This window comes from Amblyomma americanum, chromosome 1, assembly GCF_052857255.1.
Source record: "Amblyomma americanum isolate KBUSLIRL-KWMA chromosome 1, ASM5285725v1, whole genome shotgun sequence".
Taxonomy (NCBI): Eukaryota; Metazoa; Arthropoda; class Arachnida; order Ixodida; family Ixodidae; genus Amblyomma; species Amblyomma americanum.
The window spans coordinates 474,056,087-474,128,175 of NC_135497.1; the positions used below are offsets into that span (position 1 = coordinate 474,056,087).

The 72,089-nt window shown below is 45.9% G+C and overlaps 1 protein-coding gene and 3 pseudogenes across 1 annotated transcript; 2 read left to right on the plus strand and 2 right to left on the minus strand.

Annotated features, from left to right (window-relative positions):
* Positions 1-3,968: 3,968 nt before the first annotated feature.
* Positions 3,969-7,685, minus strand: LOC144104737 (telomerase-binding protein EST1A-like). Its single transcript, XM_077637907.1, has one exon. It carries the CDS (start codon positions 7,676-7,678, stop codon positions 4,505-4,507), a length of 3,174 nt encoding a protein of 1,057 aa, XP_077494033.1. The 5' UTR covers positions 7,679-7,685; the 3' UTR covers positions 3,969-4,504.
* A 1,560-nt stretch (positions 7,686-9,245) lies between these two features.
* LOC144116517 (uncharacterized) lies at positions 9,246-10,685 on the plus strand (annotated as a pseudogene).
* Positions 10,686-10,706: 21 nt separating this feature from the next.
* Positions 10,707-13,604, minus strand: LOC144116518 (protein phosphatase 1 regulatory subunit 12A-like; annotated as a pseudogene).
* Positions 13,605-36,644: 23,040 nt separating this feature from the next.
* LOC144116519 (uncharacterized) lies at positions 36,645-38,960 on the plus strand (annotated as a pseudogene).
* Positions 38,961-72,089: the final 33,129 nt, after the last annotated feature.

Consider the following 72,089-nt stretch of genomic DNA (forward strand, 5'->3'; position numbering starts at 1 on the left):
TCCGTCTCGGAGCCAGATGCATGGTCACCACCTCTACCTGGAGCTGCAGTGGATGCACGTAACTTTGGCGTAGGAGGAAACTGGCTCCCTGGAACAGTCACGTCTACTGGAGGGTCACGAATGATCCCCGTGCATAAACCAGCCGGACCGGTCAGGCGTCACGTTGGCCAGGTGTGTGTTCGACACACAACTCCCCCAAGTGCGCTGGATCACGACCCAGGGGAAGACAACGCTGTGCAAGCAGAGACACCATCACCGGTCTCGCACGACAAATGAGTGGAGCGCGCGATCCCTCGACCAGATACCGAACCTCCAAGTGGCTTCATCACCGGCGAATTCGTCATCAGCGCAAGAATAAAAAGGCCATCCGCAGCGGCAGCAGCAGAAAGAACCTGCATCGGTGCAGCCACCATGCACACAGCTGTCACTGCGACCTTCCTCGCGCCAAAAGAAGCCAATACAGCGAATTTATCTTTAAAGGAAGATAAATGTTGTAAACGCTTTGCCTTATCACTGTGGCGAACGCCAAGCGCATGTCTCAGCCTTTCCTTCTTTCCTTCCTCCCCTCACCCTCGACCGGTCACGCTATGCAAGCAGGCTGATAGGTACGAATAAAGGCTTTTCTATCCCGAGCGTCTGTCAGTGTTCCAGGGAAGCACGGCGCGCGCAATGTGCGTACTTTCTATGTAACACAAAACATTTCGGTAGTCCTACGCGCACAGTCATTGTCATCCGGCCGGATTCCTAGTCATTGGCGCACATCCAAGGTCATACCAATTTTTAAAGCTAGCGTTCGCACATCTCCTGTAAACTACCGACCCATTTCATTAACTAGCACCGTCTGTAAACTAGTGAAGCACATCATACATTCGTAAATCATAACATTCCTAGAAGAGCATAACATAATCATCAAATGCCAGCACAGCTTTCGCAAGGAATATTTATGGGATGGGCAGCTAGCGGGATTTATTAATGACTTGCTATCCTGTATTGACGTCGGCAACCAGGTGGATGCCATATTCTTTGATTTTTCTAAAGCTTTTGGTCACGTTCCTCACCTCAGGCTACTAACAAAACTAAAACATCTTAACATTGACACACAAGTCGTTTTATGGATAAACGATTTGTTGTCATTCCGAACACAGTTCACAAAAAAAACCCACTAGAATTCCTCTCTTATTCCAGTCACGTCCGGCGTCCCACAAGAGAGCGTGCTTGGTCTATTGCTTTTCTAAATATATATTAGTGATTTGCGTAACTGCATCTCATCTCTGTAAGACTTCGCTTATGACTGTGTTATTGAACGTAAAATTACTACTGAAACTGACCAACAAGCGTCGCAATCAGACCTAAACGCGATTAATACGCGGTGTTCTGACTGGCAACTGACCTTAAATCATACTAAAACTAAGTGCATGTCATTTACACGTTCCTGTTCCTGCATTTTAACCTCATATTTTATAGATAACAATATTGTCGAGCTTACTACCACATACAAATACCTTGGACTAAATTTTCAAATGGATCTAACATTGCATCATCACACAAACGTTACACTTGAAACTGCTAATCGCTCACTCGGAATCATGAAACACTGACTAAGGCAAGCACCCTCACACTTAAAAAAGGTCGTATACACCACCTTAATCAGACCTAAAATTGAATATGCATGTGCAATCTGGGACCCGATCCAGGATTACATCATACGTAACATTGAATCCCTGCAAAGCCGTACTGTTCGCTCCGTTTTTTCGGGCTATTCCCCGTACACCAGTGTTACATCCCTAAAAAATCGTGCCGAATTAGATCCGCAACCACTATGACGAAAACACGCTCGCCTACCTCCTTGCCTCATCTACTCTCGCCGTGACCATCTTTACAAAGTCATTCAGCCATTCAGTCATCACTGTACGCGCAATCATTCATACCTAGAACCGTAAGTGACTAGAATAACCTACCATCAGATATTGCTACCGAGGTTCACCCAGAAAAATTTCTCGAAATGCTGCGTACCCACATCATAATCTGACGTCCCTGTGCATCACTTTACTTTTATAGTGTTAGTAATCCTTCTTTTGTGCTCCCTCGAATACCATTACCTTCTTCCAGATGTTTCTTTTCCATTTGTTTTTTCTTTCTGGGTTGTTTTTGTATGCTTAATCCCAGCTGTTTGAATTTGTACGCTTTTCTGTTTCGCTATAGAGTTGTTGCTATTGTTTTTTACTGTACTTCAAAATGGTGCCTATTTTTTGTTTTTTTCTCTCTGATTTCTGTTTCTAGAAAAGTGTTGTCAAAGTGCATCGTGTATCCACCCTATGTAATACCCTCCCCGGAGGGCCTTTGGGGTATTTGAATAAATAAATAAATAATTAAGAGAGCAGCAGAGAGCCAAAAACAAATGGCTATGAGACAGGTCCACAGAGAGGGGGCAGTGAGCCGAAGCCGAAATCTGAAGGAAAAGCTCTAGCTATGCATAATGAAAACGATGTACCTGTATTGCCATCTGTCCGCTCTAGATAGAACTACCAGTGCACCAAGTTCCAAATGACAAGCCCCAGAGGGCCCAATTGAGGAGCTGCAAACGCGCCCCAGGACCAAATGCTGTAGTGAAATGTATTTCTAAAGTGAAAGGAATACTGTAGTCCCCATTTAAGCAAAAATAACGCCATGTCAGCGGCAGATTGCACTTGCAGGAGGCAAAAAATGAAAAATTAAACGAGAAGTGTACCCAGCGCCATGTGCTTGTAGTGGAGTGAAGGCGACACGCGCCAAAATTCAAACAGTGCCACGGCCTATTATACCCATTTTTCATGGCTGGAGAGCGCGCGTGTGAGGTAAAGAGGGACAACATACGTTTCAATGTTGTAGAGGGAGATGTATTCCTCATTAATGCACAAAAAAAAGAATATTCCTGTTCAAAAAAGCAAGAAAAAGCAGCAAATAGGAAATGTGCAGCGAAAAGGCGCCTGGCTCCACTTATCGTGAAGCGGACGAAAAGGAAACGTCCTGGCGCCAAATTAAAATGCCGAATGGCAATATTTTGCTATTTTGGATACTTGGGGCGCGCCAGAGTGCCGTAAAAGGGAGAAATTATGTTAGAGTGTTATGGGCATGACACAATCTTATATTGTGCACCCAGTGTGGCCTTGTGGTAGCCACGGCTTCCCGTGGCTGCGGTGGTTTTTACATTGACAACAGCAAATTCAGTGTTTTAAAGGTCACTGACAACAAAGTTACTGAAACGCAAATTGGACAGCTGAATAAGGAGGAGTTAACCACCAAAGGCAGAAAGCCAAATGATGCATCTACGGCTAAGTTGCATTAATTTCCGATATGCTACATATTTGCTGTCACAGGCAAACGTGATGCACTGGGTGCATATAGTAAGAAACATGCGAGTTTAAATGTGGTTCTGTGCAAGAAGAATTCTGAACTTGGTAGTGAACAGAGAAACAGAGAGAGGCAAAACAGTGCGCCTTCATTCAAAGAAGCACTTTTGCACCGAAGTGAACTGCTTTGACAAACTACCGCTCTTCGATCTTATTACCATGCCCTAGTTCCCGTCACAACCATTCTCTCACCATGTTTAAGAAAAAGAACAGCAAAAACGTACTACGGTATGCTCCATTAGCTGCACAACAAATCCAGATATTCTTACAGCTCACCAGGGGAAAAATAGAGCTCAATCTAGAGGCATCCTCACCAATGGCTTTTCCACATAAACGTCATGCCTTGTGTATACTCAATGGACAATGATTGTGCTGCTGCAGCAACAATTCTGTCGCCAGGCGCTTTCATCGGAGAAAAAAGAAATTTCAAGCACTAATGACGTACCATTCGCCTTATCGTACTTGCCGCAACAATGCACATCCACGAGAGTGAGGCGAACTTACAATATCCATCCTCCCGGTACTTCAGCAACGGAAAAACTGCTTCCCAAAAGAACTGGAAAAAAATGAACATTAAAGTTTTCCCTCAATTTTTTTTATTCACGAGTAAAAAAAGAAACTGCCAACAGGGTTGGCTTTCGTTCCAGGTCAAGAGTAGAGGAAAACAAAAATACACTGAAACTGAGGAAGGAGACAGAAAAAAAGTAAATGAATTTGTGATGCTGCTTTTCTGCAGCCAGCAGAGGCATGCGCATGCCGTTTGTGCTTCATGAAACACCTCACCCCTCCCACTTCGCTGGGCTAGTAGTGCACCACCTTCCAGCTCAAGGGCATGGCCGTTGCTGCTTCTTGTTCTCTTTTCAAGACACCCTAGTAAAAGCAAAAGCGATTGTCTCCCCCTCCAGAAGTGTCGGGGCGGTGTGCATTGGGGTTTCATTGGCCAGCCTGAGACATGTGTTAGCATGGCTGGGGTGTACCTGCTGCTAGGTGTCTGCAAAAACAGCGCTTATCCAGGGCAAGGGAGATCGCTTTGTACAGCTGCTGCTATAGCTGGAACAGTTTCTGCTCTCGCTTCAGTACTTCTCACTCGCTCGCGAAGCTTCTGACCCTGGTGCTCATGAGATGTTGGCCCAACGAAGAAAGGCTGGCAGGTCCCGCACAGGGACATTGTGTGTGAGGGCCTTTATGCACAGATTCCGGTCCTCTGTGATGAGAACTGTATCGCGATACAGCTTCAAAGGTGCATCAGGTTCCCTGGGAAATGCTTGTTCGGCCCGGTCTCTGCATAGAAGCTGGCAGCAGGTCAAAATTTGGTCGTCGTTGGTCCCCTTGTAGTCGCCGAGGTCCTCACAGCGGAAGTTGATGGTGTCCAGGAGAGATCCTCGGAGGGTGATGGTCCTTAGCTTTGGCTCACGCTGTCCGAACCGCTCCTCCAGATAAGTGAGGGCAGCCCTGGCATTCGAGCTCACCTCCCCGCAGTGGTCTGCGTATCCTGTGCCCGGGCGAGAGCCACCTCGTGAAAGGCCGTGCAACTCATTTAAAACGACGATGGGCACGTAGACGTAGAAATGTCCGTCGGCGACCAGCTTCTTCACGAGCGGCAGGTGGTCGATGAAGGAGTTGGTGTCCGGGATAAGGTACCGCGGCCGGATCTCCAGAATAAACGCCTGCTTGCTCCGATGCTCCTGGAGCACAGCTTGGATGCAGGCGTGATGGCGCTCGTGCTGCTCCTTGGCCCGACGCAGCTGCTCCTTCTTGGTCCACAGCTTCTGGATCTCTTTCTCCTCCTCGCTGGACGTGAACTGGGCCTTCTGATCGTCCAGGGAGTCTCCCATCTCCAGCTCCTCGTCTGACGAATCGTAGGTGACCTCTTTCTTCGAGTCCGACTTGATATCTGAGACGGTGATCAGTGAGACGAAGCGCTTGCGCTCAACGTTGAACTCCAGGTATGGTGTGGAGATGCCACACAGGTACTCTCCAAATAGCTGGATGCGGCTTATGCGTAGGTAGCTTCGGGCCCGTTCCCGATTGCAAGGCACCTGGACGTAGAATGCCTCCTGAGGGGCGCCGAGCAGGGGCACGAAGCCGGCTAGAGTGGCATCTTCAGGTAGGGTCACCAGCTCACGATCTTCCGCAGGGTCCTTGTAAAATGTCACGTCGTTCAAGTTCAACTTTAGCAGAACTGTCAACAGGTCTGCGAGCGTTGTCCAGACATTTCCTTTTACACTGGTGTTGTACTCGCAGGGTGAGGGCGGGGGCATCCAGAGTCGCTTCTGACAGGACATCCAGTCGGTCCACACCTTGAGGGCGGGCAGCAGCTCGGCCAGGTCATCCGATAGGGAGACCCCCGGGGAAGAGGACTCCGGCGTGGAAGACGGGGAGGAAGAGGAGCAACCTTGTTGCAGCAGCTGCGTGACCCTCTCCAGCATGATGGCCACGTGGGCGAGCGCCACCTGTAGGCTCCGTTCTTGGAGCAGCGACTGACAGTCAGGGGCCAGGCTGCACACTTTAAGTGAAGTATTGGCCACAGTGAACATATTGATGGCGAGCAACTGCAGATGCCGGGTGTGGGTGATGGCCGCAGGCGTCCTCTGGAGCAGGCACCGGAACTCCATCAGCATCCGCCGAGCAGTCGCGGGGAACGTCTCCATGCCAACCCTGGAGAAAAGCTTCCCGTGGACATGCAGGAAACTCAGGGTGTACCTTTTCTTGAGATCGATGGTGGAGAGCTTCACAAGCTGCTCCAGTTCCCGTGAAGCTTGGTCCGCATGGCGGCAGCTGCTCCGGTGTGAACTGAATCCGTCGGATCGAATCCATATTTCCAGCCGTTCCTCATCCCATGGGTTCTCCAGGACTCGCTGCTGATTGGTGCCATCTTCTTCCAGTCGCTTGCGCTCCAGGTGCTCATACGTTTTCCTGGCATCATCGAAGAGGGCAAGCAGGCTCTCCCTTGCCGTCAGGAAAGGATTACTCGCCGCAAGGCTCCGCATGTAGTAATAAACGGCGTCAAGCTTCCGCCGCGCATAAACCGCAAGAATGGCAAGCTGGTTATATGGACGGCCATTCTTAGGAGCTATCTGTTGAGCCTTCAGGTACCAATTGCGTGCCTTGCCGTAGTTGGTGGTACCCATGGCCTGCTCCCGATATCGTGCCAGGTCCCCAAGGCAGATGTAGATCTTCTGCACAGAGATGAGCACCAGCCTGACTGAGTCTGGGAGGGATCGGCCGCCAGCGGCATCTGGTACACCTAACGAGGGAGAGGACCCCGTCCCCAGCAAGCCACACAGTTCGGCGTCAAAGAACTGGTTCAGGCTGAGACCATGCGTCTCCTCGAACTTGTACAGGAGGTTCTCGTAGAAGTTGATGCCCTCATCAACCAGGTTGAGAAGCTGTATCTTGGCCTCTTCCCGAAAGTCGGGGCACTGGTCCATGACACGACGGAACGTCTCGATTCCTTGGTAGAAGGCGGACTTCCACAGGGAGTTTTCTATGTTCCGCTCGGCGCAGAGCCTTGGGTCGGCCAGGATCACATTTTCGTACCGGAGCTGAAGCTTCCACCTGCAGTGTCCCATTGCTTTTGTGTCAATATTCTGGATCTCTTTGGAAAGATATGTGGAGAGTTCTCGATACAAACGAGCTGCCTCATGCAGGTTCTTCTCCACAAGTGGCTTTACCCGGCTTCGGCTGTACATGTATGATGAAGGTGAAATAAGCTGGTTTCCATGATACACTGGGGACACCTTGTGATCAGGCAGAAGGCCCGAAAATGGCACTGTAGGAACAGCAGCTGGATTATGTGGAGTCTCTACTGCAGGTGACACCACGGGCGGCGATGCCTCAAATTGGCATGTGAAACTGGGCTGCGGTGTTATCGGCACTGCTGTTTCGCTGTGAACATTGTCCACTGGAAGATGGGGTTGTGGCTTCGCAGCAATGAGAGGCTTATCTTGGCCCGCGCTACATGGGGGAGCCGAGGCAGCACTCCTCTCTTCACGATGCTCAGAGGAAATACCAAGAGAGCTAACAAGGCTTATGTTGCACGGGATGCGGTTGAGTTCACCTTTGGCCGCGGACGATGCTGCCACTACGTTCTCGGAGGATGTAGGCCTATTTCGCTTCTGGTAATGGGGAGGTAGCTGGGACTTGGGTGTCTTTGGTGGCGAGGCTTTCCGGGCGGAAGTGGCTTCGTTCTTGAGATTCTTCCAACGCACCTCCATTAGCATCCAGTGCCAGCTGGCTGATACACCGCTGGCCCCACTGCTCGGGTTGTCAGCCTTCTGACTGAACATGCGCTGCTGTCTTCTTCTTCACCTCAGTAAATATGGCACATACCCACGCAGGGGGATTGACCAAGGCTCAGTGAAGAATGCTAATGAGGCATTTGCGCCATGAAAAAGATGTGAGAAGACTGAATCGAGATAAAATTTGGAAGATTCAAATGAATTAAAGAAATTTGCCGTTGCGGTTCTTCTTCTTCCACTACAGCCGCACTCCAATTGTTGACAAAAGGAGTAGGCAGCAGACTTTTGTGAGTGTATGCCGCCGATCTACTGTCCCTTTTCTCCTCAGAGAGAGACCCACGACGAAGCCTGTTGATGAAACGGCGCGTTAAGCGACAGGGCTCTAGGAAAGAGCTCTGGTAGCTCTCATTCCTTTCTCGTTTTGGTACACTGCTGTTTTTGCTGGTGCTATCTTGGCTGCATGTCCCTGGGCGTACAGAAGATTCTACTATGGGCTCCCCACTGCAGTCTTCGTCTCGGGCTGCAATGCCGTCCGAGTGATGCCCGCCTGTTGAAAGTCCATTCAAAGTCGGGCTTGCTGATTTTTCTTCTTCCATTCGCTTACTTCTCCTCTTTTTCATTGTCTTTTTCATATCTTCTCGACTCATGTCCTGTTAAATTTCATCTGCATCATCAGAGCCACTTTGTCGTGTTGCGCTTTCTGAAAAGTTGCTCCTTAGAAAAGGTGACGATGTTCGTCTCGGTCGGCCTGCAGTCCTGGCAGGCATTCCTTGTGTCCTCTCGAGATTTGTTTAACGTTTCCTGGAGATCGTGTTCTCTTGGCCCCGAGTCTCCGCAAAGGCGCCGCTCCTCTTGCCACTTCACCTACCCCGTCTCCCAACCCTGGAAAAAGAACTCTAAGACTACATTTCGTTGTCCTTCAGTGCATTCAATGTGCTGCAGTCCCCACTGGGGCCAAAAGGTTAGTGATCGACGACTTTCTGCTTCATAGCTGGCCTATTCATCTCAGAAGACCAGCGTCTCCCTGATGTGCTCCGTGCAATTTTCCTGGGCTTTCATTTCTAGCTCCTTAAGATGTCTCACCTTTCATCCTGGTTAAGGGGGAGGCTGTGTTTTCTTTGCACTGTTTTCAGCATTGTTATCTGCCACTTCAATGGCCTCAGTGTTCTCGGTTTCGGTGGGGAAGGACATGGCCGAAGACGGAGGACCCCTGAAGTCCACCACAACTGTTTCACGTCGCCCATCAAACAGAGGAGGTGGACTCTCTGATCATGGTTTGACATGCCTCGGCATGTAAACAGGCGGTCAGGACAATTTGCACACGACTGCCTGCCCATTTCGCATTGGCACTGCCCTTCAGGGAGAGGCCCTTGAGGGAAGGCACAGGATACTGCTGTCCCTTGGTGGCGGTAACCACTGGGGAAGCATCGGCTTTGTAGATTCCGTTGTTTTTCTGGGGAAGCCCCATGCCTGGCCGGTACATGGCCATCGCTGGCTTCGACCTCGTGCCTTAACGTTTGCCATAGCCATCCCTCTCAAGGGAGCATATGCACGACTATGTTCCATCGCCTGTCGCTTGGAAGCACAGCTTCGGTCCAAGTGCGAAACATTTTGCATGTTTCGAGGTGCTCTAGAGTTTTTATCCGCAACAAAAAAGCGACTCGGATCAAAAGGAGAATGCAAAGTTCCCAAGACAAGATTTTGGGACATCGTGGGAAATTCGAAATAGGATGCTTGGATGAAGCTTGGCGACATGTCGAAGCAGGAGGCCATGGAGAAATACGTTGATGAACTGGTCAAGACTATTGAGGCTATGTCGCACCCTGACCATGTGGCCAAGTTTGTGGATCTGCTAGGTAATAATAATAATAATAATAATTGGTTTTTGGGGAAAGGAAATCGCGCAGTATCTGTCTCATATATCGTTGCACACCGGAACCGCGCCGTAAGGAAAGGAATAAAGGAAGGAGTGAAAAAAGAAAGCGAGAGGTAGGTGCCGTATTGGAGGGCTCCGGAATAATTTCGACCACCTGGGGATCTTTAACGTGCACTGACATCGCACAGCCCACGGGCGCCTTAGCGTTTTGCTTCCATAAAAACGCAGCCGCCGCGGTCGGGCTCGAACCCGGGAACTCCGGATCAGTAGCCGAGCGCCCTAACCACTGAGCCACCGCGGCGGGTGGATCTGCTAGGTCCGTTGTTTAATTCCGCACCGCCTCAGATGGCTGCCACATTGCCACAAGCCAAAGTAAGCGGCGATTTTGAGTCCCAAAACAATATAGAGACAATCGAAGTTGCCGAACAAGAACAGGCAGTGTATGCTAAAGCAGACAAAAAGCAGAATGAAGAGAAACTAGAAGGGATGGCAGCAGGAAAAGGAATGAATGGCCACAGATCGAACTTTGAGAGTGAGGAGTATGAGTTTTCGGACACCTATGATGACATGGGGGATGAGGATGAGAGTGGATCTCCCGAGCCTCGGGAGGAAGAGGCTTTGGGCATGGTGGCCAGTGCCTTGAACGAGGCCTTGCTGAGTGGCTCCGACCGCGTCCTGGTGCAGAATGGTCGGAGCCAACTCTGGGCCTTCTACCCCGATGGGCCCAACCGCCACAATGGGGAGCTGGCCTATGTGCGAGGTGGAGGGGATGCAACCCGGGCCCCACCGGGGAGCACCAGGCACCCTGACCAGGTCGGAACCCGGGGGATGAGGTCGCTTGCCACGATCTCACCGCCGAAGGGAGACAGACGGAGGAGCCGAATTGGGTCCCGCTTGACCACCACGGCCATCTGGGTGACTGCCTGGTGGTGCATTGGGAGGCATGGGTCGTGGTGGTGGTGGCAGCGGCAGGCCTCAGCTTGTCTTGGAAGTGAGTGAGCAGCTGGCAGTATCCGTGCTGCGGCTGCAGCACACCATGGATGAAGTGGTGGCATACCTCGAGGTGCTCGAGACCCTGCTACAACATGCCAAGGCCCCCAGAACCAGCGCTGATGGCTGTTTGGGGGTGTTGCGCTTCACGTGCTGATGCTCCTGCTTACCTGGCCCGTGGTTTTGCAGCTTTTCTTTTACACCTGTTTCGATTGCGGTGCGCTCGGCTGAGGTGTCTTTGACCACCATGCTGTTCTTGCCGGCCAGGCTCATGCGTGACTGATGCCCTGCGCTTGAACGACGGAGGCAGCTTTGCTTTCCTCTCCAGAATCTCCTGGATTTCGGGTCGCTCCTTCTGCATGCTGTCCTGCTTCTTGTGGCGCTCCTCAAGGAGGGAGCACCTCGGGGTCAGCCAGGTTGGAGTAGGTCTGTCCCGCGTAGCTGGACAGCGCCATGTTGGCTAAGTTGTCACAGAGAATGCGGCAGCACGCCTTCTGGCCCCAGTGGGTGGCCTCGTGCAGGGGCGTCAACCTGTCCACGTCCTGGGCGTTCAGGTCCACCCCAGCCTTGATCAGCACAATCATGACCTTGAGGTAGTACTTAGCTGCCGCCACGTTTAGCGAGGTGGCAGCAGTCTTGGGGTGCACCTTGTCTGGCACCCGGTTGTTCAGCATTTGCTTCGCATCCTACAGCACCAGCCTCTCTTCATCGTTTCGCGCTGCCTCGCAATCCACATTGAGCCGATCCACTTCGGCGTGCAGCAGGTCTTCGATCTCCTCCGACTCGTCAATGCCAATGGGGAGGTCGCCATCGTTGTTCACCCGCGATACGTCGGCCCCGTGCTCGATCAGGTACGCAGCCACACTGAAAAAGCCGCAGGAAGCCGTAGCGTGGAGCGGTTTCTAGCCCTAGTTGTCACCGAGGTTGAGGTCGCAGCCGCGCTCAACGAGGAACCCCACCATCGCGATGTGGTCGTCGATGCACGCCTGGTGCAGTGCTTTGAGGCCGTCGCCGTTCGTCGTTTTGATGTCGGCACCGGCAGCGAGCTGACGCCGCTCGACTTCGGCAGTGTCGCCCGCCGCACAGGCGGCCAGGAATACACAGCCATCGCTCAACTCGATACGAGAAGCCTGTCCTGTGGATGCTCGGCACTCTTGCAGTTCGTCTCGGAGTCCTCCCAGCGTTTTTGCTGCTCTTTTCGCTTGAAAAGCGAATTTCTGGGCAGGGCTTTTGGCTAGGTCATTTTTTCGTCAACTCCATTGTTTTATTTATTTTCTTCACGACTGAGGTGGTTATCAGCGGCAGGTTACCTCCTGCTGCATTGCGCTTTCCGATACAGACGAGGAAAAACATGCCACCCAGAAGGCCAAAAAAGTAAAGTATAAACATAAACTAGACTTACTGTTTGCTGTAAACTAATTTACTGCAGTTGATATTCCAAAATGGAGGCCGTGTTTTGAAGCACTCACACAGTTTTTTTCGCATCTTCTATCCTTCTCATTCACTTTCATTACCTTTTCTCAGAAAGATTTTGTTTTTTTATCCGGTGTGGCTGACACAGGGGTAATTACAGAAGTCTAGTTATCCACAGTAAACCAATTGAAGTAGAAAAAACAGCTTAAAAATAACCGCGATAAAGGCTCTTTGCTAAGGACCGTGGGTCACGTGTTTTCTTGCAATTAATGCAGTTTCTTCATATTAGACCCTAATAAAAGAAAAGAAGCCTACTAGATGCAGTTCTCAAAAGAAACAAAATGTACGGACGAATTTGTCCAAGCTGGATAGGCTAAGCAGTAACAAGCTGCTTAAAGCAATGCCAGAGGAAAGGAATGGCTTCTATCCGACGCCTTCTGGCAGCGAGGCTCACGGCAGCACTTCCCACATTATCCGAAGCTGGTCCTCGAACACGTAGCCGTAGTTCCTGATAGTGCGAAGATTAAACGACGGATGAACAAAAATACATCCTGGGTTACTTGATGTTGTAGGCTTTTGTACCTATTCATATTCATGGTGTGGCTTAATTTCAGCAATCTTGCCACACATTCTCGTGGGTGTACGACACCCAGCCTTATTTGGGGCTGTAATGGCCACTCAACAGCGTCGTTGTTGTCACCCTTCTGCAAGCGCATCCTCAAATGCAAGTGCACTGATTCACTGTCGTTAATGAGTTCCACTCTAGGTGACATGCAGTAGCCCCACAGGTACACCTGGTCGCTGTGGCACGCAGCCTAGCCTTGCTTCAGCGCTTTTTCTTGAGCGACTTCACTGCTTTGATATCGAAGATCGTATGCTCTCTTTATAGTTCATCGGATCAAACCAATGTCTGAATGCGGTCCAGTGTCCCGCTATTATTCAGTGTTTCAACTTTTATTTCATGAATTGATCCTGGAATTCATGAGCAATTATCAAAGCTCTGTCTTGTTGCGGTCGTCAACTCATTCTTAATTTTTTTTTCTCCCGTGGGTTTAGGCTGCTCGAAAGGTTATCATTCCGCGTTATCGTGGAGTATTTCAACTACTTGTTATCCATGTTGAGTTCGCGCACACCTGTTGTCACACATTTTTGAATTTGGCTCGTCACTTGGGTCAGATTTCCTCTGAGGGCTTCGTTAAAATTGTTTATCACGTGAGAAATTTCGTTCAATTTATTACCATGGCATCAATATCAGTGATTAATTTGCCCGACATGCGCTCTCATTTCTACCACCTGCTCCTCAATGACTCGTTGGAAAGATGTTGAAAGTGCTGCGTCTTCCTTGTTGTTGAGCTGATGGCCAGACTCGGGTGCAAGAGGCGTCGATGGTGTTGCGCAGTCCGATTTCAGGTGCTCGCCCACGTCGCTGCAAAGAACCGAGGCCGACAGTTGGGACGCCGTGCAGAGTGGTGTCGACACTCTCGCTTGAAATGCTCGGAGAGCAGAGAAGCAGCCACCACAGTCCCACAGCCGTGTTTTCCGTTCCAGCAAATAATCTCTCGACTCAGGAGATGATCTGGAGGAGTCTCTCCACTCGACGTCGTCTTCGTCGTGCCACTCGACCCCGTCGAGCGGACACACTTGCAAGCCTTCGCGGAGGCATTGCTCGTAGCAAGAGTCGCACAGCACGTGCATGCAGGACAGCAACGCGGTCCTTTCGCGCACCAGTTTGCAGGCACTGCACACTCTTTTTGTCAGAATGGTCTTCACGAAACACAGGGGTCTCCAGTCAAGGTCCGGGCTCAAGCCAACCAGCGTCTATTAGACAGCTGCAGCAGGCATTGCACTTCACGCTCGGCCACTAGGCTGTGGCACTGAGACAAATGGCGGACCGCAGCATGACCTTGTGGTAGAGCATCCACCTCGTACTCGGGAGGTGCTGGGCTCGATCCCAGGGCCGCCGGGTACTCACCGGTTTTTTAATGGGTACAAGGTTTCCCCCGGCCTGGTGCCTGGCTCTTTTACGGTGAAATGCTTGGGAAAAGTGTCCTGTACCAAACAGTTGCCTTGACAAATCCGAGACGAGTTCCGCCATCAGGCAACCATAAATACGCCTCTTGAGGTGGAAGCCCAACTTGTGTCCCTTTTTGTTAGGCTTAGCAAGGTGACTGGCGGCGTGGCGCGAGACTGTGTGACACTGCTATCAGTACCCCGTAATGCAGCCAGCCTAGGTTTACTTGCTACACCCCGAACGTGTTCCCCTATCGCGGCGGCAGCAAGCCCTTGCCGGGTTTTTCAAAAGGACGGGATGACCCCCGCCGACATTCCGGAGGATCTTCCGGAGAGCGCAGCTGCACAATCCAGCCGAATCTGACTCTAGTGGCCAGACGACTGCACGAGCTGCGACTGCCCTACACTGACATCTTCAAACTTCCTCTGCTGTGCAGAGATAGTCCTAGCAACGTTTGCGTCCTGCTCAAGCGTCTTTCCATTATTAACGAAATACCACTGGCCGTGAAGGCTGAAATGGTGGAAGACGCACCTGGAAATGTCGTCGTACGAATTAACCGCCGCTTTCTCAGTCTAGTGTACAGCGATGGCGAAGTGACTACGAGAACCAGGCTATTCCCCTCTACTGTGTGGCTCGGCACCGATGCGTGCACCGATTTCAGTTCCTGCTGCCACCGAGTTACCGACAGGACTTCGAGCTGTTGCTGCTCAGTGCTTTGACATCCACAGAATATGTGACATGCCTGCCTTTGCGGCCCTTCAAAATGAGCAAGGAAGGCACTTCTGCCATACTCTCAGCCATCTGCCGCCGTCTGCTCTCTACATTAGGCGAGCTCTCTCTCGAGTGCCTTGAACTTTTCAGGAATGCCTCAGCGCCAGTGAATTCCTGGACAGACGACCGCGCCATCACCAGCAGCCTCAAGACATTGAAGATAACTGATGTCTCCTTCCTCGAACTCGAGACAAGCTGCGGCAAGCATATAGACTTCGTCGGAAGAACTCTCTGCGCCCTGACCAGCAGTTCCAGCATCTACAGTCTCTTTGTTGACGCCTCTTTTGCTGCACAGGAGTATGGTGCAAGCTTCAAGCCCATGCTCGTCAACCCTTCTGGCCCAGCCAAGCTCAGTGTTTTGGCCCACAACCGTGTGTACGAATACAAAGCAAATTTTGTCTTCGAGACTCTCGTTACAGCCACCACTGTGAAGAAAATGTGCGTGGGAAAATTCGCTTTGAGGCCCAACGGTATCACGTCACTCTCAAAGATCCTCGTGAGCAGCGCCACTATTGAGGACATCAGCTGTGCCTTGTGCCATTGGCATTTGAGAATACAAGGCGATGATGAGCACCTCGTCAAAGGCCTCTCGAAGACGACATCTCTGCGTTGCCTGGCTATTCAGTACCGGTTCCTCCCCTGCGGGATCCATGCCGTCCTGGCGGCAGTTCGTGACAGCGATTCTGTCTCCGAGTTACACCTTCAGAAGCTCGATTTCCGGGAGCTGCAGACCTTCTATAACGCGCTAGTGGCTGCGAGCACTGGACCGAAGGTGACAGTTGGTTGCTGGATAGCCTGTGATCATCACATGACTGCTCTGGCGATTCGCACATGGAGTGAGCTGCGGACCGGCGGTCAGGAGCTGTTCTTCGGCAGTGGGCTTAGGCGGCACCATCACCAGCCGTCCGTTGTAGACTTCTGCAGAGCTCTTGACGAGCGCGGCAGAGACAACCTTACCTAGCTAGAGGTCTGGAATGAATGGGACCGCGTCGAACTGCGGGAGGCAGAGGCCTTGGCCGCCTGCTTATCCATGGCGCAGGGCATATGCAAACTTACCTGGAGGTTCCCGGCGTCTCCCTCAGCTGGTCAAGTAATCATCGGCGGCCTCATACACTGCTCAAGCATTTAGGTGCTCACAATAAGGGGTATGTTTACGCTAACATGTATACGTATCAGTTCATCGCAATCATGCATTGAAGAAAGCCTGTGAAAACGCAGAGCACTGGTTTAGCGTGCGTCCACTATTAATGCCTTTTCTCAACCGCTCGGCATCTGTCCTTGCGAGTCGCCTGATATCCGTACACCGGGATCTCTACGCTTCCTCCCTATGAGCCTTTGCCCTTTGAGTTCTCCGTAACTATAAGGTCATTTACACGCACCGTGGATTACCTTTCCTTAAAATTTCTGCTCAAAATTTCATAAAATGCCGACCTGTCGCATTTTTCTCGGCCCATTAATGTCGCTTTCAGTTTTCAGTGCAATTGTACAATTGCGGACACAACTGAATTGTACCAACATTAGGACGCCTGCTTAATGCTTACTCCCGGATAAGTTGCACCCGCTTCCCTCAATGGTATGAGGAGTGGTCAGCACCAGTTGGTTCGCAGGATGCTTACGCAACTGATGATGCCGGGCATTGGGATAGGGAAAATGTTTTTGTGGGAGGGCCACAATATGTGCCTTTTGGCGTGTGAAATGTGCGGCAATGGACTTGGATCTTGTCCAGTAACGTTTTGCCGAGCACGTCCCTATTGCTCTACTGTTCAGGTAGAGTTTGCAAAGCCATTGTTTGACAGTATTTGAGGAAAACAGTTTCTCCTCTTCTTCTTTGCATATATCTGTCCGTTTTTTTTCATGGATAGAATAAGAGAAGTCGCGAAAAAAATGCAGTTTTTAAGCTTGATTCGAAGGTAGACCTCTCTAGGGAGCGCGATTCCTAAAGACTGCTAGGCTGACGACTCTAATCAGTGTTGTCTTACCGGGAATGCTTCTAAGTTGTATTTCAGTTTACCTAACGGTTAGTGATTCAGCAGACCTTCTACTGATTTTTTGTAGGTGTGCAAACGACTACAGATGTCTACCTGTCATATCTGACGGAGTGAAAGTTATGAGCACACGGGTCACATGGGAACATCTACGAATGCTAGCTAAACGAGGAAGTTGATCACTTTACTTTCCTTCAATCATTTTCATAAATATTTCGAGCAGATGTACACCTGAATACGATAACCTAAAGGGTCTATTCAATACTTGCCCAACAATAAAAAAACTCTTTGATAGATTACAGCAAAAAGCTACATGAACACATCTGGTTTTCTCTGGGATTTTGGTATTGAAAAAGCTTGGGACACGACTTTGCTTTGGCACCGCGAGAGATCTGTGGATTTTCAGAACAGGCGAATATACTACACATTTTACGCAGCTACTTCTCCGACCGGATTTTGAGAGTCGGGTTGGGAAACGCGCTGCCAAGATTGTTAATCGGGTAGCGCGACCATGCTTTTGGCTAAAGCGTTTTTGTTTCCAACAGATTTGTAAGAAAAGCTCGTTTAACGGATTTTTGTGTCTTTGTGAAGCAAGAGTTGTTGATATTTATACAACCGGGAATTAAAGCTTTTTGCCGACTATTTAGGGCGCCCGGAAAACCGGCTTTATCATTTTATTGAGATGCTCTATAACGTTTGATGTCTGTTTTGAAGCGATCCTACAAGATGCTAAAGTAAGAGGCAGCGAGAGGACTGTTAGAGATTAAAGCCCAAGCCTGTGTTATGAAGATCGTACTTAGCTAAACATTTCATTACTTTCTGAAAGCCTAGAGAATGAGGTTCGGCAAGGATTCCTCAAAGCCTCTCGATGGCGAAGGGCAAGGAAGGATGATTGGGGGCAGAGAGGCAATTGGAAGACTTGGCGCCAGAGAGGGGCGCACCCCCGAACGACGACGGCGCTCTCTGTCTGCTTAAAGCTTATGTTTATATCTATCGCTCTTCCTCAGAGCACCAATGGCATCAGCTGACCGAATCGGGTGGAAAGCAGCAATGGCAGTGTTAGGAAAACACTCTGCGGGGGCAAATCTAACTCCAAGTCAATAATTATGTTGACCTCTGCATCGGTCGAACGAGCGTGCGAAGCAGCATGACCCCTGGATGGCGCGAGCCCATCGCCATCAACAGTCGGTTCCTCGACAGATTTAGACATACGCGCTGTGCTGGCCACCCGCCCAGCAAAATCGCCACTCCGATCTACCATCTCTCGCACAGGACAGGAGCCCGGACCCCCTCCCCAAGTTGGGGCTCTTTTCAGACATCTTCAGTTCCAAGCACGTGGTGTCTTTTTTAAGGCAACCCGTACTTGTTGAGGCGGCATTGTTACCATCAACCTCCACCCAAGGGCTATCCGGAATTCTATGAAAGGAATCATCCGAAGAAGAAAGAGTGGTCTGGCAAATGCTTACTGAATGTACAGACATACTAGTCATATCCATAATAGACAGACCGAGTGACGGGGAAGACGATGGCCCCAGGCCCCCCGGTGTCTGCGACAAAAAAATGGTTTGGAAACAGACATCTGCGCTTTACAGAAAGCACCCCGGACAGAAGTGCGGGAAGGGTAAGTGCGTTGCCTTGGCTACCCGGTGGCGTACCGCGGAATGCCATATGGGTAACATGCCTAACCACCGGTGCCGTGGCATGAGAAGGTTCATGGGCGATATATGAAGTTGAAATGGCATCATCAAGAATGGAGTCACATTAATTGTTCTCCACACGCCTACGTTGGGGCGATGAATTTTCGCCAAGAAACAACTTTGAACAGTGGGCTGAATGGATATGGCGACTGCTTTGCAGTATGTGTTATTGTCCACTGAAGGGCTACAGCAGATGGGGCCGGACCAAGTATGCCAACCTACTGAGATGTTTGCCCGCAATTGAAGGAAAATAAAGACGCCTCGGCGTAGGCAGTAGTAGCCTCTGCTGGAGATTCGCAGGAGACCGCAGACGTGTCTGTTTCCGTGCCCGATAAAACCTGCGTACCCATACCAACAAGGCATTGAGCGGTCTCAGAGATCACACGGGGCGCCTCGTGGCCAGCCCTGCCGAAAATGTCCATACAACGGAGAAAACGGATCCATACGTACGGAATTATGCAACTACGGACTCCACAATGTACGGATATCCGCATTCATCCGTACTTGACGGATTCTTATGGACATCGGCCTGTTATGGACTCCGTACAGTTGAACTGAACGGACTCCACAGCAGTCCGTAAGCGGTGGACTCCACATATTTGTGCGGACTCCGCACTACCATGTGGAGGGCGATTCAGCCCGGATTACAATTGCACACTGTGGGAATGAACAGCATGCATGCAGCTTTTAGCAATATGAAGCAGCTATACAGTTCTATATTCGTGTTGATTATTGTTTGCAGAAGTAAAAATTCACAGTGAGCCTGAACTATGTACAGTATATAGACAAAATTTTGTGGGATGCAGATTCGAAAAAAAAATTATTTCTGCATTGCCTCAATATGCAGTCAGCTGGTATTTTTGCAAATGGAGCACGCATGTGCCCTCATGAGCCAATGATTTTGATTGCCTTGCTTCGCCTAAAGAAATATTTTTCTGCAAACCCACATCATGCAAACTTTTCTCCATATATGACTCTACATGTATGTGTTGACATGCATGAGCAGCACTCACTACCAGTGTAAGTACTGCTAAAATGAACGGCTAAGCAAAGTACTTTAAATATCTTTAATTTATATATGTAGCCGCTCAATTTTTCAGCACTTTCAGCATGTCGCCAAGGAATCTATTGATGCTGCGCAAGCGCTCCTCCCTCATTTTGCTGCTGGGATGCTTTTCCATGTGCGTCTCGTAGGCCGCTGAAAACAGTAAAAATAACTGAGTACACAAAGTTTTGAAAATTGATGCAATCTATGCGCTTTTTATGGTACAGAAAGATGAAAAAAAATGGACCCTTATAATTACTTTCTACTATATTGATTCAGAAATAACATGCTACAAACTGTTTCTTGCACCATATGGTTTGAAAGGGTTACAAGTGTCGTCACCATAGCAGAGAAAGTTATTTCTCTATGGTTAGTTACAGGTTTGTACCTACAATTATAGAATCGTCAAATAAACTTCGTATTATATGCAACTCCAAGGACCAAGTGTTAATGCAATATAGTCTCCAAATATGTGAATGAGAAAAGAGTAACATGCAGAGAAATACTTTATAATGAATAACCTTACTTCGGAGAGCTTTGAGTTTTTCGGGCGTAAGAGCCCGCCTCTCTGGTAGCTCAGGAACTCCCTCTTTGTGCAGGAAACGGTGGTAGGGCCTACCGGTGCTGCTCGTATTGTAGAGCTCTTTCATATCCCATAGAGGCTTTGCCATCTCCCGCACAAAGAGACAGTCCTTGGGCTGTGTCTGCAGGTAAGCCCACTTCCCTCTAGGGAGGGTCACCCCACTGGCCAAGTGCACCTAAAAAAATTTTGAAGGTACGTCAGACACACTAAGAAAAAGTGCATCAAGTAAAATATTGGTTACTGATAATCAACAAAAACAGTTTTAAGCTTCATACAGTGCTAATGGTAACCATATTGCATGCACCAGCTGGGCTACGTTAAGGAATAAGAGGAAGTTATGAATGGTAGACCACAACAGTTCCGAAGCCTGAGGAAATGCAGGCCATCAGTGCAGCCCTAAGAATTTTCATTTTTTAATCTTGTTTACAGTTCCTCATCAGAACAGGTACAAAAAGTGCCTGTCACTATGACTGCTTTCGAGCTTCTTTTACGGGTGATACGCTCATAAAAGTTCTATACAAGCACATCTCTCTTGTGAGCCATCTCCAGTTAACCCCACTGAAACGAAATCAAGCGAAATATTTCTAATTCCCTGTTAGCTAGCCATAGAAGACAATGCAACAATGTTCTTGCCACAAACAACCATTTTTCAGGCTTGTTTTCACTTCAACAAAATTTTCGTTCAGTGGAGCTGGGCTTGAAAATTCATTTTATGATAACATAGGCATAATTAACGCTAACTGTAGTAACTTTTCTTACATCCACACCACTAACAACAACATATAAAATTAATGGGTGACGATTATCAGACCTGAATGTTCTTTTCAAGCTCTTCCTGACTGTCAGGCTTTGTTAATTCACCTGATGGCCTGAACATTATTCCATTCATTAAAGCTGCGAGTAAAAATGAAAATCTCCATTCTGCACCTCCTCGTTTTCTCTACCGCTATTCTGTGTGTCGCCTCCTCTTGGGGCCCTTTGCTGCTCCGGGCGATTGCCGATGAAGTGGGCACATAAATCTGCGCCTGCAAAAATAAAATTGTCATTTCAGTTCCCAATTATTGCGCACAGGTATTAATCAAGAACTCTGCAAGTAAAGTGCACTATTATCATTTATTTAAATTTTAATTAAAGTTGGTCACAGTGTTAGGTTATTTGCTATGCAAGCAAGTTATATGACAGCAACTTTGCAATAAGCAGGCATGAGGGTTTCATATTGAGAAAAGAATGATAAGGTAGTAGTCTAATACCGCTGCCACACTAACAAATTTCACTTCAGTATATTTTCGTTAAAGATCCCAAATGGGGTGTTACATAAAGGGTGGGATAATGGTGCACCAGTGACAGCAGTCAAAAACAATGATGGGCAAGTTAAGGCAGCGATATGATAGGGAAGGCCGTCTACAGTCAGTTGCTACTCGACAAAATAATTAGTTGATAAAGACGTTGGCACCGGCACAAAAGTGCAGAACTTGAAGAGGGTGATCGATGCGATGGGATCTGCGTGGTGGTGGTGCACAGATGTAGGGTTCTTGTCTTTAATGTCACTAAATTATTGTCATTCATTCTCTTTTGGTCCTACACGGTAAAAATAATGCCATTTGCAAATTATGGTAATAACGATTGCTGAAAAAAAAGTCTTATAAAAGACATCAGCGCCCATAAAATGTGCTTGAAATTGTTGCGTACTGTTTCAAAAGCTGTTAAGAACATTTCTGGGCAATATTAAGGCTTCAAATATTATTTCTGGCAATTCTGCAGCACATACGTTTAGCCATCAAAATCCAAGCGAAGGACAGAGTCAACCACAAATCTGAAAAATGTAAACAAACAAAATGGCTGGCATGACCCAGTGGAGCGCAGATTGTTGAAGTAACTTCCAAAAAAGTGAAGTGCTCAGTTAGAGCTTTAAGTACTTCCCAGCCAAACGAACATTGAATGCCAGCCAACAATCTACAAAAATGTCCCCATACAGAATTCGAGCATTGCTATTAGAATAACTTTTGAATTATTAGTAATAACCACCGCTGTAACAAATGTATTTTTGAGGAGATGCCAGCTATCCATCTCATCATTCTGTGTGAAGTAATTAAAAGGGTATATGTGCATCTTCTCAGGAAAACTAGTTAATAAGATAGATTACTCTATTCAAGCCCGTGACCAGCCAAAACTGAAAAAACCTTGCTTGACTGCATATGTGGTTATTAAATACACAGCTCCTCATATGGAACCACTGGAGAAACAGAAAGGTGAAGAGCAAGACTGTCAGGAAGACAATGAGTTTCATTGTAAACCTCAAGGCAGTGCATGGATGACACGAACGATAAGGAAGACTGGAAAATTTTAATGATATTCGAGAAGTAACAGATCAACAGCAAAATCAATTATCCCACACAAGGCATTAACACACCTTGCATGCGAAGTGCAGCCCAGGAATAATAACTAATAAGAGGATTTTTCACCACTGCAGTGAAAGACAGGACATATTTGACAGGGCACAAAGAATGTCCTGTCAAATGGCAAATTAAATTTGGAAAGTGATACTCTGCATGCCATCTTGCTTTCTAAAAACGCAACAAAAATAATCAACACCAATCAAAAGAATGACGAACTAGATATTTCAGCTATCACAGAGGAGCTTTGTTCACAATGAGGGCTGAACGAAGAACGAACACATCGCTCCGCACCAACCGTGCACGCGGCAGTCTTGCAGCAGACAACGGCACTGTCGGTTCATGACATAGCTCAGGCTGCTTTAATATGGCTGTTGCTGTCAGAGGGAGGGGCTTAGAGCTGATAACTTTATTTGAAATTGCCACTTCAAATGCGCAAGTACAGCTCTGCATCTTTTTTAGGCATGCATAACAACGTTGTGGCTAGTACCTGCAATGTAAAACCACGATTTGTTGGTAGACCATGTCATGACCCCTTTAAGACATCGACTCTACCTTTTGCCCTCACTGTGATCAAGGCTGCCGCGTGGAAGGCGAAATGTAGTTGTCTTCGCTCTTTTGGTCGGCATCATTTATTTTTTTCATGCATCATCCCGACCAGATGGGTTTCCGTCAAACTCTTGACTTCAATATTCTAAAAACACTGCCAATGTATGTTTCCAGGAACTATAGTTAGGGCCACTAGTTTTATTTCGTGAAAAATAGTGATTTAAATAAGAACTTGTTTCCCAACACAATCAGGCTTACTTTAACAGCCGTATAGTTACAATGAACACTCAGTTATAATAAAACAACGAAAATATTACTCAGGGCAAATGGGCTGATCTTCCACACATCACCACTGGAAGACTTGTCATACTAACTGAACAACATTTAGTGCACCAAATACCATTAGCTCTCTTTTGGCACTACAAAGTAATAATGGTTGTTAACTGTATATATAATGTGTGCCACTCACTTGCACTGGTAGCCCCTGCTGTGCTGGGCTCGGACTGCTGGAGGCAGCAGCCTCCACTGCAGTTGGTGCAGCTGCAGCCAGCTCTGCCAGCCCTTCACCTGGCACGTCTCGTGCCCCAAGGGATTCTGAGCCTAGCTCAGGCTCCCTCGTGGCCGGTATGTCCAAGTTGCACACCTACAAGACAAATTTAAAACGCCCTTGTATATGCCAGTATTGAATCTCACTACACTTCACATACCTGTTGCTGTTCACTGCACTGGCAGGTTTTTCTTTTCTTCAGGTGTTCTTGCCTCTCCTGCACGATGAAAGCACTTGTATTCATGCCAAACAGATAGCTTAAATACCCCGTCACAAGTGAAAACCCAATAATGATGAACACAAAACCGCAAAATCTGGAGACAAAAAATGCGATTTGTGCAACATGTTAAACTGAGTGTTCACATAATGAATACTTCTCAATTTCTGCCATTACAGATGGTCTTTGTAATCTTTTTTGCACCCATAAGCAGAGACACTGTACATTCCGCTTGTGTGCAACATAAGAAACAAGCCTGTTTCTAATAAAAAAAATCGAAGGCCATGAAAATAGCATTTTTTCAAGCCAGGAAGTTTTCTGCTTATTTTTTATCCAATTTCATACTTCAATATACACTGTATCGCATACCAATGCACTCAGCAAGACTGCATAACTGGGGATTATAGCAGGGGAGGTGTGAAAAGGGGCCAGGCAAAATTGGCCCTTGAATGCATGAATGACCTGACAAGAAAAGAGAGCAGCTTAAGGTCTTCAAACCTTTTTAAAAATTAACTATTGCGATTGCGAATTTCATACATCAAAGGGCTTTATTTCTCTTTGAGCTCAGTTCGAGATTAAGCTCACATAGGAGAGAAATCTCTGTAGAGCAGAAAAATATGGCCGCTCATTGCGTTGGTAGTGTGCATGATCAGCTGCATTATACTGAATTAACTCTCAAGATGTCTGAACTCAAGTTGCTGTCCTAAATGATGCCACATTAATTCCAGATCACTTAACACTGTGCCAACATTTCTTTTCATCTGCTGTACTGTGCTTTTTTTACTTCTGTGCTTAAGTCACATGCCTATAGAAAAGAAATACCCACATCAAGACTGCATGCAGTTCCCAAATACTTTATATTAAATATTGCAAGAATTGCAGCACAGCATGGGCAATTATAATTCATTTGAGGAGCATTCACTTTATTTAGAGTAAATATAAACATGTTGAAACTGCATCTTTCCTGAATGAGAGAGTTCTCTTGCTGACACTCGTCTCCTTTAGGGTACTTGTGTGTAAACATAGCAACCCTATCTTTTTAGACAGGTGCGACGAAGAGAAAAACTTTTGTAATGTAAAGTTCGCAATCGCAACCTTATACAGAGCGACATTGTCAAATCCCTCAATGGCGAGAGGCGCCACTCGGCTCTTCAAGGTGCTGAGTGTCATGCATTTTATCGAGCAAAATCACCGTCATGCTCTTATACTCATGAATCACCATATCACACGCCTACATGAGATACCTACATCGCCAACTTAACCAAGTGTGCACCCATGCTGTTCATACTTCCAAGCTGCCTCCCCGCTAGCATGGTGCCAGCGACCTAGATGGCAGCTCTTGATTTTGCCCTAGTGACATTCATGTGCAAGCAGGCTACTCCTCTCAATGGTGAATGTACCACACTTTTCACGCCTCCCATTCTAAGCACACCTTAGCATATCTGTTTTACCAGTGGGGTGAATGACTAATTACGACACAGTGATATTTGTGAAGCTCCAATTCAACAACAAGCAGTCTTAAGGGCGACCCACATGGAGCATTTTTCTTGCAAAAAACTGGCGTCCGGCGGGGCGGCCGTTCGCCGCTGATCAGGCCGGGCTAGATATGTGCGCCCGGCAGTCAGCCGCTGGTCGGAAGCGGCCAACATGGGCTATCAGCGCGGACCAATCAGGGTGCGACCGCGTCCGACTTCTGCCCGCTTCTACAACATGGCCGCACCTGCCGAAGTGGCCTCTCACTTCACCACGAACTCGTCGTTACCGCTACACTGTGCCTCACGTTCAAGGCAAACAAGTCGCACGAAGCTTTCGCTGTTCCGAAGATGCCCGCAGCACAAAATTGTAGCGATGAAACGCGCCAGATTTTCAGAATTCTGGATTTGCAAAGCTGCTAGGCTTAGCCACTACACGTCGGTTGACGTCAGGAAGCGCAAGAGGTTCAAATAGGTTAACTATTTTGGTTCAGTAAGGGGTCACAAAGAATAATTCGTCCGCTTTGTCATCATGGAATCAATAGGTTAATTGTAAATGCACAGCTGTTCTTTTCAGCATTTCACTAAGCATATGGAATCACGCCGTTTCTAAATCCTTGCAGCAGCGGTCTGGCGGCAGCCACCCATTTTCCGCCGCTTGTGGTGCTGCACGGCGGAAGAGCGTTGGCTTTCTGCAGTGCAAGTTCGCTCCATGTGGGTCCCCCTTTAAAAATGTGCAATGAATTAGACCTCAGGCAAAGACAATGCCAGCCCCAAACGTGATGCCCGTTTGGAAATGAGGCGAAATAGATGTGTCATGTTATCTTGATTGCATCATCACTGGCTGGAAGCCGTCACTCAATCTTCTATGCACTACACACCACCACTCATTCCACTATACACCTGTACTCACATACTACTCAAAAAGATAAAACGGAATTTCTCACAGCAAATACCGCCACAACGTTTTGAATTTTACCCACCAGAAAGTCAGCAATGAAAATATTATCAAGACCCTGAGGCAAACAACTAAATTTCACAAGACTCACCACCTCATTTATGATAGGGCATCTTAGTCAAAGCATGCATTGCCCCTGCCTAATGTTCTCTAACAGGCCCAACTACATGCTTGCTAAGAATAGTTGCTATAAACGTGGAACTAACAGCAGCCACGCTGACAAAGACACACCTCAGCAAACACTGTTGGCACTGCATCTCTCATGCCCCAATTTTGTTTTTGAGATGCAAACATATACATCTCATTACTATCATTCTAGAGCACATTCATGGTCAAATTTCCAGTCCCATAAAAAACTAACTTCTAAGAATGAGATAAAATGAAAGAATAACCATAATTATGGTGCTATTCCTTGCTTACAGCACACATACCAAGGGGCCCACTAGAAGTACTTTCCAAGCAGCATAACCAACTTGCAAGTAGTATGCAATTCTCTGACTACAAAAAACAAGAAGTGTTGCTCAACCAACTCTGTTCATCATCCTACGCAAGGCTTTTATGCGAATGAGGTGAAGAAAATTTCTGCGACCATTTCGAATCCACATGGTTGCATCTCGACAAAACAGATAACATTTTAATGCCATAAACTCATTATCAACCAGTGAAGAATTTCTACTTGTGGATGATTTTGCTATTACGAAGCAAATCAACAGGTGATGTCACTATATTTAAACACATAACTGCCTTTTTATGTCACTATTAAAGGAAAACGAGATGGGACCACTAAGTTGTGATAGATTGATAGATTAACATCTCAGGATGATGACAGTCAGAAAATTGCCTCCAAGTGAAGCACCTGTGGTAACACCCCATGCAGATTCAAGAAACTGAAGCTCGTGGCGTGTCCGCTTCGCCAGCAACAATTGGTTGAGTGATTCGACGCGCAGCCTTAAGTCTATTTTGACATCAGTGCACATCTAACATTGAAATATGAAGAAAGCAGTGTGGCAAGAGCAGTAAAGAATGTGAAATACATTATAAAAACAGCGCAAACCAGATGATGGACAGAAAGATGAGACACGAATATCACTACAGAGACTTTCATCTTGCATTCTGTGCATCCACCCTGTGTGCAACCATGCTATGAGCATGTTTAGAATTGTATGCTTGCAACAGATTTACACTCTGTTTTGTTTGCTCGGCAGACAGTCAAGGGGTTCAGTTCTCGGTTAAGCCTTTAAACTGGCTTCTTTCCGCGCGCTTGTGGCATTCTCAAATTTTAAAATGTATTGTTTTCTCCTGTACGGGCACGCTATGAAGGATAAAATCCTCACCATTGAAAAGGTGGTACGTATGCATAAACAACCAAACTCGCGAGTCTGTGATGAACCAGCGCCGGAGTCCCCAGAATACTTGAATTAGGCAGTTTCCTGAACTAGCTTGGTCAAATCATTATGCTCACTCTCATGAAATGTGGAGCGGTAACAATAAATGAAAAAAATAAAGGATGCTGTACTCACTGCCTCATTTGTAGTTAAATACCTGAACCGAGCATTCAGAGAAAGGTGAGCGTGTTTTGGCAGAGCTTAAATGCCACAGTCTCGTCTGCACAAGGCCATATGAAATGGCAGGCACCATGCCGGGATAATGCTGGCAGGTAGGCGAGAGCCAGCTGGTAGCCGCCAGAGTCATTTGTAATAATGCGCTCTATGTTCCTGCCATACTTAGCTGGCAGACCTGAGTCAACGAGGGTTTTCTTTCCCCACAGTCGTCACTGGATTACTAGCTCTTCCATCCCTCAGAATCGTAAACCAGCTTAGTTTTTTGAACCTCCACAACAATGCTTTCGGCCGTGTTTCGGGCCATCTGAAGTGGCGCCTCCGACTAGCCAAACACCATAATGCTGAATTCCCATTTCGGGGTGCAGTAGTGACATCTGTTATGTGATTTCGCAGACCATTTGAATGCAGGAATATTTTATTTGTGGCTTTCTTGGCAACACAGCAGACTTGCGCACAGAAGAAACTTTGGTAATGTTCCCGAAACACTAACTAACCAGTCTAGCTTAAAGGGGCCATGATATGGTCGTTCTTCATGTTGCAGTTTTGAGCTTCAGTAACTAATACAAAAGCTTATGATTCAGTTTTCGAAATTTGGTTGCCCTGCATATGTTGTATATTCCAAAATATGCGATCGAATTGAGAACGAGAAACTCCTCCCACCGGCAGCGACCGTCATATTGAATGCGCTCGTGACGTCACTAGGGCATACATGGAGCATCGTCGTCTGCTCTCGTTGCTGCATTGTGCGCAGCGAGGTCTCTTGTCCCTTTATTTTCGTGGGCGATCGAAGTAGCCGTCATCTCCCATATATGTGTGACTGCTGCCGCCAAAGCGTTAATAATAGTAACGCAGTTATTCTTCGGTATAGGGTACGGTTACACTAGGCCGATGCTACGGCGATCGGTTGGCTGGTCGGTATGCAAATGCCATCGCTGACGCACTAGTCTGTCAAGCTAGACCGACGACGACGCCAGCAGGACCAACGACTCCGTATCGCAGTAATGTAAAAAGAGTGAACGTAGTAGGAACTGGCAGAGTGTGGTTGGGGCTAGTTGATATGACATATTTTTATAAACTTAAGAACTTTAAAACTTATTGGACCGGATGCTAGCCACGGCGACATACGCGCGATGTTCGTGCACGAGCGAAGATGTGCTTTTATTCGGTTCCTGCGCATAGAACCTATCGGCGAGGCAAGCGACACGGACAGAAAACGCCGCACGACGGTGCCACTCATCGCTGTCGCCTAGGCTTGTGCGGCCGAGCGAAAGCTTCACACCCGGTGAATAGACGGCCCGAAAGAGCGCTTGTGTACCTTATCCACATCGAAAAAAGCAAACCGAGCGGCTGCATTTCATAGCTTAACACTTTCTTACTAATCAGTGAGGAACTTTTGCCATAATCTTGAATTTCGGTCGACGGTGGACCGCCGGCCCCTTTTGTGACGAGGCCTAGCGAGTACGCAGGATTCGTGTGTGCGATTTCGGCGATTGCAAAGAGCGAATTCGCGAGTTTTAGCACCTTAAATAGCTGTTGAGCTTAGCTTTGGCTACAGTGCCCTCAAAGCGACGACTGCCTACATCGCAGGGTGCGAGTACAATAAAGGGGAAGTGTCGATATGTGACCCGGTGTTCACAGCATGTGCTGAAGGCAGCCGACAGAAGCCGTCGGCGTCGACTGTGGACAACAAATCTGGTAGTTTTCATTAATTCAAGTAATGTCCGAACTTCTCTTTAGCTAAAGCGTTTTAAAATCAACATACTGATGACATAAGAGGAAGCAGATGCATTCAGCGGGAAGCGCCGGTCCTATGCGAGGCGTTTCCCAAGCAGGCGATATAGAATCAGCGGTGCTTATTGCAGTGTTATCACAGTGTGTAGACGAGGAAAGCTACAATTTGCGAGCAATACTACGTAATATTTAAGATAAGGATAGCCGACTTTGAGTTTTATGCCAAGCAGTACTGTTTGCGCAGAGCTATGTAAACAATCCCAGCGCGGGGCTACAGTTGTCGTGATCATCGCATTCCTAGGCCGCAATGCGCACGCACAGTAAACGCTAAATGATGTACTATCATTTTCAAGCACTCATCTAGACGGCGGCGACCATTCATCGGTGTGGGCAGTGAAAACATTCGAGTCGCGTAGGGTTTTGCAAGCGGCTTGGTTCCTGCAAAAGGGTTCTATGAGCCGAAGGGAATGTATGTTCAGCTTACAAATGCACACATGCAGCGGGAAGTTGTCTCATTCGGCACTTTTCACTGCTCCTTTCGTGCCTCAAGGTTACTCCAGTGCCACTTTGTGATAGTTTGAGTTTAATTATGAAGCCGATGAATAGCGGACAAGAAACTGGTATCCAGGTACAAAACGACGCGGCTTTCACGGCGCACATCGGCGAAGGCATGCAATGCATGGCACGTGCCGCTTTTCGCATACGAAAGCACTCGACTGCTCAAAAGAAACCACACTCATAACATAAAAATAACTTGTTTATGAGCGTAAATAATAAAGTAGGGGTCCATCGATTTCTGTTTCCTCAACAATCAGAAAAGGGGTGCCACGAGCAAGTATGCTTTCCTAAGGATTTCTCAGCTAGCGTACTAAGCTGACGGCTTCCGAAAAGAAAACACTGAAAATGTATTTTATTTGAATAAGCTCAAAAAAAAAGAAACGTTTTCGAGCGACCGCCGTCTATGATGTGCATGCAAGCACCTCAACAGCGCGCAGCAGACAACGCGGGGTGCGCATGCCCTTCTAACGTCAGCGATCAGAGGTTGCCAGACCAGCAAGCAGTTCGCAGAAGAAACAGAAAAAATTCGTTTTCAAAATATTTGCTGCACAGAATCAACTGAAAGTTGGGGGACTTTTACTAAACGAGTTGAGAATTAAATGCGATAAGCAGGGTATGCATGAAAATAGGCTGTCAAGGCCGCTTTAACTTAGTATTCCCATTCAGTGTCTCTTTACAGACAGCTTGTGCACACTGAGCATAACTCTATTATTTTTCCTGAATTCTCAAATAATTGCTGGACTTCCAAATGTAATCTGCAGCAAGAGTTGAACTCACAGATTACTGTTACATACAAGGTCTTTAATGGTCAAGGATTGATAAAACTTCCAAAGCTAGCATTAGTCCGCCGGCCAGGCTTCAGGTACCCGATTTATTCTTAGGCTACAAAGGACATTATTGTCAGGAAGGCCTGATAAGCCTCCCACTGAGGCTTGACTGGAGCCCATTAGAATAAATTACGAATACTGATCATACACAGGCTGCTTCCTTTCCTTTGCGCATCTCCCCACTCGCTTGTACTTCAATCTTTCAATCCACAATGGAGCACACAGCTAAAATAGGCAAGCAAATACATAAGATGCACTACGAAATATTCGAAAGCAAAGAACAGAGGAAAGAGCTGCTGCTAATGACACTTTTCCTGATGCAAGGTCGGCTTTGGCCAAACAGTACCATGCTACAAAGTTGTTTTGTTTAATGAAAGTGACTGTTTACTCAAAGTGGGAAGCCCCCGGCCAGAGGAAAGCTTTTACCCACTGTATCAACAACAGGTTCCCGGCGTCACTAAGAATTGAATGCCACACTTCCCACATGTGAAGCAGATGCTCCAATAACTTGGCCACTGAAGTATTGCAAATTGACAGACGGATACCTGAGCACTTTGCTGAACAGCTTCATGAGCAGCTTCATCAAACACATGCTTCGGCCACCGGATCCTTCGCTTGTTCAGTTTTTTTGCCAGTTCTTCTGCCGTTGCTGCATTATAGACATCTCAATTAAACATAATACTCATGAAACAATACAACATATGAACAAAGCAGTGTACAATTAGCCGAACAATTTCAAGTATTATTGTCAGCAGTGGATTTATATAATACATGCTGGAGCAGCTTTCCGTTCTATACATGAGTGATGCCAGGTTAACCTCTACCTTGAAGAAATAATTTGTGCCTATTAAGAGCTGTCCAACATCAGAATTGTGCATGCTTGAAGTGGTAATTAACATGACAAAGCTGTGATTATTAATAACATAGTGTATTTTGCATACAGGTCACAATAAGTCTGCACAACAGACCAAGAGTTTTCATGCTGCTGGAAGTTGTGCTGATCACAGATCACAACTTTATGTTCTTGACTGCATGCATAGACTGATGAGATACTAAGCCTGATCATGGTGTTCTTAAAACTTCTGCAGGCAGAGGCATATAGGAGGTATTCACGTGACGTCATCCACAAGGGGTGCTAGCATCTGGCGCGGCATTCACCATGTTCACAGTCAAGTTCACTGCCACTGCAGCCAGCCGCAGCATTGAACTGCTTGCAAGTTAAATGTCGCTCGCGTCTCATAGTAGACAATTTCTATCTTACGTGGAAACACATTTGACACAGTGGATACACAGTGGTGCTCAATAAAAAAAGGAGCATTTTGACAGGACAAAGAAAGGAGAGGACAGGAAGGGTGCTACATTTAAAACTGAATGAAAATGAACACCGAAAAAACATCCCATCACTAAGCAACAACATGCATGCACAAATCTTCAAAGAATGCAAAAAAATGACAATGATAACCTAGCAATCCGCCAGTAACAGAAAATGGAAAACAGAGACATAGAAAAAAAGAGAAAAAGGAGCAAAAGCTAATGAAGACTGAACCATGAACTGCATGAAAAAGAAAATAGTGGACACCCTAAAAAGATTCCACTTGGTGAAAACAAACGTATACGACCGAGGAGGCGCAGGTGTGGTATGCGACGTGCAGGACAGCTGCTGCAAGTTGAATTCACTAATGTCGAGGCTTGTCTTGTGCATTGCTTGAGTTTTCAACAGGTCAAAAAATTAAACCGTACAAATCTCTGATATCATGCAAATATTTGATAAAAAGACGTGCGTGAGACTGCAGAGGACTGGAGTGCCACTTTTTGAAGGGGTAAGTAATTTGCAACGTGCCAGCTCAGTTAGCTAGTAGCTAGCTTGTCATCTCTATCAACTGAAAGTAGCATGGTAATGCTCAAGCTAGCGGAATCGCTGCACATGGCATTGCTGTCAACCATGGTCCAGGCCATGTGCATTTGAAGCAGCTTTATGTTGCGACAATCAAAACTGCAAAACATTCTTGCTAGGTCTGCTGTTCATGCTGTGAGCACATTACAGTTTTTGCTTCACTGTTCTGTCACATAAATAAGGCAGGTATTATGCTTTGACTTTCTGCTGAAACAGCATATGTTGAGCTTCAACAGATTTTGGACTACAGCTGATGGGAATAAGATTTTCTGTGCTGCTAAGTTTTGTAATTGGAGCTGGTAATCATGCCCTCTTTATCAATGTTGTGTCCCGTGTGAATAGCAGACAGGACCAACCGATACAAAAAAGCTTCAAGTCGTGTACATTCTTACGTGTAACGCAGCTTGCTAATTTGGCTCTCTAGTTGCAGTACAAGCTAGGGCGGCTGCCTAAAAGCAACACTGAAAGGCAGTAGTGTGGCTTGATGGGCTTGCACATTTATAGTTTCGAAAAACACAGCAGCGCAGCAGAAGACGAAATAGCGCCCGTGGTGTTTGTCTCTGTTCTTTGTGTTTTCATCTTCTGCTGCTCAACAGTGTTTTTCAAGACTGGGAGGCAGTGCGGCTATACCACGGCAAAGAAGAACTCTGCTGCAAAGTTCATGTACTAGAGTATTACACACAGAAAGTGGACGTTGATGCATTTGAAAACGTGCAAAATGTTCGGATCACAAACAGGTGTCTCACGGTATATTTGACACTTTGCGAACTGGCACAAAACGGCCCCAAACAATGCACGCTAGCCGCAGCGACGCTCGACCGCTTGGTAGCACTGCTTCAGTGAATACCTTCTATAAGAGGCATGCACGAAAGACGGAAGCGTGATGCTATGTGTTGAGCAGCCATCTTGTATTCATTAGCCGATGCCCACTACACTCGCAGCAGCCGCTACAGCAACATGCTGTGCTGATGTGTTACAAATAGCCTAACTGTTAGCAAAGAGAATGGCTTCAGTTTTTACATATTATGCCGTGACACTATCTGAATGTGATAGACGACGTTATGGAGCGAAAACAAATACAACTGGGATGGACCTTTTCACACTGTAGGCAAGCGTCTGCGTCCAGGACATAGGCTTGTGTCATGCATGTATGACATCAAATAGTTCTTGATGTTAGAAAAAAAAGCTTCATTACTCAAAAGCAACTGAAGTTGTGGAAGGCGCTGAGGCTTACAACTTGTAATAAGCGGCTGGGTGCGCGAGCTGTCAGTGAAGGAAGTGTCGGCTGACCTCGTAGTCATGATAACAAAGGCTAGGCGGCTTTTTTTGTACCTTAACATGAGCTGATCGTGCATTTTATTTGCAGGTAAATCGTGTGCAAAGACAGAACCAGGCTCTGCTAACTGCGTGGGTGGTGGCCAAGAGCGGAGGTTATGTAATCGCTGCACACTGCACCTTCATGACAGGGAATGGCAAAGCCTGTTATTATATTGCTGCATCTTTTTCTTCATCTAGCATGGCGTGTGTGCGCACCTAGAGTGTTCTTGCACCGACAGCGCGAACACCTGACTTCAAGCCCACGTATGAAAAGTGGAAGTCACATTCGATGCACGCCATACACGATGAAGAAAAGGATGCAGCCATATGGTAACAGGCTTTGCCATTCCCTGTCATGCAAGTGCAGTGTGCAGCGATTACATCGCCTGCGCTCTTGGCCACCACCCACGCAGTTAGCAGAGCCTGGTTCTGGCTTTGCACATGGTCTACCTGCGAATAAAATACACAATCAGCCCAAGTTAAGGTGGAAAAGAAGCCGCCTCACTTTTGTTACCATGACTATGGTGTCAGCCGACGCTTCCTTCACTGATGGCTCGTGCACCCAGTCGCTCATTACAAGTTGTAGGCCTCAGCGCCTTCCAAAACTTCAGTTGCTTATGAGTAATGAAGCTTTTTCTTAACATCAAGAATTAGTGGATGCCCGAAGCAACCACGCATGGCCACAAGCCAATGTCCTGGATGCAGTTGCTTGCCCGCAGTGCGAAAGGGTCCAGCTGTTTGTTTTCTCCTAGTAACGCTGCCTATCATATTTGGATAGAGTCGCTGTGTAATCTCCAGTAACCAAAGCCATTCTCTTTGCAAACAGTTAGGCTACTTGAGCACGTCACTAACAAGTAGGGGTTCGACATTTCAGATAAAACCATAATAAACCAATAAAAGTATGCCGATTTCAGTTTTCGAAAAACGTCAGTATTCTCGGCATGCAAGGTACAGATAGCTGGCTGTTGAATGCGAGTTACACTCTGCCAAAGCTGAAATTAAGTAAGCAGGAAGCCAGGGGCATGGTGCAACAATGACGTTGATCCCTTTCTCCTTGCCCATGGGGGACGAAATTTCCTCAATGCGTTCTGCATAGCAATGGGTTTGAGACCCCTGCTTGAAGTGAAGGGAGGACAGGAACATAGAATATTTGTTTGTTAGTGGTATCTGACATTGTGCGCTTGTTGTCACAATATGGTTTATGGTTTATCAGGGTTTAACATCCCGAAGCGACTCAGGCTTTGAGAGACGCCGTAGTGAAGGGCTCCGGAAATTTCGACCACCTGGGTTCTTTAACATGCACTGACATCGCACAGCACACGGGCCTCTAGAATTTCGCTTCCATTGAAATTCGACCGCCGCGGCCGGGATCGAACCCGCGTCTTTCGGGCCAGCAGACGAGCACCATAACCACTCAGCCGCCGCGGCGGCTTATGTTGTCACAATACGTGCAGTGCGCCCTCCCTGATGTGTTAGCTTGTCCACTCACGCATGTTATATCTATGCTCATGGCTCAACACTGCACATTTGTTGATCACGTGTTTCTTCTTATGTCTCTAGAGTAGACGAGTACAATAGGCTGACTCAGCAACGTGCGTGGTCGGGTGGGAATGACTACCGGAAAGTTGAAGCCGCGCAAGACCTGCAAGCAAACTGTACCCCGATAGCGACTTGTGATGAAGTGACAAAACCGCTGTAATCATGAATGCTAGCGACAGTCTGTTGCGGGTTTTCTCCAGGAAAAGCCCTGCCCGACGAAATTGCGAGGGCAAACAGCCTATCATTTTCTGGTCTCTCCAGTTCTTGTCACGCCCGCCTGCACTCGCGAGGGGTACCCTCAAAGGCAGCTGTACCGCATGCACTAGCGTCGCGCGCGCTGCGATAGTTTATAAATTTGCACACCTTCTACAATCGTAGCAACGCGCCTGCTTTCCGGATTTCTTAGTGTGGACAAAAATATTGTTGTCACTTACCAGCCAGTCCTTCTATGTCGCCAGGATAATAATCTTCATCACCGCCATCCGGAGCGTCTTTGTCCCGCTCCAACTTGTCCAGTAGACCAACTTGTTTTTCGCAAGTCTTTTGTGGATTTTGGGCAATAATCTTTAATTAGGCTGACTGGCACGACGGCCTTTTCACCGTCTTTATACAGCACGTATGCTAGCAACGGCTCCATAATAAAAAATATTTTCGTATGCTAACAAAGCAGCGCCGCTAGGGATCCAAAAAAATTGCAGCTAATACCTAACACAGCTACGATGGCTAGAAGCTTTGGATACTTTTGGCTTGTTATGGCCATGCTTTGAAAAGGCAATTTTTTTCTAGCGCGCACGCGGAGCATATTTTAATGAATACTTATAAACTTTACAGTTCTTTTTGGGTAGAACAAAGCCGACTGCAGGTACCCAGTGAACCTCAAATTGCTACAGTGTTTTGCACAGCGCATTTCGTGGTTGTATCCGGAGGGCGAAAGTCAAGACAATCAGGACTTCAAGAGTCAAGACCGATAGAGCAGTGGTCACTTTGTTGTCACCTTTTGCTGCTATTTTGTTCAATTTCTTCCATTATAGTTTGGTATTTTTTGCCTGTCTGTTTCATTTAGTTTTTCTTAGACTACTATGGATGGGGATGTCACCAAGAAACGACGGAAGCGTTATTTCTACAAAGACGAACCGTTTGTTGTCCCGAAGACCACACTTTACAGGAGGCAGCAAGAAGTGCGGCTTCGCGCTCAGCATTTTGCCTCATCGACGTCAGCTGCCTCAGCTGCTAACGACGGAGATTTCCACGGCGGAGGCGTTGTGGGCGATTTGCTGAACCTTCCAAGTGGCGAGCAACCAGCAGCAGAACAAGCGGAGCAGCCAGCCTCGCCTACTTTGAGTGCCCACGATGAGCAGGCAGGCGGCAGCTCGTATGTCGATGACGAAGATTTTTTCCAAACAGACGACTTTGACCGGCTTGGCGAAACACCCGAAGAGAGCAGTTCTATGTCGGGAGAAACCGAAAACGACGACGGCGAATGCGAGTTTCTGGCATCGGACTTTGTCGAGCTTGAGGCAGCAACACTTCCGGGCTCCACAACGACAAAGGCAGCCGCGATCGTAATGATTATGGCGTTTGTCGTCACTCATGGCCTTACCTGGGAGGCCCTGAATGATCTGCTGCGCCTTATAGATGGCCTGTTTTGCTTTAAAGGTGTACTTCCACGTTCAAAGTTTGTGTTCCGAAAGCTTTGGTCGTCACGCAAGGCAAAGCTGGTGAAGCGGTTTTTTTATTGTGACACCTGTGGCAGTGTGCTAGTGTCGGTGCCCGGAATGTCATCACTGAGGTGCCCGGACTGCGAGTTCAACACGAAACTTTCTGTTCTAAAAACTAGGGGACATTTTTTCATCATTTTAGATATGAGAGAACAGGTGAAATGTTTGCTTGCAAAATCAAAGGCAGTATTGATTGAAAGACTTGTGAACTTGAAGGCAGTCATTCAGCAAGAAGGAGCAGCGCTGTTGCAGGACATCACAAGTGGTTCTATGGCCGAGGAGTTGAGGAAGAGCGGCAAAATTGGCTGAATGGACCTTACCATCACCATCAACACAGATGGAAGCCCTGTATTCAAGTCATCGTCATCATCTGTGTGGCCAATCCAGTTTTTGATCAATGAGTTGCCACCTTGCTACAGGCTAAAGAACTGCTTGATAGGTGGGCTGTGGTTCGGACAGTACCCATACATGAGAACCTTCTTAACCAAATTTGTTGAAGAGATCAATCAGTTTGGCAAGATCACTTGGAAGGCAGGTCATACAGTGCTTTCATCAAGGCTTTACGTACTGTGCTGCTGTGTGGATGCGCCAGCCCGAGCATCTGTGATCAACATGGTCCAGTTTAATGGTCTCTTCGGCTGCCCTTGGTGCTACAATTGTGCCGAGTTTCACGAAGGTATGGTTGATCAACTTTGTCATTGCATCTGGCTGAAAACTTGTGCATTTTTGTTAACTTAGCGAATATGCTTAATAATTTCATATCGTAATTTTGAAAAGCTTATAAAATGGCCTGAAATGCATTTAGGGTGTTCTGACTCAGTTAGCTACGACCAAAAAATGGATAAGTTGAAGTGATGTTCAAATACTGCTAAGGAAAAACGTTGCATTTGCAGTGTTCAATTTGTATCAAAGTTGTCAGTGCACTTTGTGAAAGCTCTGGCTGCACCGAAATTTACCATTAGAAACATGTGATGTAGATGTGCCACACTTATCCGTGACCGCAGATGTGAGGTGCAAAGTATTGAAGGCGGGCCTAAAATTCCCCATCTAGACACATCATGCGAATGTCACGTGAGAGACTTATACTGAGCAAGAGTACTGTCATAAGCAAAAGTAAGGGCTGTCAGTCTGCATTACAAACCAAGCTGCACTGTATACATGTGGGTGCTACCTGACGAAGTGCTCCTAGTGTCAAGATTGGCACACTGCGACGTTTTCAACAATATGAGCGATTCGTCAGGCAGCGCCAGCATGCAGTGTGGCATACGGTTCGCACCATGGACTGTTGGATCGATTACTTTTGCTCATAATAGTTTAGTGCATAAAACATATGCAGGCATTGCTTAATTCCTGTAGATTCTGCTTTCTGCAGGCAAATAATCGAGCATGCACACTATTTCTCTCCTTTCAACAGGGGCCCAAAGGTACATGAGTGTTACAGTCGGTGAGGAGCGGACCCCAGGGGAGATGTCGAAAGACATGGAGTTTGCGGAGATCAAAGATGCTGTGATTGGGCTTAAATGGCAGTCACCACTGAATCACCTGAAACACTTTAACATTGTGTTTGGCCACACAGTGGAGTATATGCATTGTGTGCTCATTGGTCTCACGAAATGCCTTACTGACCAGTGGTTTGATTCAGCAAACTCTCAGCGACCGTTCTACATTGGCAAGTAGCGGAGAAAGTAAAAAGGCTACACTTCTACACGTTATAGCACTAAGTAACCTTAAAAAATTTTCCAATACTCTGTACTGCATTGCTGAAGGGTACATTGACCTAAAATAAGCATAGGAAAAAAGAGATAACAAAGGTTGTTGCTGGCTGGTACTCCTTAACCCTTTCTGGTCGTACCTCGGGCATCACCCGACAGTGGAAAAGTGTGCGTGTGGTTGGTATAGTCCGGCATGGCTCGGCACAGTGCTTTAAATAAATGTTTATAACAAAGTCTTGATATGGCACTCTTTATAATTGCGAGGAGCTGGAAAGACCAAAAGAATACTGACCATTGCAGGAGTCAGTGGGGAAGCTATACCTGACCAGAAAGGTTTAATTAACTGTTGCCGTTTAGTTCAGCTGCTGACATGATGGAGCTTAGCTCTGATGTTCAAGTTGCAATGCTCATTCAGCTGGCTCCTCAAACAAGGTGTGGTCCTATGTCCTGCTATCAAAACTAGACATGAAAAATAACTAACTTACGAAAAAGCACTAAGGGACTTATGAGCATGAGGAGGTTCATAGTTTCACAAACAAAAGAAAGAACAGTCTGGCATGCTTGAGTGCCCAGAAAGTTGGGTAAGCTGCATTTGTGTAGCTCGAAAAAGGAACCTGGGTATGATTTGCATGACAGCCACGCAGTGCCACTGAACGTCAGTAGGGGTTCATATTATTTGCATTGGTTGTAAGCAATCACCAACAGCTTGCAGATTGCAACTTTGGCAAAAATTTCAATTTCTTAGCATCTTGTTGATATCACTTGAAGTTTAATGCTGCACCTTCTAATTTAAACATTTCACGCTGCATGCAAAAACAGCAGTGCAATTACATAAACATCAAAATTGGCTTTTGAGGAAAGGATATGGCGCAGAAACTATGGGAGTGAAAGAAAGGAAGAAAGAGGGCTCCTAGTGTAGGGCTGGGGATTAATTTCGACCACCTGGGGACCTTTAACGTGCACTGATGTCACACAACACACGGGCGCGTTTTTGCATTTCACCTCCATCGATGCGAAACGTGGCCGCCGTGGTTGGATTCGAACATGGGAACTCCGGCTCAGTAGCCGAGCACTCTAACCACTGAGACAGCACGGCGGGTCTCCATAAACTTATGGCAGTGGATCCAGAAAAAATTCATTTATAGAGCTTGAATTATGAGTCGAAACAAAGTGGCGTCATAATTTTCACCTTGGAATGGTGAGCAGTGCGACATAACATCTTGGTATGTTGTGCTATGCTGGAACGTAACCTAATCCAACGCCTTTCACGTTGGTTCACTTATGTTCTAATTCTGCCTCACAGCAGCCAGTGCCATCTTCTCAGCCAGTTTGTGTGAATTTGTCTGCAGCATGTGAAGACAAAGGCAGAGATTTTTTGTTCTGTTACCCTTCTCAATGTTTTCTATGCAACGTAAGTGCCTGACATCATTTCAGTGCCCTTTTTTACATGATGTCCTGCTGCTATGCGGAGATTTAATGCTTAAAAGGGCCCACAAAATTTGTGCATGCAGCTTCTGCTGCTATGGTTAGAAAGCTGCTTTTTAGACTAGAACAGCAAACAGTGATAAGCCATTGCCATTGTTACGTGCACACCAGCGCCAAGTGCACAACATTATTATTTGTGCAGGGCGCCCTGTAACCATGGCCAAAGTGGACAGAAGGCTGCTGGCAATAAAGCCACCTCATTCATTCACTCGTCTGCCACGTTCGCTCAAGGACAAGTGCCACTGGAAAGCCAGCGAATGGCGGCATTGGTTGCTTTTTTATTCCCTGCCCTGCTTCTTGGGCATACTACCTCAGCGCTACCTGAACCGCTTTGCATTGCTGGTTGAAGCCATATTCACCCTACTACTGGAAGAGCTGACATTGCAGCAAATAAATCATGCAGGCGAGGCCTAGCTGTATAATGCAGTATTAGAAGCTAGGCGCCAAAAGTACTTATTGGTAGTTCAGGGAATTAATGTGGCATCTCAAAGCAAGGAGAGCCTTGTGCTTATGGTCTGCAGGTGTTTGTCATGAACAGTTTATTGTGGTTTGTAGTAATTGTGCTGCTTCTGATTCTTTATTCTTTGCTCTATAGATTGTGTCATTCTTGAATATTTCACTAAAGTGGTGCCAGTGCAGGATGTACTAATGTAGTCTGATATAGCTTAAGGACGAACCTGCAAATGAGACTTGATTCAAATTCATGACGACTTGACTGGAAAGGACTCTGCGGTCACTGCATGAAGCACATGGCAATGTCACCTAGGGATACGCGAGAGAAAACTGCCTACATATCATTGCAGTTATCATCTGATAACGACTGATGGTGGTGATATCTACATATAATTTTGTGATGTTTTTTAGTTCATAAGATTTCCCATTGCATTTTTATTAGGCTGCTTTAATCTATACAGGCTTACTTCATTTGTCACTGAGTGTCCCTTTAAAAGTTGGGTATTTGCATGTTGTTGCCAACTTGAGGGGTATGAAAGCTTAATTAAATACTCTCTTTGCTGAAAAAAAGTGCATTTTTGTTAGCCATTGAGAGCCACAGCCTCTAGTCTTGTGTGTGCTGTGCTTACTGGTGGTCTTTCTCTTAGAGTTGATGTGGCAGAACTCTGCAGCTGCTCAGTTTTTTTAGCAGCATTCAGGATTGTCTATCTTAGGGTGCCTCACTGACTAGCGCTGCTTTCAGCGTGCAGTCAGTGCAGTGTATTGACCACGATACTCTACATTTCAATTACTTTTCTGACTATCAGGATTAGTAGCTTCCAGCTGCAGTTGCATATTCTCTAAAGAATGCCATTTAGACAGCTTGTTGTTCACCATGAGAGGTTCCCCTCTCTCTCTATGTTCTCCTCTCTGTTCATTGTTCTATGGCCATCCATCATTCGTTCACATTCTGCGGACACATTCTGTACACACATTCTGCTCACGCCAAGCATGAGCCAAGTAATGCTATGCTTAAAAGGACGTTTAGAAGCTCATGGTTTCATGAGCGGCGCATAGCAGTGGGCTCAATCCTTTTTTTTTTCCAAAGTTATCTCATGTTTGTTTTTATTATTAAATACCGTGTTTCTGTTTCAAGCCTGACTCGGCCGTATGAGCTTGCATTTCCTGTAGTATGTTCCCACAGCTTTCAACATCCCTTCTCTGGTTATCAGTTTATTATAGAAAGTACTTATCAGTTGTCCTCTTGTGGTTCACGTAATTACTTTCTTTATCTGATATTACTAATGGAACGCACCTAAATTACACGTTACATTTTTGGTATCACTAGATATTTTTACAGTGAGATGTTGGTACTATCTTGGTGCAGGCCGCCTACTAGAGGACTTCGTGTCACAGATGCCAGCACTGTATGGAGCGCGGCTGCTGACATTCAACGTCCACCAGTTTCTCCACCTGGCGAAGGCTGCTAAGAACTTCGGGCCACTGTGGGCACATTCGGCATTTGTTTTTGAAACCGGGAATGGTAGGGTGCTTAGAGCAATAACATCAGCAAATGGGGCTCCTGACCAGGTCATTAAAAAAGTGATTATGCTGCAGCAAGTGGATTTGGCTATGGCACTTTGCACTGTTCAGGAGCAAGCCAGAAATTTCATATGCACAATGCTGGGGCACCCACTCACTCTGAATGCCACATGTGTGGGTAACTCTTATATGTTTGGAGCTTGTGACCCGTTTCCCGTGCTTTGAACAGAAGAAAGAAACAGCCTTATGTTGAGCTTTGGATACGTTCCTTCTCTTGAGGAGCATTTTCGGTTTAGTTTCCGCTCCACTGTGCTGTACAGCACAAGGTATGAGAGGGCAAAGAAGAGCAACAGTACAGCTATTTGCACAACAGAGAATGATTTCTTTGTTATAAACCGCATTTTTCAGGTTACCGAAAATGAAACCCGAGAATGCATTTTGTTGTGCACTAGGGTTGTTTGCATGGAAAGCCAGCACAAGCTACCTCCGCACATCATGGAATGCTTTCGTTCTCTTTCAGGTGTTATTACTGTATTGAAACTGAAAGATATCTATGCGCCATGTGTGTTGATTGAATTTGCGGAAGAAGAGGGGCTGTACATTTGCAAGCTGACAAACTTCATTGAGCATGATTAAAGGCGCTGTAAAGAGGAATCTGAACTCGTCTTTTTCCCACGGGAACTCTATCTACACGTTCCGGGCATTCTTAGAAACTTCGAATTATTGTCCTGTGCGACCGATTGCCCTAATTAAATCGGAATAAACGTCCCGGCTCCCGCCTTTTTTTTAACTCAGTAGGTAGGAGGAGTCAACCAAAGACCAGTCCCGTGGCGGCTTGCCGCTCTGCCATCGGCGGAGTGACACGTAAATCAAAGAGTCCACGTGTATTTTTATTTCCATGCGCTTAATCTTTGCCTGTATTGTCCGTGACTGAAGCTGTTTATTCACAGAAACTTGCAACAGCGAAAGCGAAGCCGCCACTGGTCTGGCTAATGGCACTCCACGCGTTGGTTGACTCCGCCTACCTACCGCGTTGAGTTCAAGAAAAATGTGGGAGCCTGGGATGCTTAATCCGATATAATTAGGGCAATCAGCCACACAGGACAATAATTCGAAGTTTCCAAGAATGCCCGGAACGTGTAGAATAAGTTCTTGCAGTAAAAATACGAGTTCCGATTCCTCTTTAGTTCACCTTTAACAGCGCACGTTGAAAATTTAAAGTAAACTGTACAGCTAGTCTATACGAATGCACTTCGTCTTGGCAGAAAGCTGAAAGTCATTGCTGCCATATATTGGAGTGTCACAACAGTTGAATTCACAAAGAGCTGAGAACAACCCGCGCAATTTTACTGTGGGCCTCAAACAAGTGATATATACGAAGAGGCGCGAATAGCATCATGATGTTTCTGATGTTTGCACCGATCACGTCCTAGGAACTGCGCTGTGAGCGGAAAGAGGAGCCGCGTTACCTAAACACGAGGGTTCGAGAGACGCACGCTGGAAGTTGGGAGGGAAGAGAGCGAGAAACGGCACCTGGGCTATGAGAGGTGCTGTACAGTGTAATCCACTTATAATGATACCAGATATAACGATATATCACTTATATAACGATACAATTATTGGTGAAATAAGGAATACAAGGGTAGGATTCTGGCCCCCAAGATGGTGTTTACAGTAAAACTTTATCTGAAAGCGTGATAAGAAATGAAATCCTTTGAACTGAACGTGGTACAAGCTCTCCGAACAGACCGGACCGGCGGGGCAAAATCCGTGCTGGAGCGTTACCTATGGCCTAGAGAACCAAGCGCTATCATCGACGCAATAGCTGGAGGGAGGAGCTTGCTTAGCTACTGCCGTGCAACGCTGTCTGACTAAAAAGTTTGTTCCCCTTCCAAGATGGTTGAGAATTTACTTTTTTTTAGTGTTCCCTTTTATTGCACGTTCCCCGTTTTGCACTGTCTGCATCACAGTCCTTGGCAGCGCACCAAGATGCTCTATGGTGATAAATAACATCGCTGCCTGTTTATCTTTTGATGGCAGCTCCAGAGGGGGTGGGATGGCTGGCTCGGCAAACTTGGCAGAGTGCCAAGACACTGTGTGCCCTTACATTCATGGGGTAATTCCTACATGCATGATAAAATGCATGGGTTCTTTTTTGCCGTCCAGATATAACGATAATCAGTTATAACCATCAAATTTTCCGTTTTTTTTAATGTCGTTAAAAGTGGATTGCACTGAAGTAAAGGATACGAGACTTATTCGGACAGCCTAGTTTTCTTTAACACATGCTGACAACGCACAGCACACCGCTTTTTGCACTCAACCTTCATTGGAATACAGCTGCTGCTATCAGATGACCAGGGCATCAGTAGCTGAATGCCACAACCATTGAGCCACTGTTGACTATGACAGTAGAGAGGACTTGCCGAAAGATAAAGATTTTATTATTTAGAAATGACTAAACATATTCGAGATGCTTCTATCACTAGGCAATTTTGTGAGTGAACTGTGCAACAAGTAAACTGCTTATGTGGGTGGGCTGTAATGAAGGTACGGCGTTAACTTCGCAGCTCTGGTGTCCTGAATTATATGCGAAGTTGTTCATTTTCCTGCCGCTGGGACTGAACTTTCAGCCTCGTGCTGAGCAGCAGAATATCACTGCTACCGAGGCTGTACAACATTTAATGCAAAACGTACCCTAGTGCACAGCTGGGGAGGGGACACTCTTGGTTTCATTTTGATCTCAATCTGTGCCAGTTTGAGTTAGGAGGAAGTAGCACAGCTATCTTTCTGACTTCAACCCAGGACAGAGTACAAAGTGTCAGAAATTGCAGGGGGGTGGGCGTTATGCACACATACTAGAGTTTGTGTTGAAATGTTTAATGTTAAGTTTTCAAATGGCTTATTTGAAATGTTATACAGGTCCACATTTCCACTACAAGAGCTCTTGAAGCCTTGCAAGTGTGCCTAAATTTGAGAGTGCGTTGTTAGCAACTGAACTTAGGGTGCGCACAGGTCCTTGAATTTGAATATTTTGTTTGGAAGGCCCTTGAAAATCAGAGTTCTTGCTGCTCCTTGAAAATCCTTGAATTCCTAGCGTAGGACATGCAAATGGCTATTAATCAGAAAAAATGCAGTTAATATATTTTTATTTTCAATATCGTGTTTTAATATATGCATTTCAGGCATGAAAATAAGTTTGTGCTAATGTAGCCAATGTTGCGCGATGGTTAGCCACATTGGAGCCACTTGGCTTTGAAGCCAACTTGAGCCGATTCAATCCAGTCCGATCTTGATGCTTTGTTATGGTGGTTGACGGCATTTGCATTGTGCTATCGGTTCTGCACCCGACGTTTTGCGGCTGAAGTAATCTGACTACGAAGCAAATGCCTTGGAAAAGCAAATTTCAAGGCGTGTGGCTTCACGACGCTTACAAAGACTGGATTGCATAGATACGACGAGTGAGCACTGCGCAAGATGCAGGCCTTGCAGCAAGACCTTCGATATCGCCACCATGGGCGAGTCAGCGTTGAAGAGCCATATGAAGAGTGCTAAGCATGCTGGCATCATGGAGATTGCAGCCAACTGCTCGGTGCAAAGCTATTTAGTTCCATGTACGGGGCAACAGTCAGCCGTCCTGCCTCCTTCTCAATCTGGAAAGCTAGACGATGCTTGCAAAGTACACGAGCTGGTGACGAACGTAGATTCTGCAGACTTTGAAGGTTGTCACATCGCATTTCTCTTATCGGTCATCGTCGGAAGGCCAGCTATTCCAGCGTATGTTCCTGGACAGTGACGTGGCCAAAGCATTTTCTTGTGGAGAAAAAAAAATGTGCTGAAAAAAGTCTATGGCTATGATCTATGATCTTGGCAGTATTTTTATGACAAATCACAAAATTGTATGACAATTCATTGAAGATGAATGATATATCATACAAAATATATGACTTATGATGAAGCTTCTATGATGTTCGACTCGGTTTGCATCATATGTCATACAGTCAGACACGATATCATTGCAGAATTTACGACTTATGACGAAACTACTACGATGTACGACTCAGGTTTCATCGCATATCATACAATCGGACACGATATTGTTGCAGAATTTACGACTTATGACGAAACTACTACGATGTACGACTCAGGTTTCATCGTATATCATACAGTCAGACACGCCCTGCTGAAAAAATGTTACGACATATCCTATGACTTTTCTTGTACGAGGTTATTGCATCATAAAGCTATGATTTATGATACATCATTAGGCTACGATATCGTACATCATTAATCTATGATATCATACATCATAAATCTATGACATCATAGATCGTTTATCTACGATATCATACATTGTTAATCTATGACATCATACATCGTTAAGCTATGATGTTGTTCAGAATGGTCTATGACAAATCATTCATCATTACGCATGCTGTGATTCAACAGATATATCGTGCATCACTACGCAACTACACCTAATATACCATGATGTGCTTGCACCAGAAATGCGCTGCTGCCAGCTATAGGGAAAGGGGCATATTGGCTAAGAATGTACACTCATGGGCAAAATATTGCTAGATCCGAGACTGTGAAAAAGTTCATTTAGTGCAGTAGGGGATAGAAATACAATGAAAAGCAGTGGCACATGAGGGCACATGCATGCTCCATTTTCCGGAAAAATAGGAGCTTACTGACCAGTGAGGAGTCAACTCAGAAAAAAAATTTTCAGCGAATCCGCAGTGCAAACTTTGGTCATGACTTTACATGTACAATGAGCTTCCATATGAACATAGCATTCAAAACTGCAGCAGGTTATTTATTTATTTATTCAGATACCTACAGTGCCCTGAAATGGGCATTATTTTAGGGGGAAAAAGAAAAATGGTACAGGTAGCACAATTCAGCAACAAAAAATGTAATGCTATGTTCAAAAGATTTATTTATCAAATACTGCCAACTGCCTCTTGGCAGTCAAAGCAGGAGTGGATACCTTGTTCTTGAAGAATTTCCAAGTTTAGTTTAACAGCGGCAAGGAAATAAATCGCGTGATTGACAATCAGCAACGAGGGAACGCGCACAATCAACAAATAGAAAAAAGAAAGAAGGAATTCACTTCAAAAGGCGGATGGCAAAGCAAGGAGCGATGTAAAGAAATACTTGCTGCTTCATAGATAAGGTGACATGGCCGTTGCAAAAGATTCAACAGAAGGCATGTCAGCAACCTCGCAGGGTAAGGCGTTCCACTCGGCTGTGGTTCGAGGAAAGAATGAACGTTAGGTGTTAGTTTTAACCTGTGGCATTACAACTGTCTTGCTGTGCTTACCTCTCGTTTTCCTGGATTCGTTGAAATGCATGTAAGTATGAAAATTGATTTTGACATGGTTGTTCACAATATTGTACATCATTTGTAGGCAGTGTAGTTTGCGGCGCATTTCTAGCGACGGGAGCCCAGCTCGTGTTCTCAGGTCTGAAACAGATACTTCTATGGTAATTGCGTTGTAAATGAATCTAAGTGCTTTCTTTTGCACCCCTTCAATGTGTTTGATGTTTTTCTTAGTATGAGGGTCCCAAACAGTGCCAGTGTAATCAAGCATTGCCCTAACGAGTGTCGTGAGTGCTGCAAGTTTTGTCACACTAGCGCAGTGCCTCATGCGATGCTTCAATAACCACAGCTGTTTTAGGGACCTCAAAACAACATAATCAACTTGTGCATTCCACGTTAATTTGGAGTCAATCATAACGCCCAGATATTTGAAGCTGTCAACCCGCTTGACATCTGCATTGTTGATTTTGTAAGTATATATTAATGGTTTTTTCTTTCTTGTGACCATCATATGGGCACATTTTGAGACATTTTTGTTCATATGCCAGATTTGGCGCCAACTGTTAATTGCAGAGAGGTAATCACATAGCACAGTCTGATCTTGTACAGATTCGATGTTCTGGTACACGATGCAGTCAATGGGGAAAAAACCAGAGGTCATTTAAATAGATCAGAAAAAGAAAAGCTCCAAGGACAGAACCTTGTGGTACTCCGGATACAGAAGCCGAAGGGTAATTCGGACTTTCGGAGTTTTTTACACAGACATACTGTTGTCGATGGGATAAGTAATAATCAAGCCAGTTCAGAATTTGTACATTTTGCAATACAGTAGAACCCCGCTGTTACGTTCCTCACTGCTGCGTTTTCCCGGCTGTTACGTCGTTTTCGTCCGGTCCCAGCATAGCTCCCATAGGATCCAATGTATTGGGTACCCCGCTGTTACGTTGTAGCTGTGAAAACGTTCCCGCATGATACATCGCAGCCTGGCACCCCGAACCCAGCCGGGCAACGCGCGCCAACCGCCATATTGACGAGTCTTGGCCAGGCTTGGCTACGGAATTGGCTACAAGACGATGGCCTCCGAGATCACCCCCTTGCATGCGTGGGGGTAATCTCGGAGGCCATAAAAAGCCGCACGCGAGTTGGAGAGATTGCCACTAGATGGCCACTGCCTCGTCAGCCGAAGCGAGTAAAACCCGCGGGCCCGCATAATAATAATAAATAATAATTGGTTTTTTGGGGAAAGGAAATGGCGCAGTATCTGTCTCATATATCGTTGGACACCTGAACCGCGCCGTAAGGGAAGGGACAAGGGAGGGAGTGAAAGAAGAAGGGAAGAAGGAGGTACCGTAGTGGAGGGCTCCGGAATAATTTCGACCACCTGGGGATCTTTAACGTGCACTGACATCGCACAGCACACGGGCGCCTTAGCGTTTTTCCTCCATAAAAACGCAGCCGCCGCGGTCGGGTTCGAACCCGGGAACTCCGGATCAGTAGTCGAGCGCCCTAACCACTGAGCCACCGCGGCGGGTGGCCCGCAGCAATCCAGTCTTTCTTGTTTCTGCGGTTCAACCCATCCGAGTCGTCCGTGTCCTCCCGTCAACAGCTACGCTGCCTACGCCTCGTCAGGCCTCGCTAATCCAGTCTTTCTTGTTTGTGCGGTTCGACCCATCCGAGTCGTCCGTGTCCTCCCGTCAACACCTACGCTGCCTACGCCTCGTCGGGCCTCGCTAACACCGCGAGCGATTTGTCGTCCTTTGATGGCATCGCGCAAGCGCAAGGCGCTTTCCTTCGAGGAAAAGCTGAATGTTCTCAACGCAGTCGACAGGCAGCCAGTGCGGAAAAGTCGGCATCGGCAAGGATCTTGGTCTGCCACCCTCGATGCTTAACAGCATCGTCTCGAAGCGTGCCGAGATACAAGAGAATGCCGCGCTCTCCGGCCCGAAAGCTAAGCAGGCTCGTGGCGCCAAGTATGGAAACCTCGACGAGTCGCTTCTTACTTGGTTTAAACAAGCTCGCGCTGCCGGTGTTAACTTCGACAGCAGCATTTTGCACGAGAAGGCGATGGAAATAGCCGACAGACTGGGCATCAGTGACTTTGTGGCGTCAAATGGCTGGATCGACCGTTTCCGGAAGAGGCACGGCATCGCGTATAAGACGGTATCCGGGGAAGCAGCAAGTGTAAATTTGGAAACAGTCGACGATTGGAAGGCCACACTATCTGCCATAATTGAGGGGTATGAGCCTCGTGACATTTACAATGCCGACGAAACGGATGTTCTCCTTCGGGTGCAGCCATCCAAGTCGTTAAGCCTGAAGGGCGAAGCATGCCACGGAGGCAAATGCAGCAAAGAACGATTGACGATGCTCCTTTGCTGCAACATGGATGGCTCGGACAAGCTGAAGCCATGGGTAATCGGAAAATACCGAAACCCACGGTGCTTAAAGAACATTCGCCTGCTGCCATGTCACTATAGAAGCAAGAGTCGTGCATGGATGACGGGTTCTTTGTTCGAAGAATTTCTTCGTTACTTCGACAAGATGGGCTCCCGGTGCAGGAGTGCTGTCCTTTTTCTGGACAATTGTGCTGCCCACCTGAGAGACCCGTCGTTTATTCGGAACGTTAAGCTTGTTTTTTTTTCCTGCAAACACTACAAGCCACTTGCAGCCGTTGGATGCCGGCGTCATAAAGAACTTAAAGCACTCGTACAGGAAGTCCATCGTAAAGCGCTGTCTGGCGCGTATTGATCGCGGACAGCAGGCTACGATCGTTTCAGTACTGGACGCTATGCACTACGTCGCTTCAGCGTGGACTGCAGTGAGCGCGTCAACTGCACAGCACTGCTTCGCGCGGTGTGGCTTTCGCATGGATGGCGGAGAGGAAACTGCCACGGAAGCTGAAGAGACGGAAGCAGCCTCTCATGATCAAGAGCTGAGTGAAGCTTTGAATGCGCTGGGTGCGACGGGAGTCACGTATGACGACTACGTCGCCGTGGATGCTGCTGTCGTGACGTCCGAGTGTCAGAGTATCGCCGAGATCGTTGCAGACTCGGTCGCGAGTGAAGCCTCAGACTGTGATGACGACGAGGAGCACGATTCGCATGATTCCGGGGAGTTGGCGGACCCGAGCTTTGGAGAAGCCGTCGTGGCTCTGGACCTCCTCCGCAGGTACGTCACACCTCAAAGCGACGCTGAGAGCAATGCGGCTTTCCAGGCCATCGAGAAACGCATGGTGCTTTCCAGCGAGCGGAAAAAACGGCAATCGACCATTCTCGATTTTTTTAAGACCTATGCTCACGTGATGTCGAAATAAATTGTTTCAAGGCAAAGCTGCACTGTTTTCATTAATTTTCGGACCTTTCCTCACTGTTGCGTTTTCCCGGCTGTTACGTTTTTTTCGCGGTCCAGTGAAAAACGTATGAACGGGGTTCCACTGTACACTTTCTAGCTTCAACAATAACCTTTTGTGACAGACTCGGTCAAACGTTTTTTCGAAGTCGAGGAACAGTATATCAATTTGCCCACCCCCATCCAAAGCTGCCATGAGATAATTAGTAGTGTGTAGCAGTTGCGTAACCATGGATAGGCCACGTCGAAAACATATCCAAACAAGAAAAAAGAATGTTCAAAACAACATACATATATACAAGAACTGATACAAAAACTAGTTTTGTGTATAAAGCACATGAAGAAAATTTTACACACTAAGTAAACAAAATTTCGGCAAGAGCACAGTCAAAGCCGGAGGACGGCACTGACACAATATGCTCCGGCAAACCATTCTAATCACGAACTGTTTTTGGGAAAAAAGCATATTCGAATATGTTGATTCGACACTTGTATTCATGAACTTTTAATGAGTGATCTATTCTGGCGGATCTGTAGGTAGGATCAAGTACATACATGTTTCTTTCCTTATACCCATTGCACCTGAATAATCATTATGAAATACCGTATTTACGTGCATAATTTGCACCCTCGCATAATTTGCGCACCTTTAACTTATCACCCGGGTTTACAAACTTTTTTACTCACATATTTTACGCACTGCGCTGAGCTAGACCACCATCATGCGCGCGGGCTCTACCCTATGGCTCTACTCAGTAGCATTCAGCTATTCCTCGTGTTTGTTCGGAAGGCTTTTTGGATCTTTTGTGCACTGAGCGGTCATGGTGGTGTCAGGGGCCGCTGTTACAATCGCGGCGGCACCAGCGGCATCGCCACTCGGAACAGCCAGCAGCGCTTCCGGGGAGGATCGGCAGCTGATAGAAGAGCCAACACCGCTGTTTGTTTGGCTGATGCATGTGACTCGACAGCCGGCTATGCTTTTCTTGGTGGCTCTGACGGCTTGTGTTCGGTTGTTCGGTCGTGTCTTGCGATGGGATATCACAACTATACGGGAAGTTTAAAAGTGCTTGTCAGCGCCTTATCACGGCGTGGAGCGGCAAAGCCAGCGAGAATAACCGCGTGCGCACAAGTTTGTCCATAGACGACAATCGTTGTGTCGGCAAACTTGTGCGCACGTGGCTATTCTCGCTGGCTTCTCAGCTCCGCGTCGTGATAAGGCGCCGACAAGCAGTTTGGTCGACGCTCGCGCTGTACTGTTAAAGAATTGTGTGGTATGATAATTGATTTATTGATTCGCGGTTGCTTTCCCAGACGAAGCTGCGAAAGCAAACTTACAGAATCTGGAACTACCGAGCAATTGGCTGGGACGCAAGCGATGACGCTGTTTTAGTGTCTTATTCAGCTTCGTGCATGCACCTTCATGCCATCCCACAAGGAGGGGGGGGGGGTGCACAACCTTTCATTTAGAGTGAACTTTTTTTCGGGGGGCGGCCAGCGTTGGGTGCGGGTCCGGGTGCTGACGTATATGCAGCAACATACACTTTACCTATATTGCGTGTTATGACCTTTGTGGAGTTTTTTAAGTCGCGCTCGCGAAATCCCCGCGTAATTTGCGCACACCCTGCTTGGAACCCTAATTTCTTAATAAAAAGTGTGCAAATTATGCGCGTAAATACGGTAGCTTTAGGCGGATGTTGTCACGGATCTCCCCGGAGAACACTCGGACCGAATGGACTAGGCGACAGGTGTACCCACACAAACGCACATTTAATACACCCTACGTGACGCACACACGAAAACACAAAACTGATATGAAACACAAAAACTATAAATACACATGACCCGGGAACACTGCTACTAGCGTCTACTACTAGCGTTCTACTATTAGCGGTCGGCGTTCGTGCTCACGGTTGGTTCGGTGCGGCTTTGGCATTGTATGAATCCAGTAGCCGGCGTCGAGGCGGCGTTCGACGTGCTTGGGCTGGTGTCGCTGGCGACGTCACTGGCTGCGTAGTACAAGCTCCCGGTCCAAGCGCCCGTGGAGGTGATGCCGGTGTTGTTGGCGTTGGGGGCACCACCCGGATGGGTGGTTACAGCGCTGGAGACACCCCTGGCCGTAGCAGGTGGTAGCATCCTCCGTTAACTCCCCTGAATGGGCTCAGGCACGGCAGGAAGTCCACGATGCGAAGCCGTAGAACGCGAGCTCACCGGAGCAGTAGCCGGCGTCGCTCTCTTCCAGCCGATGTGCCCCTCACCCTCCTGAGCCTCTGCTTCTCTGCTGTTCCCCCGTGCCTCGCTCTCAGTCGCCCTTTTATAGCCTTCCCGTTAGTACACGTAAGCCTTGTCGTCGTCGTCTTCTCTTCTCCACCATTCATCTCTCTCCACCTCACCGAATGCTTCTTCTTCTTTATTCTTTGGTTAATCCACGTCGTATTCTTCACACCTTTCTTAAAAAATTAAATTTAGGCTCCTTAAGAAAAACAATTTTTATTAATGAAGTCACAATTATGAAATCTTCAGGGAACATGTATTTCTGCATGCTGATTCCAAATATGAAATTTAATTTAATGTACAACAAGTCCTTGTTGACTTGATGCAATATGTTATGTAACTTTTTGTGGAAAGATTTAACGAAATTTTGGTGCAGGGAACTTGCTAGAATGTATGCCATCCGCTTGTCTTGACAAGATATGCAATAAGGGTAAAATTATTATCCCGCCTATCACAGAAGTTGTTACAGGGTTTTGAACTTGGTACTTCACAAACGGGAAGAAAAATTTGTCTTCCTGTTTCTGAAGTCACAACTTCAAAATTCTATAACTCAACTTCTGTGTTAATGTCAAGAGAAACCAATGGCATAGATTCTAGCAAGTTCCTTGCAGCAGGATTTCTTGAAAGCTCTCCACAAAAAGTTACATAACATATTGCATACGTGCTCAAGAAATTGTTGCACATAAAATTAAATTCCATATTTGGAATCAGCACGCAAAAATACATGTTCCCCGAAGACTTCATAATTGTGACTTCATTAATAAACATTTTTTTCTAAGACCCTCTTTTCCCCTTAATATATGTGACATGTATTTCCTTTTTTCTTGGAGAGGGGCCAGCCCAGATTGATTATTGCGTCAGAGGAGGTCTAATCCACTCAACAAACATCCCGCAACAAGCACGCAATGTACTTGTTCATTTTTCGGAGCCTGTCTGCATCCGCCAGATTTGGAACAGGGTGCAGCCGGATATACTCGCCAAGACCATCTGCAGAAATTTTAAGAAGAAACATCCAAATGACACAAATTAACATATTTACCTATAGCCAGTTTCTTTTCCATGAATCTAACTGAATATTCACGGTTCTTATAGTTGCCTAATCATTTATGATATGTACCCGCAGCAGTACTGAAGATGTTCACAAATAAGCACTCATCAGGCAATGAGAATTAGAACAGTGTCTGGAATACAGAACCTTGCAGAGCTACTCTATCCTTTGCAAATCTCCAAAAGTCAGCTTTCCTGCATAGCAACAACCCTTTTGCCACAGTGCCTTGAGTTGTCCTAGTCAGTGCTTAAAGTCTTGCTCCATCAAAAGAGGTTCTGTAGTGATTCGAGCACAGCTGGAGAGGCAAATAAAGGAGACAGATAAGCAGCTGGCGGCCTGTTTTACACATCATTTAATACGAAGGTGAAGAATTATTTTTAAAGGTGGTTGTTTGCTCAGTTTTTGTCACAGACCTGAAACAAACAATCCCCGTGCTCTGAAAGTGTGCTCGTTGTTGTGTAAACTTGAAGCTGAGCCGCCAGCTCTGGTTCGATTCGTGGTGTGAGGGCACAGCTTTCCCATCTTTTCTTGGTGAGATAGAAGATTCCAAGACGTTTCAAATAACACCAACGCGACTTGAATTGCAAATGTAGCACCAACAAAGCACAGGCCATATCATTCACTGGAATTCTGTGCATACTCCTGCAAAGATACTGTATCTTTATTTTGCGCCTCCTCATGGAATCCCTCCATATATAAGCGATGAGCCAAGCAATAAACCGGACACAGGGTAATCTGCCCGAGACATTGGTGTACTCCATGCACCGTCTTCATCCTTCATAAGCAACAGCTAATCAATTCTTTTGAGCACTTGTAGCGACATCAAAACATCAATACATCCTCCTTACTTTGACATCCTTGGCAAGTGCTTGTGCAGGTGTACTTTGCCTACAAAGCAGTGGTTCGGTAGAGCTGCTTTTATTCCCTTTATTGTGACAGCAACACATGGCTAAAGCGGGCAAGTAGGGCATACCCACCACGGTGGCTCAGTGGTAAGGGCGCTGCTCGGCTACTGGTCGGGCAGAGTACCCGGGTTCGAACCCGACTGTGGCGGCCGCATTTCGATGGAGGCAAAACGCTAAGGCGCCCGTGTGCGTTAAAGATCCCCAGGTGGTCGAAATTATTCCGGAGCCCTCCACTAGGACACCTATTCCTTTCTTTCTTCTCCCATTCCCCCCCCCCCCTTATCCCTTCTATGATTATGGCCCAGTTAGGCAGACACTGCACTATTTCCATTCCCCAAAAAACCAAAAACCAATTTAGGGCATGCAGCAAGTATTGATGTCGCACTGTACCCAATACCTGCCCTCAAAACTGGTCGGGCCACCATGGTGAAATGGTTCTCCTTCTGCAGAGAAGCTGACCTCATTACTTTTTCAAACAATCCAGAGTTTCATAAGTAGAGTCCATTCAATGATTCCGTCATTTGTGCAGCCAATGCTCAAATAACTTGGGCAAAGAAATGCATTCCCTGATGCTATATCAAAGAGTGTCAAAATAGAGACCAAAAAGCATTGATAGTAGAAAAACCTAAGCATATTTGCTACACTTCACAATACTAATAAGAACAGCCCACACATCTGTTTACGTCACATTACAGCCACCAGCAGCATTCACTATGGCGAGAATTCTTCTACTTGCATCTTCAGAGCAAAAAAGTAGCCAAGTTTTTCTGTTGCAACTGCATTCAGCTGTTAGTTCTTTAACGTGCTACCACTGCCAACATGGGCCACCATACACTGATCAGCAGTTTTATTTTTCATTAACTTGTCCCACTGGCTGTTATTGGATGAAAACAATTCCTTGAGTTGTAACGTTCCCCTCTGAACTGAGATACTAGTCACAGTTGACAGCAGATAAATTAGGTTTTTCTAATGACTGCAGTATGCATTATTGCAGCCAGTAGAGAAAAAAAAACTTGTTCTCTCAGTCCACTAGACTTCAAGGACCTCACCTGTGATCGCAGCTACCGTATTTACACGATTGTAAATAACCCTATTTTTCAAAAATTGAAAATCTGAAGTGGGCAGTCGACTTAGAATCTAAACAAAAACATGGCACTACAAGTAAAGGTGAGACAAACGAGATATCGGGCATGCTACAGCGTGGTTGCATTTTTGCTGCGTGGCTCTGTTGCAGCGCTCTTGGTGCTGGCCTTGAGAAGCTGCTATGCAGAACTTGCATCCCCTCCCCACGCGGGCGGCGGCCGATGGCGGCTGGATAATGCTATCGTGTTAACTACTCAAGGCCAAGCTTAAACAACCTCGAAGTTTTTTTTATCGGAAATGTGATTTGGGGGGTTAACTTACGTTTGAGTCGACTTACAATCATGTAAATAGAGTACATTACATGAAAGGTACTTGGAATATGTGGGGTCTAAAAAATACAACAGCCATACACCAGCCATGACAGATAACATAGTGCAGAACTCCAAATTAATTCTAACAATCCGGAATGTGTTAAAATGTGTTGACAGTGCACAAGCGTTTTTGCTTTCTGTCTCCAGTAAATGCCTCAGTGGCTGGGATTAAATCCAATGACCTTGGGCTTGGCAGCTGAACACCTGAGCTACTCAGCCACCACATGAAAGGATTTTAGAAGACTGTATAGACTACTCACCCCGGACTGCACCCAGCTTTTCTGGAGTGAGGGCAGGCTTCGCTTGAGCTCCGCTTTGGAGCTTCCTATTACATGCTTTGCCCGTCACGCTCCTGTCTTTCAGGTCTTTTTCTTCCCACAGTACTCTCATCAGCTGCCGTGTAAACATGCTGTCCGTTTTTGACTGCTGCAGCCATGCCCACCGTTCTTCGTCAATGAAGAAATTGCCACCAAGGTGGACCTAGAAATATATAAAAGCACGCATATAATGAACGTGTATTAAATAGTTCATTACGATTATCAACCGCGCTTGCATCCACTACAGAACAAAAGCCTCTCCCATTCGCTTACAAATATCCTTGCCGTGAGTCACCACTGCTTGCCACCATACACCAGCAAATTATCCCCCTGCTTATCTGGCAGAATACAACTGTTAAATATCTTCAAAAGGTACTGCTTAACCGCTGTCAGTCACATACTTTGGCAAAATGACAGGCTCATCCACAAAAGTTTTGTCAACCTATGGGCTCACTCAACGTCATGAACTCGACTGATTTAGGCAGCACAACTCATGTGGCCTGACTCAAATCAAGACTCATCCGTGGTCAGCCATTCATTATATGACTCGGGACTCGCTTCATCTCAACTCATTTGGGCTTACTCACCGATTTCAACTAGCGACTCATGTGGACTTACTGATTTTGACTCACGAGTCATTTGGGCTCCAACTCAAGACACACTGGGCTCACTGAAGTGCATAAGTGGCACACCCCCGATCCGACTAAGACTGGCAACAAAGGGCATGCGTTCTGACTGCCAATATCAGAAATATACAGGTTTCGAAGTCTGCATGCAGTGGCCGCAATAATGCTATAATGAATCAGAATAAGTAAAACTCTACAAACGCAGCCTACCTTTCCATCAACAGTGCCAAACAGCTCCTGACTGGAACTGGCTGCTGAAATGGGCTCAACAGCTGGAGCAAGCTTCTGAAATCGATTGCAAAATCTCATTTAACAATAACCACATTTTAAAATAACACACCTCCAAATGGAACTATAGTATATCAGCATGCTGGCTATGAGCATACAACTCTAAGGCTACACTCTTGCAAGCAAATTGTAAAAGGAAATGCACTGCATACTAGATCAGAAAGGCTGATATATACTTCAGGAGCTGGAAAAGCTGCAGGCTAAGCTGATGAGCACAAGCAAACACTTAGGTATGTACAGATAAGTGTACTTAGAGGACAAATAAAACCTGTTTCTAGGAACCGAAACAAAGCAACTTTAATAGCCACAGGAGCTATACAAGTGCAGTGCCTTGACGAGTAGCACAAGCGCTGTCAAATGCTTTTTCTTCACTTCTGTTTACATTTTATTCATTTGTGCAAAATGTAAATGCTTCCTTCACCCATAACCAAAGGCTCGTTGAGGGTCAAGTCAGTAAAAAATGTTCACTTTGAAGCATGCATGCAGGTGGCAACATGAAAAGCTGCGACCCAGATTCAATCTCAGTCTGAAATATTTCTTGCAGTCCGACTTCTCAGTCACATTTCAGCACTAAATGATGGATTCTTTCCAATTAGCCAACCTCACTAACAGTTTCTTGATCCCTACAGCTAGCTATCAATGTGATGTTGATTCCTTGGGGAAACTCACAAGAGCTATCCATCAGAACTGCATTAAAAAGGGTTATGACTCTCTGCAGTAGCGAACTGGCTATAACACTTCGCTGCCGAGCACAAGGTTGAGATTTGGAGTAACAACAAGGTGTGCGTTTCATTATATTCTACAACGCTAACACACGAGGCATGATATGAACAAAATAGACACCACAACAGGAATAATCGTCCGTGCTTTCCCCTTGTGCATCTGTTCTGTGGAGAGTCTCGGATAATCAATGAACTGACACCCACAGCCTAGTGACAGCATTTCAATGAAGATAAATGAAAACATGCTTGCATGCAAGGAGATGCAAAATGTCCGCATGCTGTGTGTCTCCTGTACCCACGGTGCTGCAACATTAACCCTCACATTCCACTTGAATATGTGCAATGCTACAGTAAACAAAAGCGAAGCATGTTTTCAGTCTTACCCTCTGTAGTCTAGGCTATAGTACCCATCATTCAGCAAAAAAGAATAAAAACTTCGCATTTGAAAGATGCCCACAAAATTATAAGAAAAGGAAACGGAGCAATTCTAAACTGCAGAAATCAAGTCTGTAATACCTGGGGCTTTACATTGCTGCCTGGATGCTGGGCAAACGCTGTAAGGTGTAGCACCCCTGACAGCCCAGCTGTGACTATATGGCTGGCCGTGGCTTCCAGGCTTGCTGCCAAACTGAAGTCCTGAAAATAGCCCCCGAAAACTGTTTAGTACACACAAAAAACAATGAGCCAGCGATTAGGATTCTTGGCAATGCAATTTTTTAGCGCAGCTGCTGCGCTATTTGAACGATCAGCCATTGCAGAACACGCAATGCCAAATGGAGGTGGCTATGAGTTTCGGCTTCAGCAGTGTGCAGAGTGATCTACTGCCGCTGAGCCTCTTCTCGGACAGTGAATTTCGCAGAAGATGCCGCTGCACATGCCGCGGAGGGTAGGCTTTCACCTATTCCCGCCATACTCTTCTCTTCCACTTTAAGCTCTCACAGTAGCCTCCTTTTTCCCTGTCCTTCTTGCAATCTCTTTGCCATCACCATACTTTCATCCCAAGCTGTGCTCCTTGTTCCCTCAGCCATTTAAAATGGTGCCAACTGCGACACTGACACTCAGCCCAGGAACTGAGTGCTAAGAGCTGCACTCCAAACCAAATTGGCATAACCACAATAAAGTATGCTCCAGGTGCACCCACAGAATACACGCTACTGGCATAATTATGAATGAGCCATACAGTTACCAGGAAAGCAAGCATGTCACCTGCTGCCAAACAACTTTTCACTTCCACCACCTATATCACCACACTGAAAATCCAATGTTTAGCAAATGACTGAAAATGCTTCTAGATCAGCAGTGCAAAAGATGATGATTATGCACAGCATTAAAGGGACATAAAACAGACATGCAAATCTAAGCAAGACGGATAATTATTTCATGGCAACACTACTCACGTTTTTCTGATCGGAAAGGTGGATGCTGAGGTATGCTTAAAAGACATAATGTAAACCACTGCATTAATTTAAACAATCTAGGGATCTTCAGCATTAAAGAAATCATAGACATTTCATATGTTTTCAGGTATGGCATTCCTGATCTCCACGATTCACCTTCACAACATAAAAATACAGCAAAATATAAGAACATTAATGCACAGTTCAATATATTATAGCAATAACTGTAAAAGTAAAGGAACGGAAGAAATTCTACAACTGCAGAAATAAGGTCTGCAATACCTGAGGCTGCATGACGACGCCTGGCTGCTGGGCAGGAATGGGAGGAACCACCCAGCTAGGCTGAACATTGCTCCCTACACTGCCCAGAGTACATGCAGAAGGGTGCAACACCCCTGATGACTGAGCAGCAAAGGCCTTGCTGAGGGTGGCCTCTGGGCTTGGTGGCACAAAAACGTCCTGTACAGAATATCCCAGCGAAACGTTTACTATGCACAGCAAAAACAAAGTGACATAACCACACTAAAGTGTGCTCCAGGTGCACCCACAGCAGACATACTGCTTGCACATGCGGTATGAACGAGCCATGCCATAGGCCATTGGTCATATATGACTGAAGTTTTGAACCTGCGACCAAAATTCAAGGCTGTGCTCCTGGACAAGCAGTGTCATTCAGTTTGCTTCTATAGCACCATTGCTTTGGTTTCAGTTTTGTTTTTTTCATTTTCTAACGCAAGGAGGCGACATGAGAAACGAAAACTTTGACCCGATGTAGTCCGCTTGTCACTGATCATGGCATCTGTTCACCATGCGCTCCTCAAAGGCTAAAAGCTGCACGTAACATTTCTGCTCGTTCTTAAGCTGTCTTTTTTTTGGGCAGTAGTGGTGAGTAAGACAACCATGTGGAATGATCAGATTTCAGTTTTGATTGCAAGACTTCGTCCCAGAGAACCGGGACATCAATGTGTGCTTGCGCGTTTCTTTTCACCGTTCCCGTGGTATTTTATGCAGTGTGTGTGATTTGTAAATTAGGAGAGCGGTTTTATTTGTTGCTTTAGGGTCTTTGCAACATACTGTCAAGACGTTTTACCAAATCTGCCAGCAGGCTTTTGATTATATTGATGTCAAGGAAGGCTACGCCTTCTTTTCTCTCAACTGAAAAGTCCAAAAATGAAAAAGTAAGAAAAGTAAAAAGAGCGGAAAAACTGGTACCTGCAGGCTCTCCTACAAAAAAAACAAGAACAGAACTCAGAACAAGTGTAATGCGTAAAACCACATCTCACATCCACCTCCACTTCATGTCATCACGCGACTTTCTTTAGTGGCACAACAGTCATATTGCTTAACTTGAAAGGCCAGGAAAGTGCAATGTATTATGTATGCAGCTGAAAAATTGCCAGAATGATAGCTAATATGATGTGGAATGTTTTGCATACTTTAATTGTTTTGTAATCAATTTCAGGCTGAGTGCAGCAGCTTATTTTTGTTTTGCTGTATTTTTTGTATTACCAGCATATTTAACCAATAAATTTTCACGCAAAACTTGGGCATTTTTTTGTTCGGAAGTATAATCAATAAGCTATAGTTTGATACATTACAATGCACAGTGAATTCAGCGCTTCTTGAAGAAAAAATTTTAATTTTAGAACACTAAAATTGGTCATTTTTTAGCTGAAAAGAAAGTTAACAGGCAAGCAGGCATGTCGTGCCATGCTCACGTCTACAGACTGCAGCTATCATAATACACCTACAACAGCCAGAATGACATGTGCAGCCTTGTTTTCAGCACCAAAATACTATGCTCACTCCACAACATCAGATAATTAAGAGCCCTCAGTTTTCCAAGGAATGATTGCAAACAACAGCTATGCGCATGTATTTTTTTAATGAGGTTTAACGCCCCAAAGCGGCTCAGGCTATGAGTGATGCCGTAGTGGAGGGTTCCAGGTAATTTCGACCATCTGGGGTTCTTTAATGTACACTTGCATCAGACAGTACATGGGTCTTTAGCATTTCGCCTTGATCGAAACGAAACCACCGCGGCCAGGATCAAACCTGCATTTTTCGGGGTCAACAGCTGGGCACCATAACCATAACCAGTGTTCTAGACAGGGGTGTGGACAACTGTACACCTTCCAAATAATGGTTCCCATCTGTCTGCTAATCCACAATAACAAAGTTTGTGCCGCCCTTTAATACTGCACATGCCTCATCTGTCCTCCTAGCCTTCCCAGCATTATTGACATCCCATTTAATACCTGCTAGTTCCTCAAACAGCATTGCTAGGCTAGCTTTACTTAATAAGGCTTGAACTAAATGCTGCCAGGTTCAGTTTTCGAAGGCGGCCCGTCCGGAGCCTGAGATTTTTAGCACAGTGGCGGTCTGCATGCTGCCTTGGTCAGTTGCTCCGCAGCTGCTGGGAACTAAGGGCAGAGGGGTAACGGGTGCACTCAAATAGGAGGTTTTTGGCGCCAATTACTACACCAGGGCGGCCAAATCTTGTTCTGGTGAGAGTTCGCATTGTCCGTTCTGGTCATCGAGATCAGGCCGCACCCCAGGCCTGCTTATGCAGTTCTCGATACGCCATTTCTTCTTTTATCCAGTGGAAAACTACACGTCACCGGGGTTCAAACACTGGTATTCTTGCAAGCAAGGTGGATGCTCTATGCCATCACTGCATTTTCTACATTGTACAATATTTACATATTCAACACTAACAGCAGTACAGCTCTTGCATTTCTAAAGCAATGAAACGCAGAATAGTCCTCACCCATATGGCAGCATGGTGCAACTTCAAACCACATGCCAATTTAGTCATAACCCTAAAGCAATGAGATACTTAACAAAAATAAACTGCAATAGCCAACAATACCAAAGCAGAAACTCAGCTTTCTGCATAGAAAAATTGTTCACAGAATAATTACTAGCCAATACAAAATCGAACTTTTACTTCACTACACTATTTACACTGCAGACAAGCCTAATTCTGCTGTGGTTTCAATAGAAAAATGGTTAAGCAGCTCACATACATCAACCTCCTCATCCAGCAATGGTGACGGTGATGTACTCCGATTCATCACATTCTGCAAAATGTAAGACTACTGTGTTATTGCAACTGCGACTAATTTCAATACAAAGCTAGCATGTGACATTGTGTCAGCAGGCTCAGTGCTACGACAGCCATTTTACGAACCATTTGGCTGCCGCATGCACCTTATAACATGCCCCAAGTGTCCCACCCTGCACTATGACTAGCTCTTTTGCATAAGAGTTCTCCCCCTTCGAGTGCAGAGCCTTTTCAAGAGAGCTTCAACAGGTTCAGCACATGTTCGGTGAGAGGAAAAGGTACAGCAGTGCAAAAAGCATCGAATACTGATGATGTTCTCGTGAACGTACGAGCGCTGGTGTCGGCCAGTTTCCCAACACTTCCAGCAAACTTGGCGACACCAAAATTAAATTGTACACAACTGCATTTATTTCACAAGTGTGTGAGGGCTTGCTAGCAAAAGAGCTTGGACGGAAGTACTGCTACTTGGAGGAGTCAGCCTAACATTTTTTCTTCATTTTCAGGCTCTTTGAGCTGATAGAATATAATTTCAGGCATTAATGTAGCTCTACTCATGTGTGCTGATTTTTTCTCATCTTTCTCAATGGTCAAACATAGCTCACAAAACCACTGATTCCTTCAGTCAGTTGTAGCATCACGGGAAGACTGACAAGCAGCAGTCTTGGCATTCGGTTCCTGGGCCTCAGCTAACCATTTTAGACTACACAGTTCTTTGTTTCATGTTGCCTGCATGCACATTCTTCATACTTTGCACTGTAGCCAAGGCGAAGCAATGGGAGTGTCAGTATTCATCTCCTTGAACTACACGGGTTGTCTCCATTTCAGCAGCCCAGTATCCCATGCATGTACTAAACTGAAACAAAAGAGCTCAAGAACAGCAGGAGAGCTAGTGAGCCGCAAGTATGATGGACAGGATTCCTTTCATGCAAAGGCGCAGTAAACTCAGCACATATGCCGTGGGATAAAAACAACACAGGCAAGTACTTTGATATCTAACAAGAAAATTAATTCCGACTGCCTAGCTTGTCATGGAAGTTTTGTGCATAAAATGTAATGTGAGAAGTTGGGCAAGTTGGCAGGTGTCAATCACAACAGAGCAAGAATAAAACTACCATCATCATCATCATCATCATCATCAACATCATCATCATCATCATCAGCCTTACTACACCCACTGCAGGGCAAAGGCCTCTCCCATGTCTCTCCAATTAACCCTGTCCCTTGCCAGCTGTGCCCACCCTGTGCCTGCAACCTTCTTAATCTCATCCGTCCACCTAACCTTCTGCCGCCCCCTGCTACGCTTGCCTTCTCTTCGAATCCACTCCGTTATCCTCAAGGACCAGCGGTTATCTTGCCTCGCAGTTTATGCCCTGCCCAAGCCCATTTCTTACTCTTGATTTCGACTAGGATGTCATTTACACGAGTTTGTTCCCTCATCCACTCTACCCGCTTCCTGTCTCTTATGGTTACACCTAAGGGTCAAAAGTCTCCAATCCCGACTGTACTACTTCTACTCAGGCTGCTTCCATTTCAACATTAAAGAAAGCAAAGACTACCATGCCTTGTTTCTGCTCTGTAATGTTAATATGTACCAGCCTGCCCAATGTGTCGCCTGCCAACTGTGCATGCATATGGCTCGTATTGTAAACCATTGTTTTTGTGAAGATGGAAGCAACCAGGTAGCCCGTTCCAAGAGTTCAAAGCCCAAGGTGTTTGCTTCTGGGCCATGCCATGTGGCTTGTTATGCATCACCAATGTTGCATATCTCGTGAAGTGAGACAAAATCTCGTCCTTACCCCCCCCCCCCCCAAAGGCAGCACTTACAAGGATGCCACAAGAGCCCTTCTGCATGGTTAGAAGCAAACCCCTTTGGCTCCAAACTTTTGACAAAGGCTGTATACATTTCAGGGAATTCCTTCCTTACGCAAGTCTCTGGCAATCTATGCAGTTCGAGACACCCAACCACCACTAAAAATGACCACCAAAGATACTGCTGTTCAATAATTCGTTTACCTTCTCCCATTACACTGCAATGCCACTAAAAGCTTATCAATGCTTATGACAAGAAAATCTACGCAAAGAAGAAATTTAAATATAGCTATAACCTGCAATGAACTGACACCGTATTCCTGTGCTTTGTTTTTAGCACTTAACGTTGGTAGAAGCTGTTGGCGAGCCATATCTTCATGTCAGTTTTCTACACAGTAACTAACTGCAAAAAAGCCACGTAAACATTCCACACACCACACTGCATACTTTGACAGGCCGCCTCGGACTTGCTGGCTCCTTGGCGTACACCAAGGCCTTCTCGAAGGACGCCTCCAACGCTTCTGCAGAAATCATGGGCACATATCAATGACGTACCAGTTTTAACAGAAATGTGATAAGCAACAGAATTTGCATATATGCAAATGAGGCATGCAGTATTCGGAATCAAATATAAAGGAATACTGCATTAAATTTTAGGCGGTATAATTTGGCACTGGAATGAAAGCTGGTGTTCCTAAGTCGAGTCAAACTGCATCGTTTTTTGCATGAAAACAGCGGAAAGCCCTTTTTCTCCTCATTTTTTCCTTGAACTGCTTCACCTGGCGGCGGCACCCCGAACTAACTGCTGTGACATCTCGCGTCACCTTGCCTCCATGCCCGGCCGGCCCAACCGTTTCCGCATCACGGCGTGCGCCTGCTGGAGCTGTGTGAACGCTAGGCACGACGTAGGGGACGCACTGCGAGTGCCGCCACTTTTATCCAGAGTCCTTTGAGCTTGAATTTGATCCACGCGGCTGTCAGACCAGCAAAGGGTGGGGGTGCCAAAGTATTATTCCACTAGAGGTAACAGTGGTGCGGTGGGGGAAGGGACACGCAGCGACAAACCTTCTGAATCCAAGTTCTTATTGCGGCAATTTAATCACCAGCGACTGTGACATAAATCTTTCTCTGCTGCAAATCCTCATCCTCAAACGACAGTGCCACAAACCTGAAGCTTCGCCGTACATAACGTCACGTAAAGGAGACATTTTTGAAGACCGAGATCCAGGCAGGAGGAAGCGATTGTTGTTGTTTTTGTCATCTATATAGCGATAATGGCGGTCAATTATCAATAGCACAAGCGCTACATTGTCGTCTTCCAAATCAGCTGTGCGCAACCTCACAATAGTAGGTGGCGATATTTACTAGGACGTGCGAAACCAAAAGCATGACACTGCATTGCTGTTGCTCGGCAACGGCACAAGGTCCGAATATGAGAAAATTCTTTGTTAGTACTGGTGAGCATATGAGTGCTTTCGCACTAAAAATTAGTTTGTGCCGCGGCACTCATAGGCCAAAGCTGTCCTTGCACCATAACCATTCAGCATTATCATCACCTTGTGTTCGCCTCGGGGGAACAAATGGATTGCAAATGTGTTCAGCCACTGAAGGACGATGGAGCAAGCAGAGTAGACTAAGGACATTTCTTTGGTCTCGAAAAATGCCTCCCTCTGTAAACAGTTTCGCGGATTATCATTACAGATAACACACTCACTCATTCGGCTGTCCAGGACGTCCTGCAACCTGATGTTGCGGTGCCGCTCGTCCTGCCAACGTTGCTCAGCCGACTCTAGCTCCTTCTCGAGGGCATCATTTTTTTGTTCGGCATCATGCAGCAGCCTCTTAGGCACAAGCTCACAGTCATCATCACTGTCCGTGTCAGACTCAGAATACTGGGCTTTGCGCTTTTTTTCATTATCTTGGCCATCGCTGCCTTTTTTCAGCAGCCAACTTCTTTTTTTTATTTTCGGTCCAACTAATGAGTAGGAAAAAGAAAATGAAGGAAAAAATATGTGCAGTATCTAATTACATACCAACAGCATGGTGCACATTTCATATTAGGAATGAATTCCCCACCTTGGAGGGTGCTGTGTGCCCGTGAGAGCTGCTGCATTCAAAAACATCGTCTGGGACAGCCATATGGCGCTTAGCCATCTTTGCTGCAAGGTCCGCTTTGGTAACTGTGAAACCGGAATGTGTAGGTATTTCTTTTTTCTTCCACGGTAAAGGAAGAAGAGTGCACTGCAATAAATACTACAAACAAGCAAGCAAGGAAGACTTCACGTGGGAAGCAAAAAATAAATACCCCCATCTTTTTGCCCTCTTTCTCATGTGGGAAAAGTATTCTTAAGCCCTTTTCACATGCAGGCGAAAATGCTTCAGAGTTCTGCTGCTACGGTGTAAAAACCTTTTTCAAGTGGTTGCAGCGGTCCAAGCGGCCAGAGCAACGAAGTTCCAACAAGGTGAAAATTTTTCACCACACCGCTCAATCCCTTCTATGTGAATTGCCTTTATGCAACCCCTGGTTCAGGCGGTCCCTGCCAATGAGGTTAGGCCCAGAGTAACCATATTGCTCAGTTACTTGGCTTTTCCCCTCTTCTCGGCCCAAAATTTCCCTTTTTTCCACAAAATATTTCTTCCAAAATAACAATGTTGGTGTAAGTAGCAGCAAAGAATACATTAAAACTAAATGCAGAGCCTATAATCAACTAAGCGCCCCTCTGAGCCCACATACCCAACTCTAAGAACTACAACCGGAAGGTAATGAACCATCATTATTTGCAGTGAAAACCTCACCTTACTGTTGTGCTTATATCTTCATGACAAAGTGTATTTTGGAGAGTGTTTCTACTGTAATTATTAATACTATACAGATGGAACGAACAGAACAAGGACATTGGATTTGGACATTTCTTGCGATTCAAAACTGTTTTTGAACTTGACAAAATATAAGCATTTTCAACCATATGCAAGAGGCAGAAAAGAAACATGCTTGAGAAATTTCTTAAAATTACATCTCTGGGACTTTCCACGTGCTCTCCCTAGGAGCCTGTGACTCCTGTGAGAGAGTAAGTTTTAATGAACTTATAGCCCCATCTCTGAAGATTTTACAGTTCGCGACATGTGCACAACAGCCACAACAGTACTGACGTGTGCACACTCAATTTCTCTTCTAAACTCGCACACCAGTAAAGACAGTGAAGGTTCGTTAAATTCGGCGTTCACATGTATGCATAATTTAAATGTACTTTTTTACATTGGTTCGGTCAGGGAACACTGGCATGTCTTCGAAGTTCCTGCTTTGTGAGATTAGAAACTGCATCTCATCGAGGCACATGGAAATCAATGCAAGCTCTCACCTAACAAAATACAGCAGCATATGTGTTATGCCTAAGGTGTTCTCAGTGTTTAAGAATAGCCTTTTTTGAGTTATTAGAGCAATGCTATCATAGCATTATTGTCAGCAGTGTACGGGATCAGAATACAGTTAAGACTAGCAGACTAATAAGCTGGTTAACTAATATAGAATAGTTAACTTTTGACTATTACTGCTAGACTTCCTACTCTGAAAGCGCATTTATTTTGGCGTGATGTTGCCAAAATTTGTTGGACCACAGCGCCGAAGGTAACTGCATGTTCGAAAGTCTCAACTGATATTGATATTACATACAGTGGTCTCTACACCTGTCAATAAATAAGGAGGCTAACAGTAGCAGTTAAAAAGTTATCTACTTTAGCAACCCACTAGTTAGCAGTCTAAGATGTTTTCTGATGAACTACAAGCTGACAATAATGCCATGAAAAAAATAATCACTCTGCTGATTCAGAAAGCCTATTTTAAAAAATCTAAGAAAATCTTAGGTGAAACACCCATCATTTCGATTGCACAGACATTCTATGTACTATACCACAGCTAATGCTGTGTAACCAGGTTGCGTATTTCCGTTTGCTAGCCGTTGCAGACAAGCCCAATGTTGCCCATGCCCGTTCCCGATAAGTGCAATGTTGCCAAAACAGACGCTGCTGCCAAGTTCAGTGTTGCCTACGCCCGTTCTCGACAAGTGCAAAGTTGCCAAAACAGACGCTGCAGCCAAGTGCAGTGTTGCCCACGTCCGTTCCCGACAAATGCAAGCGTCTGCCAGGCCCAAGTTGTATTGTAGTAACGCTAGCCTGGCCTGCATTTGTGCGAATAGGTGAGTGTCACAGGCAGTGTATAAAATTCCAGGCCTTTCACAATAAGAAAGCCAACATTCCTTCTGGCACTTTTGTTTCATTGTCGGTGATTTTTCTGCGTAACCGTCGCTTTGTTGAGTCTTTTCTCTTAGCGGGGCTGCTGTAATGTCCCTGCCGGAGTGGTTTTTGTATGATGTAGGTTTTCAGCGTATATTTTCGTGGTTTACTGCGAAAATTGTCACTACATTCATACTCATTTTGCCCATTCTTCGTCTTGGGTTGTGGCACATTTTTTTTAAATTGCAGAATCGTCAAACGTTCATATCTATCTCACACCTCTCATGAAAGCTGCGCGCGGTTACGGGTGACGTTGTCGCATGATTGATTAGGCGAAACTGAAATAAAGGAGCTTGTGTCAATTGTGTCAGGTAACCTAGAACAGTGTATTGGGCTGTAAGATCATTTCCTGAATTTAGACATTGTTGGAAACAGTTTCATGATGGCATATACTTGTCTTATCTTAACATTGGGCACAGGAAGGAAAAAATCCCACTAAGCACAACCTCCCCTAAATAAACTGTGCGAACAGTAGTCATTATTAATATTGCATCCACTGCTCTGTGTCTAATCTGAGCTCGATGTGGCATCCACATATCTTCTGAAATCTATGATCTGGTAGGTCCTAAACATAAGTGATATTGCTTCTGAAAGTGCAAGCTTCTCTCACTTAGAGACCTGCTTTCCATGCGTGGTTTATGTGCTTGCTCCTTTTATCCAATGCATAATGACTCTTTTGATGTTGTGTAGTGAGCCCCCCTTTGATGGCTTGGAGCTTATCTAGTGTCCTGAGAATAAAAAGAAAGTTGGCTACTTCTCTGAACATAAATATATTTTTTTAACAGTTACTTGCACCACCCCATAGCATCCAAGGAGTTAAAAATGTTGAAAAAGAAAACAGTCTACTCATTGAAATCATGGAAGAAAGTACCATTGGATAATATATGAACATTACTTGACACTAAGCTGTTCTACTCTAGGATAGGTAAAAAACAGAAGAATGAAAAACATCACCCTTTAAGGAAAGCTCTTTTAGCTTGAAATTCTTGAATATGTAATTAAGTTGTTGGTTGAGTATATTTCTCACAGTTTACAGCAGTTTTAGCAAGCAAATATTGTAGAAAGATTTTAATCAAAGATTTTTCCCATGGTCATTGTGCTGCTGTTTCTATTTTAGTTTGCATTTGCTCTGTCATTCTGAGTTGCTGTCTTTAATTTCTCGGTGGAAATCAAGCAGCACTGTTGTGAATTCTTTCAATTTACTTATAAGTGGCCACGTATGCAAGTCCCAACAAACACATCCATACTCAAGTATAGGTCAAACTTGACTATCAGCTGTATTCTGAAATCACTATGCAAATGACCGAATCTCTACTGTAATAAACCCGGAGTTGATGGCTGCCTCGTTCCAAATGTAATTCACATGCTTAATCCAAGGCCTGAGATAAGAAGCACTCCTAAACATAAATTTCTTGCTTGTTCTTAAAGGAATAATAATAACTCTGTACCTATCGAAGTGGTTACAACACTTTCTTGTAAAGGTGATGTGAACAGTTTGCAAAGCTTTTAGCAAAGTAGGTGAATCATACACAATTTGTGAATTACACTGGAGGAATATCATCAGGACCAAATACCTTGGCCTAATTAACATCTTGTAATAATATACCAATCCCGTGAACTCAAAACCTGACCTTCAGCATGCGATCTAGCTTAGCAGGCGGTGTGAATCTAACAGTATGTGAGCAAGACGGCATGCAGATGACGAATAACCACTGCAAAGTTTTGTTTGACATACATTATTGTTTATTCAAAAACTAGTGCAGGCATGAGGTAAATAAATTAGTAGAGGAGGAGGCCCTGAGTAGAAACTGTCAGGGGGACCTCCTGTTATTAATTGTATATATGACACATATTAAACATATGGCAGATAGCAACTACATATTGGAAAACAGGTGAAGCAGGAATTAACAATCACAAGAAAAAATTAGATTAACCATGCTCAATTTTACAAACTCATTAAGGAACATGGCAAAAAGAGAACACAATACTATACAAAAGCACTCAAGCAATAAAAGCCAAACACAATAAATACAGGGTTCATTAGCATGGCAAATGAAGGTAATTAAAAAGTATACACTTTTTCAACCTTTTATGGAATGATGCTTCTGTACTAGATGATGTGATGATTGTTAGTAGAGAGTTGCAGACAGTGATTGCTGGGAACAATGAATAAAAACGAAACTCTAGAATATCATCACTTTTCAAGCCAGGTATAGAGCTGTTGTCCGCACCAAAAAAAAAAAAATTTCCGGGCGTAGTGTACAGTATACCGTGCAGAGACTGTAAAACCATGTGCATGTGGGCGAAAGTGGAAACTTCGTTGAAAGGTTGAAACAACACCAGTATGATGTTGCAAACAAGAAAGCTTCGTCAAATGCACTCGTCGAAAATTCTGAAAGCAAGCAGCATCATATAGATCGAGCAACGCGTGCATTTTGAAAACAGAAAAGAATCTCCGGGGCTGCCTATATCTAGAATCCTTAATGATTCAGACAACCAAACACACTCTTAATCGCACTGACGGGGCACTTTCTAGTGCATACGCCCCCTGCCTAGGGCACATTTTCAAGTTTAAATAGCCAGCCTTACACGTCTGCACCTGTTTGTGAACAAGGCTCCCGTGTGGGAGCTGAAACATCATTTAGGAGTTCATTTTATTTTGCTCGGTGTTCTGCCTTTTCCACGTACAGCCCCGACCAGACAGGTTTCCGTCACACCCTCGACTTCATGCAGCAAGCATATAGTTTCTAGAAAGCCCAACAGGGAA

Bases quoted from the DNA above. Each gene is read 5' to 3' on its own strand.
- LOC144104737 (XM_077637907.1), bottom strand. From the start codon at position 7,678: ATGTTCAGTCAGAAGGCTGACAACCCGAGCAGTGGGGCCAGCGGTGTA.